The sequence below is a fragment of the Helicoverpa armigera genome, chromosome 13 (genome assembly GCF_030705265.1).
Source record: "Helicoverpa armigera isolate CAAS_96S chromosome 13, ASM3070526v1, whole genome shotgun sequence".
In the NCBI taxonomy this organism is placed as follows: Eukaryota; Metazoa; Arthropoda; class Insecta; order Lepidoptera; family Noctuidae; genus Helicoverpa; species Helicoverpa armigera.
Window position 1 is genome coordinate 4,567,333 of NC_087132.1, and position 54,306 is coordinate 4,621,638.

At 35.7% G+C, this 54,306-nt stretch overlaps 6 protein-coding genes across 7 annotated transcripts in view; 3 read left to right on the top strand and 3 right to left on the bottom strand.

Annotated features, from left to right (window-relative positions):
• The window catches only part of LOC110371602 (acyl-CoA Delta-9 desaturase), an 18,526-nt gene extending 8,376 nt beyond the window's left edge, over positions 1-10,150 (bottom strand). The window contains exon 1 of the mRNA XM_021327926.3: positions 9,977-10,150. The gene's annotated coding sequence lies outside the window, so the exon portion shown is untranslated. The remainder of the gene's footprint in view (positions 1-9,976) is intronic.
• A 10,578-nt stretch (positions 10,151-20,728) lies between these two features.
• Positions 20,729-22,621, bottom strand: LOC110371670 (acyl-CoA Delta-9 desaturase). The gene is made up of 4 exons (XM_021328021.3): positions 22,423-22,621; positions 21,987-22,117; positions 21,444-21,643; positions 20,729-21,265 (listed from the first exon to the last, which is right to left on the bottom strand). Exons 1-4 carry the CDS (start codon positions 22,619-22,621, stop codon positions 20,761-20,763), a joined length of 1,035 nt encoding a protein of 344 aa, XP_021183696.3. The 3' UTR covers positions 20,729-20,760.
• Positions 22,622-31,568: 8,947 nt separating this feature from the next.
• LOC110371635 (uncharacterized transmembrane protein DDB_G0289901) lies at positions 31,569-32,937 on the top strand. Its single transcript, XM_064037612.1, has 3 exons — positions 31,569-31,626; positions 31,921-31,993; positions 32,428-32,937. Exons 1-3 carry the CDS (start codon positions 31,624-31,626, stop codon positions 32,814-32,816), a joined length of 465 nt encoding a protein of 154 aa, XP_063893682.1. The 5' UTR covers positions 31,569-31,623; the 3' UTR covers positions 32,817-32,937.
• Positions 32,938-34,023: 1,086 nt separating this feature from the next.
• LOC135117729 (uncharacterized) lies at positions 34,024-35,176 on the top strand. Its single transcript, XM_064037632.1, has one exon. It carries the CDS (start codon positions 34,486-34,488, stop codon positions 35,140-35,142), a length of 657 nt encoding a protein of 218 aa, XP_063893702.1. The 5' UTR covers positions 34,024-34,485; the 3' UTR covers positions 35,143-35,176.
• Positions 35,177-35,184: 8 nt separating this feature from the next.
• On the top strand, positions 35,185-36,749 carry LOC110371611 (uncharacterized). The gene is made up of 4 exons (XM_049840646.2): positions 35,185-35,321; positions 35,685-35,789; positions 36,084-36,242; positions 36,491-36,749. Exons 1-4 carry the CDS (start codon positions 35,241-35,243, stop codon positions 36,539-36,541), a joined length of 396 nt encoding a protein of 131 aa, XP_049696603.2. The 5' UTR covers positions 35,185-35,240; the 3' UTR covers positions 36,542-36,749.
• An 88-nt stretch (positions 36,750-36,837) lies between these two features.
• On the bottom strand, positions 36,838-48,006 carry LOC110371610 (glutamyl aminopeptidase). Of its 2 annotated transcripts, XM_021327942.3 has the most exons (18): positions 47,831-48,006; positions 46,495-46,683; positions 45,554-45,912; positions 44,476-44,611; positions 44,096-44,372; positions 43,827-43,997; positions 43,631-43,728; positions 43,404-43,538; positions 42,906-43,072; positions 42,573-42,716; positions 42,173-42,258; positions 41,946-42,076; positions 40,951-41,151; positions 40,622-40,698; positions 40,262-40,419; positions 39,708-39,837; positions 38,795-39,017; positions 36,838-38,393 (listed from the first exon to the last, which is right to left on the bottom strand). In XM_021327942.3, exons 2-18 carry the CDS (start codon positions 46,681-46,683, stop codon positions 38,244-38,246), a joined length of 2,832 nt encoding a protein of 943 aa, XP_021183617.3. In that variant the 5' UTR covers positions 47,831-48,006; the 3' UTR covers positions 36,838-38,243. The 2 variants fall into 2 exon arrangements, with proteins under 2 accessions (XP_021183617.3, XP_021183618.3); XM_021327943.3 differs by lacking the exons at positions 45,554-45,912; positions 46,495-46,683; positions 47,831-48,006 and adding an exon at positions 44,742-45,385.
• Positions 48,007-54,306: the final 6,300 nt, after the last annotated feature.

Genomic DNA, 54,306 nt, shown 5'->3' on the forward strand with positions numbered 1-54,306 from the left:
GATGGAAGGCTACCGAGTACCGCCGAGTAGAATAACTGAGAGCCAGTTGAAAGTGAAGAAGGTGCTATTTATACAGGTCGAGTGCAAACCTACGTATGCAAATACTTATTGAATGTTCGTCTACAGGGGGAATTGGAAACATCTGAAGGGTAGCTTGCATGTTTTATTGGAAGTCACTGTGAAGCTATCGATTCTTTTCTATTTGCTAGTTTAAATTTTAGGTGTTTATTAGGTGCATTAAAGACTGAAAAATCTAGTTGTCATGAGCTGATTAGCTGTTATGTATTTTACAGTATAAATAAATTAACGCATTATACACCTACTTAAATTAATAAAATTATCTTCCAATAAGAAAACTTTGTATTGACTTTGATAGTAGTTGGCGTCCAAGCGTAATAATTTGGACAGTTGCAGAAAATGAAGTTATAATGATGCAATATGAATGTCACTTTAAGCGGACATTATATAACAGTTACTTAACCGCAAAATGAAATAGGGCTAATAATGTTTCTTTAAACTATGTACGTAAATAATATGTTAAACAGGTAACATATGTTACAACATCGTATGAAAGCGTTTTTGTATGAGTATAAGAAAAACTAGACAATTGTTGCTATTAAATGCTGTTTGGCGAACGTATGATGATGGTGCCTCGTTTGTCTATTACAGACGTTTACGTATGTGGCTATAATTAGGCGGTTTTCAATTGTTACGTTACTTGATATTTTTGCTATGTATTTTAAGGAATACAAAGTAAGAAATATTATAAAGAAATAATATTTACAGCGTGGGTTAATAATAATTATGAAAAGACATTCAGATAAAGGTACTTAAACTAGTTACCCAAGGTTTTAGTTAACGTTAAATCTAAATATTTATTGCAAAACTTATAACAAACTTGTGTAAGTGCTCAGAGATGTAAACAAAAACCACAAAATAGAAACTTCGATATTAAAATGTAGCAAGACTATCTTTATGAGAGATTTGGACAAAGTTTTGAGAATTAACATTTTTGGCTGCGGTTTGAGCACATACAGATGTATTTTGTATTTTCTGAAACTCGAATGAACTTAAAAGCGCACACATTGGTATATTAGACGGCTTTATTTCGATAGTCTTTTAAAATGGGACAAACAAAGAAAAGTGCTGCATCTTCGAACGGTTGCTTTGTTCATTCTTTACCGTGCCGCGGTTCTAGTCTCAGACTTTCAGTTTAATGTTTCACTTAAAAACTCTACCCATCTAGTATGTAAGCTTACAGATCTTGCTGTGATTGTTGGTGAGATATATTGAGAATAATCTTTGTTTTAATCCCTTTTTTTGGGAAGTTAAAATATGAATTGGATAATTTCGGAGCACAGCAGATACCCTCGCTCTAAAGTACCTAATCTTCTCGAAAATATTGAATAGAACACCTACCATATTCAAGCCTCTTTCGTTTTTGAACACAATTTCACAACACTAGGTAGGTACTTATTACCAAAATGAGTGGCACTATTATTGTCCGAAGATCACACAGGCAAGTATTATACTAGTAGTTTCGATCAAAGTGACTCACAATATGGCCTGAAATACTAACAGCAACCACTGACTTTTCGATTCAAATTATGATGAAACAATTAGCACTTTTTCAAGGTAATTATAATGGTCTGCTATGGAATCGCTATTTGCGTATATTCGGTGCATAAAGTCACGGTTTCAATAAGTTTCATGGAATGAATTTTGTTTGCAGATTAATTATGATATTGTCAATCTAAACGTAAATTGTGATCGTGTTTCGTCACGTGTGCCTTGTTCAGTAAGCCCGGTTAATCCTTAAGCTCAACATCCAATCACACGTGAGGGCTCGTTTGCATTGGCAAAGCAAGTACCTAGATAAGGCGCTTGCACTGGCGTCGTTCTAAACGCTCCATTATTTGACTAAATATTGAGCACATTTTTGGCAGTTTGCTTTCTAAAGTGGGTTTATGATTCGGTATGCAAAAAAAACCTGTTTAATCTTTTTTATACCTGTGTAATCAAATGTTTGAGGAAATTAGGTACTGCAATGCGATCTAAAGATATCTATTAATTACCGAATTATCTGTGACTAATTAGTCGATATCGGACAAGAATCTTAGTTATCCTTTAATCATTCTTCACGTGCACTTGCACCTGTGTGAACAAGCCCTCGGCTTCGAGTTTTTATTAAGTCACAATGTTGTTCAGGGAAACATAATAGCAACTAAGCTGGCTTTTAGCTTTTATTTTACGTAATATGCGACATTTTTCCTCCTGGACGGTAATCCCTTAGAGCTAAAGGGTAAACATTGCCTAGTGGTGCATTTAGTGGACTTTAACTTAGGTAGATATTTAAAAAACTAATATATGCAACGGTTACAAATCCAGCCTCAATACCTATACAAATATCTTTCAGAATTTTAATGAACCTCTTTTGTTTAACAAACAATTGTTTCAGCTGCCTTTGGTAATTAATTGATTTGGTAAATGAGATAAAAGTTAAACAACAAAAAAGTGAGGAAGTAAACAATTATCATTTCGTGAGACAAAACATGTCGCAGTGTTAAAAATACTTTTAAACTGTTTTTTTTTTAGTTTATTTGAATACACATTTACGTCACGTGTCATTGGTGTCATGATAATTAAGCTGATGATACACTCGCGATCATTATATAGTATTATAAAAATAAATAAAATAGCCATTGTAACACATATTATTTTAAGTCACGCACTCTGTACTATTCGTAACAAAAATAAATTATTGCACTGCAAGTGCGGGATCACACAGAGATCGTGAATAAGTTCGATGATATTAATCTTAGTATTGTACATAGAATTTTGAGTCTTATCTACTTGAGATAAAGGTCAAGGTAATTACGCGATATAATTTGTGCGAACGCATTATCAGACCGAGTCACTTCCCATTGTTTTTTCTTCAATATGACATGTTTTGATAACGCACCGACCGATCGCTCTACCCGATTGCAATAGGTACTTATCTTCGCATAGTATTACTCAACTACTTTAAACTTTCCGCGGTCAGTTTATGGGCCTAATAATTTCCGCCTAGTTAAAAAAATAGTTTCTGTTGCTATGCAAATGTTTGTTATCACTAGTGGGTATAAAATGTAAGTACCTAGTTAGGTTGTGAAGTTCTAAGTTAAAATCTCTCTTACTAAAATGTCCATTATTAAGCCCTATCTAATCAGACTAGAAGCCGACCCAAGCATAGTCGGAGCGTGTAAAGTTTTCATGAAATGTTTTGCTCGCAATTTCGGTATCTCTACGTTCACACCTTTCACACGACTTAATTTAGCTAATTTCTAGGCTAAATGCATGCAAAACATTGAAGTGATACACAAAAAAAAAAAAACATATTATCATACCGACACAGACAATTTACGTAACTTATGTTAAGTACTATTGTATGTTTATTACACTTGTCATAGAATGTAAAATTGAAATTGGCTTATAATAAATTAGATTAGGTAAAAATCTATTGTAATCTCGATACAAAAGTTTACTAAATCTCAACACTATTTATAAACGAAGTACTAGGTCTTAGAGAATGAAACCTTTTTGGGACAATTATTTTAATTTAAGTCTAAATTATTATCGATATAATTAATTAGAAATACATTTTAAATCTTTTTTACATCTGTTCGTATAGTTTTTTTAAATACATTTTTTTTTATTGTAGAGCTACCTTTTTTTTTCTACGTAAGATCGAAAGGAGTGACATTTTCAAAGTCGTTCTGTTTATTATATTATTCGTATGAAAATCAAACATTCCTAATTAAATATTTTATTTAGGTACATATAACCATTTTTGTATACACGAATGCTGTTAACGAGATCATATAATAAGGATGGTAGGCGTCAATTATCTTCGTCGACAATGTCGTATTATATCAATATAAGTTATATTGCCATTTAAGCAGTTCAATATTGACATAATAACTGCCTCCACAGTTTCCGTAGGCATTCTTTTTAACTAATAACATATCGCAGTGGCAGTAGAATAGTTATTATAACATTAGCCAATTTTTGTACCTTTTTTTTTTTTTTAATTAGCCTATCTATCGTCCCACTGCTGGGCACAGGCCTCCTCTCACACGGAGAAGGATTGAGCATTAATCACCACGCTTGCTCAATGCGGGTTGGTGATTTCAGACTATATAGTCCAGGTTTCCTCAAGATGTTTTCCTTCACCTTTTTATCAGCCATTGGTGTCTAAGATATATTTTTGTACCTATATTTTTTAATTCTATTACCCACATTTCAAATATCTTTGCATCAAGGTTGTAAGAATAATTATGTAACTTCATAAGCCCTTCTTATTAACTGTGATAATAGCAATAATTAATCCATATTAAACTTAATTGAATAAACAAAAATAAAAATAATATATATTGAAAACCTTCTCTTAATCTTAATCTCTTAAAAAAACAAATACTGCGCTGAAAACTGCATCCAACAAACATGCAAACATAGGTACACTTCAAACTGAGAACTTCATTTTTAAAGTCGGTTAAAAATATAAGAAACTGTACTAACATCTAGTGATTTCTGTGCGGATTCGCAATCTATCTTTTTTTTTTTAATATTTACATTGGGGAGAAAGGGTAACACTTATGGTATGTCTGCGCCTTTCTCCTGACTGGTTTTGGTTTGGGGAGGTATTGTGGAGGGGTTTTAGATGTTGTGGGTAGTTTGAGGAGGGATATGTTATATCAATTATATAATATATACATACATAATAAATAAAATATAAAACTAAATTTACGGATATGGTACAGAAATGATGGGATGATGTAATGTTGGGAAATGGTGGGATGATGGTATGGTAATCGGCGGTTACAAATGGGCTAGTTGTTGTTGTTAAACCGCTTGAGCTGCCTGACAATCTGAAAAATGTGATTGTGCATGGTGTCCATAGCTTCTGGCGTCAGCTGGGTTATATCATAGGGGCTCGAACCATCCGCCACAATCAAGTGGTCATTCCGAGTGGAAGAAAAGCGAAGACATTCCTGAGTCAGGTGTTTCCAGGTCTGAATGCTAATCCCGTCACATGGACACAGATTATCGGGGGTGATGTGGAAGCGGTGAAGATAAGATTTGTGGTAGCCGTGGTTGGATAAATATTGCGTGATCGCGAAGTTTGGTTTGACTGACGCTAAATATATTTGGAGCTGCTCATAGCTGGGGATAAGAGTTTTGATGTGAGTTGCTGTGTCATAGAGATCAGAGGCTGCCTGGCGGCAGAGGAGATTATTCTTATATTTAACGTAACTGATTGGGATCGATGCATAGTCACAGGAGCGGTGAAGATTGGCAGCAGATTTAGCGGCGGAATCAGCCAGTTCGTTGCCTGGAATCCCGATATGGGATTTAATCCAAGCGAACGATATACTGAGGCCAGCAGACTCAGCATCCAAGAGGAGATTGTGGACTTGCGTAGCAAAATGGTTCGAGCTATAGGGGTTTGCCAGTTCTGTAAGGGCGGACTTGCAGTCTGAAAGGACTGTGGCAGGAGAGGATCTTCGGTCTAAAAGCAGCTTGCAGGCATGCAGTATTGCAAGCATTTCGGCCTGGAACACCGAACAGCACTCGTGGAGTTTCAGTTTTTTAATATATCTGACGTTATTGTTTTGTATAATAACGACAGCAGCACCTACCCTGTCGTTGTGCTTGCTGCCGTCGGTGTATACTTGGGTAGTGTCGGGACCATACACTGCAGCAATTTCTTCCACTGATTTTAACTCTTTGAATTTAATGCCATTCCTGAGAGGGTGAAGGAAGTAAGTTGGGTGGGTGGGGTTTCCAGTGGGATGTCGGAGGGTAGAAAGAAAGAAGCCGTTGAGTTTGGTGCGTTCACAATCAGCTATTGCAAGAATTTTCGAGGGAAGAGGAGTAAGGTTGGCAAGCGAGATTGCTGTGGGGGTGTTCACAGTGCGGAATCCCTGAATAATTTTGAGGGCAAAGAGCCGTTGTAATGAGAGGAGTTTTTTCCGAATGTACGAGTATCGCAGTGCGCCGGACCATATGCTCGCGGCGTAGTAAATGATTGGCTGTATTACCTGCTCGTAAATGATACGTATATTATCTGCGTGGACGCCCCAAGTGGGTCTGACAAAATGGTGAGTTTGTTTAATAATTTTTTAGATTTTTCTATGGTATAGGTTGCATGCTGCGTAAATCGCATCTTACGGTCTATGACAACTCCCAGGTATTTGAAAGAGTTGACAAAACTGATTTTTTGGTCGTCTATTTTAATGATGCATTTGGCTGATTTGTTTGTGAACCCCATTGCTTGAGTTTTGGAAGGCCCGAAGGAGAGCTTGACGGATTTCCCCCATGCTGTGATCTTTGAGAGCATAGTATTTGTTAAGTTTTCGAGTGCGGTGGTGTCTTTCGCGTGGGTAACAAGCAGTACGTCATCGGCATAAGCTTGAAGGTGGCAGCCAGATGGCAGTTCCATTGAAAGAAGGTCATCCAGGATCGTGTTCCACAAGGTAGGTCCGCAGACCGATCCCTGTATGCAACCCCTGGTCATGCTCTTTTCTACTTGGCAGTCTGCGAATCTGAGGCATACTTTGCGGTTGGAGACGTAGTTGAGCAGTAACTTATAAATTTTGCAGGACAGTTGGTGGTGCGAAGTCGGTGAAAGATGGCAGGCCACCACGCATGGTCGAAAGCGGCTTTGATGTCCAGAGACACCGCCACGATGCATTCCCCTTTAGATTTCGCCTCCCTAACGACACTAAGAGCGGTGTCAATGGCTTGGAAAGTGGAGGTGGCTTGTTTAAAGCCGAACTGCATATTTGATGAGGCTGAGGAGATATTTAAGTGGTGGGTTAGTCGATTGATTAGCAGCTTCTCAAGCAGTTTCCCAAATACGTTGATGAGACCGATAGGTCTGAATGAGGAGCTGCTCGAGAAGTCTGTTTTACCGGGTTTAGGGATGATTTTGACCAGCGCCACTTTCCAGGCGTCGGGGAAGTAATTAAGCGCTAGGCATCTATTGAGAAGTTCAGTAATGGTATCAGGAAAGTGAATGGCAAATTGAAAGCAAATGTCTGCGGTTAAGTGATCCAGGCCAGGGGCTCTTTTATGATTCATTTGTTTGAGACAGTTTACAATTTCTGTATGTGTGAAGGGGGGTTCGTTATGAGTGTCAATTGGGAGTTCCATAAGGGATCTGATGTGCTGCTGAGAGGGAGTGTCACTGGTGTCGTCGTCCTCCGGGTAGAATTTATCAAGGAGGGCATGCGCGGTGTCTCTTGAATCAGTAGTGAAGGTGCCGTCCTCAAGTCTCAAGGTGGCGGGTGGTTGCCGTAAAGGAATTGTTTTTATTATCCTGTTAGTCACAGAATACACGTCCTCCTTTGTCTGACGATTACAAAACTCCCGAAAGTGTTCAGTAGAGGTCGAACGAATGGCCTCGGCATACTCCTTTCGGAGTCTGCTGTTCTCATCCAGCAGGTCATCTATGCGTCTGTTACGGCGTCTTCGGTTGAGCAACAGGTGGTGTATTCGCAGTACCTTGGACTTAAGCGTGTCTAGCTTCTCATTCCACCAGGGTGCCTTTCTGAGATAGCCTGAAGTCCGCGGGAGCGTGTTATTGCATGCTTGCTGAATAGATTTAGTTAGTTGGTCGACTAGTGTGTCTATGCCTGATATAGAAACGTTAGATATGTTAGTTGATGTGTTTAGATTTTTGTTGATTTCGTCGATGAATTTTTCTTTGACTATATTCCATTTGACCCCGCTGGTGTTGTATTTAAAGGTAGACATGTTAACGTTGCGAGTTAGAGGGGTTCTGCCGAAGGAAACCTTAAATTCGATGGCGCTGTGATCTGAAGAGGGGCACATGTTGCTATTAACGGTCCAGTCTGAGACGGCACAGTTGTCAGGGTCACTGGCAAGAGTAACGTCAATGATGGACGTCCGTAGTTGGTTATGGGTAGTGGTGACGAAGGTAGGTGTTGTACCCGTATTACAGATGAAGAGATCATGCTGCAAAATGAGGTCGGCGACCTTGTTGCCCCTTCTGTTGTTAGTCGCAGAGCCCCACAGGCTATGCCAGCCGTTGAAATCGCCACACACCAGGTGGATGGAGCCAGCCGTTCTCTCGAGAAAAAGCGCGAGTCGATCAAGAACATTGCTATTGTCCTCTCTAGGTTCGATGTATATGGATACCAGGTAGATATTTCTCTGTCCAGTGCTATTCACCTTTATTATAGCTAGGTTGGGGTGAGAGAATTCAGAGCATCCAATGCAGCTGACAATATTTTCTTTCACAAGTATAGATGCTTTTGTGACAGATTGATCAGTGAACTGAAAGATAATGTAGCCGGGGAATGTACCCATGTTCTTTTTGGTGCCGATTCATACGTTTATTTGACGGCCAGCATGATGAATGCGCAGGAGTGGCGTGATCCGTATGATGCGAACACAATCAACCATCTCAGGATAGAGCGCGCTTTGTGTCCAATAAAAGGCTCGCTATGTCTCGATACTTCACAGATGGTGCCTTTATATTTGCGAATATTATTATCGGATGACTTTACTGACACCTTTGTAGTGATAAAGGATAGTTTCTACTAATTAATTAAACAGTTGACGGTATAAGGAGGCTGTAGTCTACTACGTATGTTACTTAATTAGAATAGTAGTTAAATATATGAGAGATCTATGAAGTATTATTTAATGTTTAGATTACTTTATTGCTCTTTTGCGTTTCTAGATCATTATAGACTAAGGAGTGTTTTATTTTTTTCATAACTTTGACTCGAATAATAATAAAAATCTTTCCACAGGTTAGTTTATTGGTGAACCCTTTAATACAATACTGCTATGTATAGCTACTGTACGTATTAAAATAAAAATTATAACCTTAAATTAATATCAATGACCTTATTAATGAAAGCAGCATAATAACAGTGGACTTACATGTTTTCGACAGGTTTTTGGATGGCGTTTTTTTAAATTAAATTGTTGAAGTAATTTTAATTTTTGTTTTGGATATAAAAATCGACGCAACTTTCAAATCCTTGTTTGTAGTTTACCTTACAAAATGATTATTATTTTTGTGTGAATAATCAAGATTATCGCGGAACAGAATTCACGTGGGTCTTTGTTTATTTTTTTTTATTTTTGAATCGAATGTTGTAACCTAGAACTTGTTATTTAGCATTCCATGAACTATATCGACCTTAAATGCATCCATTTATAGTCCATTCCACAAAAATACGTTTTTACTCTAATGTTAACCGATTCTTACCTATTAGGTTATGATAATGAGTTCAAGATGCAAAAACATTCTAATTAACCGTTTACATTAGAAAAAAAACTTTATTTTCTGAAACCATTTCAAAACCATTAGATGGAACATTAAATTTGAGCACAGTAAAGAAGATTCTAACTTGAAGAAAGATCAAGGTCGGAGTAAATGTATGAAGTAGATAGATACCCGTGATTTATTTACGAAAACTTTATTGACAGTTATAGTTAATATTTTAGTTAGATCCAATATGTTGTATTGTATAAGAGCTGTATTTTTTATTTTATAAAAATAAAATACAATTTGCTTAAGATTTTAATTTTTTTATTTCACAGTTTTATTTTTAAGATGTGTTTGTGTGATGTTTATTTTTTTCCAGTTTATCTCAGCATTTATTAAGGAAGTGCATACATCTATCACTCACTTTGATCAGAATCAGATGGAAATAAAAATATTATTTGCAAGGTGTAATGCAAATTTTGAGAACCAAAACAATCTTTAGGCATTATCAGAAAATTAAATTAAATTGATGTAAAAATCTGAATTTATATTAATGCAAATCGGAAAAACTCGTTAACATTACACAAAATATTAGCATACCTACAATTGAATAGCACTAAACATTTAATTTAATTTTAACACAAATTCACCATTTTATTTGTTTTTAAAGTAAAAAAAAATAAAGCTTACCTGTACTTTTTTAGAACGATGTAACAGCGGAACTAGCAAGAGTGGGTATCATCCACTCAATATATGTACTAGTTGCAGCCCGTTTGGTGTGATTGATGACAGACGCACCGTAGAAGACTGGCAGCTGAATTTCCTCGCGACCGATTATATACAAATGCGATTTTGCTATGATACGGAGCGAACGCGGGAAGACCTGCGTGTGCGCACTTTGTATACGTCACGTAAGGATCTGGGGTCAAAATACACAATCCCGCGTGGTGCCGCGTGGACCTCGGATGTTTTCTTTCAGTGACCTTTGTACTAACGACATTGACGTTGAGATGGAGTCGTTGCGAAGTGCCAAAGTCCAAGCCACTGTGGTCAGAAACTGCAGTGAAAGATTGATTGAACTTATATTGACATATTATTTTCAATACGAGTACGCCATCGTCAGCTTTATGTGGTTGTTATAATTAATATGAAATTTGTTTCAATATTCTACATATTTATCAATTTATTAAAAAAAAACAATATCTTTTGTACGAGTTTCTGTAATTTTAATAAAAGTTTGACGTGGATTCTACTCATGATTACAAATAACTTTCAAATAAAATAAAATAGTTTAATTACAATCGCAAAACAGTTGACTGAAACTCAACTTAGCACTTGTGCCTTCTCCCGATGAGAATAAAAAATAGTAAGAATAAAAAATATTTTTGGAAAAGTTGTTTGTAATCATGGATACAATTATATGTTCAAGTATCATTTACGAACTTCCAGTTACGCGTATATCCTTATATTTAAAATAAGTCTTATTTTAGAAACCTGTCACAGAAAACTTAATACCATTGTACCAAATACCTCTAGGTAGTCACTTAAGCCGTCTATATTGTTCACGAAACTGAAGCTCTCTTACCTTAATATAAGCCTAACACTCCACCCGGCAACAATAAGGTTTTCATCAATCAAGATGAGCAAATTTTAATCAAATTCATTCTCAAAATGTGATGCCATCATCCATCAGTCTAGTTTGGTTGCCAACGTAAATTGTTGCCATACACAATCCATCAATTTTTAAAAACAAGAAACTTCAGCTTTTCATACTTATTTATTGTACCTACTTGGGTTTTCCAAACGCTTTACTTGATATTGTTTAGGTTTTACTAGATTTTACAAAATAATTTATTTTACTTTTCACCTGGCAACGGGACCAAGATTATGCCTTATATTGCTTAGGTACTAGATTTTACAAAATAATTTATTTTACTTTTACCTGGACCCAACGGTGACGGTAGCAAGATTGAGTTATGCGCAAACAAACATAAAAAGGACATCAAATTGAAAATCTCCTTCTATTTGTGAAATCGGTTAAAAGAAGTGTGCCAATATTATCTTTTTTCAGGCATAAGGTTTTAGTATGACAAAGCCGGAGGATGATCCTTCAAAGTGTGCGTTACCAATCCAAATATACATACGTAATATTAGAAATATTTAGGGCAAAACTTTAAAGAGATAAAAAATGATCAGTTTATTTATTCATATTGTCACAGGGGCAAAGTACAAATGTAAAGCGAACCAAATCTCGAGTCACCCATAGTGCATGCACCTATTAAATGCTAGTAATTAGGAATCGGGCGATATTTAACGACTTAACATATAATAATAACGTGACAAAGTTGTACCTAAACTTTGGCGATATTGAAACTGGTACAAATCCAGTTATTTATTTGGCTACTTATATACCTAGGTAAATTATTTTTTGTTTTGAAAAATATTACGGTAATGATATTCATGGTATTTCAAGTTTTTATTTTTATACAGGAAAACGTAAGCGAAGATTGATCGTTTACTATTTCGCAATGATGCTGAAATGATCTATTAAAATAATTAATGATTCGTTATTGTGTTGCTATGCGTAAAATTTTACAATGCAATAAGAAAAAGCTGTATTTTATACAGGCTCCCTGAAGTATTTATGAATCTAAATGGTATTCTCTTAGGTACTATGTAGATATTGTTAAAATATATTTCCTGAAAACAGATACCCTGTAAGGAAACACGTTATCCTTACTAAAAAAATCACTAATTACATCATCAAGAAACATGTAAGGCAGAACTTAAAACTGGTCTTCGAGAACATGAAAATTAATACTTAGACTTTGTTGTAGGTACCTCTAGGATAGACCCTTAAAAGTTCCCTTCAAAGTTGTTGTGTTATTTTCCTTTAAAATAATGTTTTATTACGTTGTTGATGTATTACTTTTTGTTTACATTATCTGTGTATTTTGGGGTTTATGTCACGTTCCCGTTATAATGTTGTGCAAGTTCAACCAAACACGTTTTGCACATTGTGCTTGTATCAGACTCGTAGATAACCTTTAATTAATTTATAAAGAGCATCCAGATACATAGAGTGTAATAGATAAACTTGCAGTATCTACGTGAGAGTACTAACGTTGATGCCATGAAGTTATTTTCCACGTAAGTAGATCACGTTCCGTCGCTAAGCTTACGTGATAACTCATGAACTTGTCGTCTAAAAATACCTGGTCTGATAAGATGTTTGGGGTTGTATTTGATAACAATAATGTAACCTATCTTATACATTCATTGGCTTTACATAATCTTGTGTAATATTTTAGTTACATGAGGTGCAGGTTTTAACGTCTGGGACTGCACCTAAGAGGTGTCTAAGCCCGTATAGTTAAGTTTTTTGCTGAGTTGCACTAAGTAAAGAAATACAATAAATGTAGTTTATTTTAAACCAAAGAACATAAATTTTTTTGTCGCGAAATATCTGGTAGGATATCTGTCTTATTCAGATTTCTATCAAATCAACTACTTATGCAAACGCAGGTATTTATACAAATAAATCAAAATGTTTAATGTGTGACATATTAAACATTTGTCATAAAATACTATTGTATAAATATATGCATAGGTAATTAGCTCAATAAAACATTTAACCATATATCAAAACATATAGGTACTAAAACGTGACTTCTGTTTCTTTACGAAAACTGTTATAATTTACGTCTCCATCTCTGTAACTTAAGAGCGTGTACGTCAACCGAGCGCCATTTGGCCTAAAAAGGTACTTTTCAAACCACTGTTTCTCATTAACTACTTATCCTATAACTTTGTTAATTTTTAATAACGCAAGGTAATTTCACTGTCTATATAGTTAATTGAACATAAATTTCAATTTGTGTAGTTTAAATACTTAAAACCCCTATAATGTAACAGATGTTTTATAAAATTCCCGTTCAGCGTCTATTTCGAAGCTTAAATTCATGTGAAAACAGTGGCAAATCTAATCATATTTATTTTTTTACTCATAGACGAAATCCCCATGCCTATAGTTAGTTGAAAACATTTTTTGATTTAGGTCTCTATCTTTCAGAAAAAAATATTTTAACAATGTGAAAAATTGTGAATTTCAAATGCTTTTTTTACCTACCTATCTTACTTAATTTAATATAACAATTATTTACTATAGTAATATAACTCTTTCTTTAAAACATAAACTTTATATTATAATTTAATCTCTCGTTTTTATTTTTTTATAAATTATTTAAAAACTACTATAAAACGCTGCACGCGAGTCAACTCAAACCAGACCGCCGCAAGGCTTCACAGAGAGAGGACGTGTCGCTCCGTCACATCGCGTAGGGTGAATAACCTCTGCCGTGGATACCGAGAATAGAGTACATTTCAAGCGCGACCAACAAATCTTGATACATTACTATTTTATTTAAAGCTCAATTATGAAGCATATTTTTTTTATCGACTGAGTTGAAATTTTGTTTGAATGTTCAGTTTTAATGACAATGTATGATTTTATATCCAATATGGCGGTATACCCAAGATGGAGAAAAAAAATGTTTTTTAATGCATTCCTACGATACGGGTATCAAATGAAAGGGCTTGCTATGAATAACTCGAAAAAAAATGTGTCGCGAGTCTTAATCCAATATGGCGGACTCCTTAGGCTAGAAATCACTTATTGCAGATGTCTGTTACCAATCGAGCTATAATTTTATTTATATGTTCATTTTGGATGTACCCAAATTTTGACTTTTGATCCCGAATAACTTTTGAAGCATATAGGATAGATAACTTAAAACTTTATTTGCAATGATAAACCCAAGCTCTTCACCAATATTTGGCTTTCCGGCAATTGTTGTTATTTGACCACAATTTTTCGGTCTAGATGGACTGGACCATTCATATAAACAATCAATTTTTCAAATCGGTCCAGGCGTCTTTGAGAAATCGAGAACAATCACAAAACAATCTAATTGAAACCTCCTCCTTTTTTTTTGAAATCGGTTAAAATACAGAAACTCTTAACATTGCCATTAAGTATTTTTAGTACTGTTGAAAATTGTATGTAATATACAGAAAGTCCTCAAAACCAAGGTTTTCATAGGTGCCCGATTTTTTTGTAAAAGAGTGTAAGTATTAACGACTTATTTTCATGCTTTTATATTTTAGTCATCCATAGACTTACACTATTTTCTCGCTATTAACTATTTACTAAATAATATATTTTTTGTTCTACCAATTTCACTCGAAAGGATCAAAATGGTTTGTGTGACTATACGTGAAGTATGATAGGCACGCACACAGCCGCGACGCTAGTCTGCGCGGTTTTTTGCGTTGAATTACCTAAAGTTGACATCGCGCGGCGAGCGTACACGCTCTTAATCTAAACATTATGAACTAAAGTCAGTCACTTCTTCATGATGTGTTGCTGAAATGAATCTTATTTGTCTGAAATGCGCTGAAGGCGCGTGCTTCTGCATTGATTTTAAGTGTCGCAAGTCGGTATACAAAGTGTCATGTGCATACATTACTTGTTCTATTCTGGGACTATTGCACTTTGTCATTTTACTTTTGAAACTTTATGCCCTTTAACTTCTTTATTGAAACAGGCGTTAACAGAAACATTTGATTTAATTAAATGTACTAATGTATATTACCTACCATATATAAAACTATTGTATAATATGTGGTAATGGCTCCGAAACTATTGAACCGATTTGAAAAATTCTTTCACTGTTGGAAAGCTACACTCTTCCCGAGTGACATAGGCTATATTTTATCCAAGCATGCGTAGTAGTTCATAAGGGACGCGGATGAAACCGCGGAAAATCGGCTTGTTTCCTTATATAAATATGCTTAAGAGTGTAAGTGATGCTTAAGAGATAAAAGATGTCCCCTTTCTCTCCTATCTTGAATGATGTGGTTCTAGACTGTTTACATATTTCATGTTTTGAATTTCATGGAGCTGATGAAAGTACTAGAAAGCCTTTTCTCGAAGCACATACTGTGTGGTCTATCTGTACAGTTCAAGGAAAGTGATAAGACTATAGGTCACGACCTTTTCTTCTAGAATCATACACGTTTTCTTATGCGTGACTTTGGTCTCATAATAATTTCATAACAGAAAATAAATGTGACGGTATACAGTGTTCTACGAAAATGGTAAGTTGAATTATTCAATGATCACGTGATTTCTCGTCTGGTATATTTTCAGTGCAGACTAAGAAAGTAGTAGATAAATAAATGAAATAAGTTTTTCGAAATAAAATTGGTCTATTCGACGTAAAGAGAATTACATTTTGCTCAATCAAGTTATTAAACCGTATTAGCCAATTGTGTTTTGGCGGTAGCCCAAGGACCAGAAAATTTGAAATACAGTTTAAAATTTTTACTAAGAAAAAGAAAAAAACACAAACACATTGTTAGCGTCATCGTTTGTACCTTATGTCTCAGGTGAGTTAACGAAAATAATCTATAAATAAACGTAACGTTCTCAGTGGCGTGCACTTGGAGAGGCCTATGTCCAGCAGTGGACTGCGATAGGCTGATGATGATGATGATGATGATGATGAAACGTAATAGTTAAGTAACAAACGGTTAACATCATATGTTAATTTTAAGTAAGAATTAAAGCGTTCTTATATCACAAACAAACAAAAAAACTATGTACTAAACACGTAAATAATTACTTGTTAAAACGAAAACGAAGAACAAGTTAAGACCGTTTTTTTAATATATTCTGAAACAGAAAGATCTTTAGGTACCACATTGATGTATGTAATGTTCCCATTGAGTCTTTGTAGATTCTAACAGTCTCTGTGACAAGTCTCCTCTTTTGAACCGTGCTCATAGCTTATGAGTTTTTCCTAAAAACCTGTAATAGCTCTTCCAATCTAATATTACAAAGGTGAGAAAATGAGTGGAGCAACTTCCCGTAGGAGGCGTGTGAAACCACTGGCGAAAGCTATTTAAAGTAAAAATCTTGAACACAATTAAAACATGTTTTCTTAGACAGAATGTACTCGAATGACCTCAAAAGATTTTGAATACAGGGTTTAATATCCCATTCCATTCAATTTGGCACATCGTAGTATGTGACTATAGGGTCGTATTGTACACAAATTGCTAAATTGATGCAGGAGTCTGATTCGCAACATATCGTCAATTGCTAAATGGGTTAAAATCGAGTGAACTGAGATGCTCGATGCTCGTAGGTCGAGCCACTATCGAGGTTCTTCCTGGAACCTGACTTTATGAGATCCCCTTAGCAACTTATTTTATCTAAAAAAACACAGAAAATACTAAACTGCTCTTCGTTTCAGGTAGGTACCTACTTATTACATTGTACATTTTTATAAGCGTACTGTTTCAGTGAGAGCTGAAAGAAAATACTATAATGTTATTTTCGTAAAGAAATTGTTTTTCTTGTTAGTACTTCACTTTTTGTAGTACCTACGCTACGTACTGGTAAGATCCTACATCAACGTGATGATACTTAGGTTTGCTAGAACGCAATAGATGTTTGTGATTGTAATTGTTGATGTTATTCTAACGAGGTGATCGGTCAAACGTCTCCGTCATAGGTTCTTGCGTGAACACTATAGTTCATTAATCGTCGATATATTTTATTTATTAAACACGGGACAGTATTAATTAACTACCTAAATATAAAAATAGAGCACTTTGTTCCCACGCGACCAGGTTACGTAGGTACGTGTGTACTTACGAGGTAAGGAATTACCTACTTATCCAGACGAATCCCAAAATAAACAAATAATTGTTTTTGTACCAAAGCAGGTGTCGAAATGTATGCATCATGTTTTCTAATCTAAAAGTATTTAAGATATATTTGTGTCAAAGAGATCGATGTGTCAAATCCGCGATGCCCTGCTTTGGTCGACAAGTGACAACTGCAATAGTTGAAAGTACCTCAGTTCATTGACGTGAACCCGAAATATGTACTATTATATTCGTGTTACGATGTTGTTAATTGCAATATGTATTTGATTATTGCTGCTCTCGTTTCCAATTGTAGAGTGCGGTGTAATTTTCCATATTTTCCGGTATACCTAACACTATAACTATAATAACTATGTACATCAAATAAAAAAAGCCCTAAAGCCCTAAAGACAAAAAATATATTATTCTTCTCAATTATCTATCAAATGCTTCTTTGCCAAATTGTACTTCATTTTCGTTCCATCCAGCTACAGAGGGGGATATAAAGCGTTCAATTTTATCCATTTCCTCAAAAGCAGTAGGAGATGATGGGCTTCATCTTCGAATGCTTCTTCCCATTCTTGATGTACTAATTCCGGTGATTTTACATCTTGTTAACTTCTCCTTATTTACCAGTTCCTTTCCTTCAGCATGGAAAAAAGCCCATGTATTGCCTTTGCCCAAGGTACCCAATCCCTCCTCCGTTTCCCAGTTCCGTCCAATATCCATACTTCCAATCCTCTCCAAAGTCCTTGAGAGTGTTGTCAATAATCAACTGTCTCACTTTCTTTCCTCTAACAGCCTGCTGAGTCCATACCAGTCTGGTTTTCGTCCGGGCCATAGCACTGTCTCCGCTCTGGTGAAAATCACGGATGACATTCGCCTGGCTATGGAGCACCGGCGCTTAACTGTATTGGTACTACTGGATTTCAGTAGTGCTTTTAACTCAGTTGATTTTGACATCCTCCTAGGAATCCTCTCTTCTCTTAATATATCTCCGTCTGTAATTGCGTGGTTTAGTTCCTATCTTCGAGGTCGCTCGCAGTCGGTTCGCTCTGACGAGGGTTCCTCTGAGTGGTGTGATCTTGCTGCGGGTGTTCCTCAGGGCGGCGTTCTCTCTCCTCTACTTTTCTCCGTTTTTATTAACGCCATCACAAAGTCACTTACTTCACATTACCATCTCTATGCAGACGATTTGCAGCTTTATCAACATTGTAACCTTGAGGAGCTTCCTAGGACAATTGATGCCATCAATAATGATCTTGACAACATAAGTCAGTGGGCTAAGAGCTTTGGACTTTTAGTCAACCCCTCTAAATCTCAAGCTATCATTGTTGGTGGCAGATATTTTCTAAATAGGTTGCAATCTCCTCCGCCACTCTTGTATGATAATGTCATTATAAATTACTCTTCGCACGTCAAAAACCTGGGTGTGCTAATGGATTGCCACTTGTCTTGGGGTAAACACATTGCGGAAGTAAGCAGGAGAGTATTTTGCACGTTTCAGTCTCTTAAACGGCTCCAAAAGTTCCTGCCTTTTTCAACCAAAATTACTCTCGCTCAGTCGCTTCTTCTCCCACTACTAGATTACGCTGATGTCTGTTTCCTTGATGCGACTGAGGAACTTCTAGACAAGCTCGAACGTCTGCAGAATCTGTGCATCCGCTTCATTTTTGGGCTCAGGAAGTACGACCACGTGTCGGAATTCCGAAGTCAGTTGAAGTGGTTGCCCATTCGGCGGCGTCGAGATGCTCACATTCTTTCTTTTCTCTTCTCTGTTCTCTATAATCCCCTCTCACCAAGATATCTTCGGGAACGTTTTGAGTTTCTTGTTCCCAGAGGCAAACCTTGTCGCACTTCCTCATCTCTCCTTCTTCGTGTCCCTTCCCACACTACGAGCCGCTATGATGGATCGTTCACTGTTCGTGCTGTGAGACTGTGGAATTCCCTTCCACACTCAATACGCGAAAGCCCATCGTTGGGTGCATTCAAGAGACGAGTAAAGGATTACTATTTATCATCATGAATGACATTTATATTTGTATGTATATATATATTTTTTTTTATGTGTATTATGTTTATGTATTGTGTAGTTTTACTACATATATATGTTTAGTATATTGTTATTTTATATATGTATATATATATATATATTTTTTTTCTTTCTTTAATTATTAATGTTTGTTGTGCACTTTTTTGAATCTACCCTACCACTATCGAATCTCTCTATGGCTTTAAGGTTGGCTGTAAGAGAACCCAATTCTGGGTTAAGCTCGCCATTGTACATAAACTGTCTGTATTATTTTTATATATTTGTTGTTAAGTGTGCAATAAAGAATAAATAAATAAATAAATATTTTGTAGATGTTTGCGTTGACCAATTTTAATGTACAAAAATAGACTAAAGCTTGAGAAAGGATGACTATTTTAGGTATCTGAGTGTCGGTACTGGTGACAAGGGTGAAAGTGCGGGTGAGTGCTAGGATTTTCACTAAACCTACTGTCAATTTTCTAAAATCAAAGTAATTAACTTTGAAATAGGAAATAGGTTACCGAATTTACTCTACTTTTGTACTGAATAAGTACTTACTCAGATTATTTTCAGATTCTGTAAATCCTATCTACCTACCTACTTATGTAAACACCTTACCGAAAATCATAATTTCGTATTTGAATTACATGAATACACGGAAATTAGGCCAGATGTATCGTATACTTCATTTGTTTTCATTTACATACATTAGGTACATATTTTTTGTTGACCTTACCACACATTCAGTTTCTTTCACGATGTACGCACAGCGCCATCTCACTGAAGTCAAGTGAACCATTCAGATAGGTACTCGTACAAAAACAGCTTATGTTGTAGGCACAGTCGTAGTAGTAAACTTGTTCCAGGAATCGTCAACAGATGTCACTGCTTTGTTAACCGAAAATGCATTTATTTTTGGCAATTAATGTAATCTGTTGTTTTGCATATTGGGACTTATATTAAACATAGTATCTACATAACACAACGCACTTTTTGTATTTATTTCGAAATCAGTTTTACAATATAAGGTGATAATAAAACAATCACCTGAATAATGTTTTTTTTTTATTCTTATTTAATTTACTGGTGATTTTCTATATTCCACAGACATGTCTGGTTTATCCCAGCCCAGCACCGGGAGAGAGCTATTCCCGGTTCTCTTGACGCGTCCTTCATCGTTTTGCCACCCTGTACCTACTTACTATTTCAAATCACACACCTAACTAATTGTCGCCCTTGAATCATTAGCGTTTACATATTAGGGAACATAAATTGTATTACGTTCATTAAAACTATATAAAATTAATTAAAACATTATTAGCAATCAATGAATTAAAGATTTTTGTTTAACTTAGTTGAACCTAATGAATATTGATACCGAAAAAATTAACGAGCCTTGATTTGCAGTACGAGTCGGAATGTAGCGTAGAAAGCGATCAAATTTTAAGTAAATGATTATAGGTCTCTACTTCTAATGTTCCGTATCTCGAGGGAGACTAGCCTTTTTATGTTGTGTCATTTGAAAACTATCAAGGGACTTTAAATAAATGCGATCTTTACATCACTTTAAAAGTCCGTGTCAAAAAATGAATACCTAAAACCTCGAAATATTAATTTGATGTATCTGTATGTATCTGATGTATCTTGTACTGATGTATCAAGTATTTATATCAATATGTCTTATTCGCTTTTCCGAAGAAGGTATTAAATAAAACAATCAATATTTTTATGATTCCTTATTTTCATTTATAATAGTTGCTAATTTTCTATCCTCGGCAGACATGTCTGGGTCGTCCCACCCCCACACCGGGTGAGAGCCGTCCCCTGTTCTCTTCACGCGTCTCTCTATCATGTCAGTCGGTACCGACTTCAGGTCATAAGCCCATCCAATTTTCGCCATCAAGTCAATGAACAACCTCGAAGTGTTAAACAAGTACCCACCAAGCTCAGCTGTCCTGTAGTCCCACGGGAATGCGTGGTGATAATTGTGGAAACCCTCCCCAGATGCAAAAAATGATACCAGCTTCGATTCTCCAGGCTGGATGTTTTTATCATAAGGCCTAGTACCAAACATGTGAGCTACTGAGTTGACGACGAAAAAGACATGTATCGTCAGTAAATATCGTAGGAAAAGACATACGAATAAAGCTACCATTTTCTTCTCCCCCCAAAGTGTGGGTATGTATATCGGCGTTAGGACAACAAGAAACGGGAGCATCCACACGTAATAACTGCAACAAAAAAAAACCATCATAATGTCATGCGATGATGCACTTATCCTTACATTGTTATTACAAAAAAGTTGTACAGACGTTTGACACGTTTATCTAAATGAAAATCAAATTCGAATCTTAAACACGTGACAAACGTATTTATTATTTAAGTACAGAATAGCTTTAAGGCACTTACTTGTTCTGGAATTTCAGCAGTGGGTCTGCGAAAAGATCACTCAGGTCTACTTTATGAGCTCTGACTTCAGGATGTCTTCTAACCAGTAACCAACCGATATGTGAGAAGAAGAAGCCTCGATTTGAATTGTGAGGGTCAGCATCAGTATCGACATACTTGTGATGTGCGCGGTGGTCACGTGCCCATACGATTAGCGTATTCTACAAAATCAAAATAAATACATAATTAGTAGGCGTAGAATAAATATACATCAATTAAATATTGATTTTCTTTTATTAACTTGAGCTCAAAAGTTGATTTTTAGATTCCTACTATTGATCTGATCATCATCATTTCAGCTAATTGCCGTCCACTTCTGAACATAGGCCTCCCCATATGATTATAGCTCATCATCTCCCGAGCCTTTTCCCAACTATGAGTTCGGCTTCCAGTCTAACCGGATTCAGCTGCGTACCTACCATATGATTATAGCTAATTATGGTTATATTTGGACATACCTATGTAACTAGTTAAAGGTTTAAAATTTATCATTAGAACCAGTACCTGAAACGCCATGGTGAAGAATGTCAACAGTAGGATGCGTAGTGGCAGTTTAGCTTTGTACGCTCTGTGTGCCCATAATCTGTGAGCGCCGGCAGTCACGCTTATTGCCATGGCTACGTGTAAAAATATTGCTGAAAACAAAATAATGGCTATGAATTAAAGAATATAGAGAATCGATACAATAATATTTGGAAAATTATGGCTTCAGGCGTTACTTTTGTGGAAATTAATGACAATTTTATCTCACGGAATTAACATCAAGGATCAATTTCGCCGACAACATAAACGTCAGTTTTCTTATAAGAACTATTTGCTGTGAATGTTTACATTCAATTTTTTTTTGTAAGTAACACGGTCGTTTATGACGTCAGTGAAAATGGGCGTAATATATTAACGCCCATTTTCTAACATTGAATAATTTTGTTGCACAACTTACTGAAAAGGCACGTTTGCCATTTAGCTGCAGTGAAGAATAGAAAGGCTCCATAGAATCCTGCTAGGTGCACTAGGACGGCAAACACTGCTCTTCCCCACACTATTTCCCACTTATGATCTGAAGGCACATTGGGTTTATGGACCTCCTCAGTTTTCACATCCGAACTCATTGTTGATGGGTGTTCTTGAACCGCTCCCATACTGTAATTATATTGTTTATTAATTTTTAGGAAGAAGAAACACCGTAGGTACTCACTTCTCATTATGTTTGTATTATCTCAATATAATATAAATATAAACCTTTTAGAACAACTATAGACACTGAAGCTCTGATAGGTTAATGACCTTATGGGTAATAAAAAACTTTAAAAAATATATCGTTAGAAGTGTTTTTATGGTCACGAAATTATTACCTACCTTATTTTTAATTTGATATGTAACTGAAAACAGAAAAGATATGTAACTATTTTGTTTTGGAAACTTTTTTTCGAAATATGAAGCGTTAACTCAACACAGTATTCTCATATGATCTAACTTTGGCAAATATCATTTAATTAGACTTCAACTTCGTTCTTATATAAACGATCATGAATTAATTTACAAATATTACAATGACACATACCTATATTACATATTACAATTTAGGCACATACTAAACAAAAACAAAATAATGGGGAAAAGTGGCTCCGAAACCAAAATTGAAACAGGTTTATTTTCTTTGTTTCAATTTCGATTTTCGAATCAATTTCAGTTAGGAGTTTGTTCCCTAATAATTCAGCTATGATTTCAGTCAGAGATAATTTAATAAAATATCCAACAAATCATTATCATGGATTATTATATTTTTTGTTGTCGCAATTAGCCGACAGAGTTACCTAATCGCTGTAGTATATAATTAGCTATAGTTAGTAGTGTAGCTGTATAATTGATTTATGCAAAATTGTTTCTTAAAAATAAGTCAATCATATTTGTTCAAATTGTTTAGGTTCATCATTTATAATGCATTATTTTCTTTGAATAAAACGATCTCATTACCCCAAGTAAGTGACAGATGTTTCCACTATGACCCACTCTCCCTAAAAGTGCATTTAAAATTAAGTTAATTATTTAAATGATTGATAGGTTCGAAACACCACTTCAACCTTGAATGCATTCATAGGTCACATTGAACTCGAAAGTTTGTTTGGATATTTATTTGCAGTTAAATTCTATTCAAATAGTCAGTGCCCCGTATAAGCAGCTATCAATATATAAAAAAGTATTTAGATATTCTACATTTTGACCTAAATATTTTCAGAATAGATAAACAAAACTGAAGCGACTAAATATATGTTTATACTATATTTTATTACTATATTGTAAGAACTCCACTCCAAGGTATAGGACTCCTCTCCAAGAAAACGTCACACTTTCAACAGACTATCAATCTTTATTCTTTTCAACACAATCTCGCTTGCACGACCGCACGGTACGGTGCTCCGCTCAGAATCCCGCCATTTGCCAAGTGTTGCTAGCTGCTACCTTCAACCGGAAAATGTCATTTTTAAATTATTTCGTTTGGTGAATCAATCGAACAAATTATTTTACTATTCAAAATTATAACATATGAAATTAGATATCTAAAATATATCCAAACCTTACACTCGTCCATCCTGACCTCGTGTATGTACCCCCATACACGTACTAGGTGGGCTAACCTTACACTTGGCCAATAGCGATATTTTACAAAATTCATAAAAGGACAGCACCCCCAAAACGCCCCCCTTTCACCACTTCCTAGTGTTATGGCTGGAAAGAAGAAGTGGTGAAGAACAAACTTCCCAGCAACACAGCTGTCTATTACAATTTAATTATAATTGAATTACAACTTATACAATTGAACATCGTTTCAAATTATATTCACAAAAATTAAAAAAAAAAAACAACACTGTATCTGTGAAATAATCATTAACATTAATAAGCCTTACATATATTATATTGGCATAAATATATTGATTGAGACACCACAGCCAGAACACTAATGCTAACTCCTTCAACCATTAATTTCTGAAGGAATTACAACATAAACTCATCATGTGCCTCGAACCAATCAATTCTCGAGGACTTCCTATCCCTCAACCATTCATTTCTGAGGGTTTCAACTAGACGAACTCCTTCAACCATTCATTTCTGAAGGAGAAACTAGAGTGCCTTCAACCATTCATTTCTAAAGGACTTACACCAAAAACTCATCTGCATGTGCTTCAAACCAGTCAATTCTCGACGACTCGTGACGAATTTCTCTCTCGAATCTTTAAACCAATCACTTCTTAGAGTCGAGGAGCGATATCTGTAACAATACTAAATTCATACAATGAACAAGTATCCGGTAAAAACAATCAAATCAAAATAATCTGTAAATAAGAATCATAAGAAAATAACTAATTTAATCTAATCTATACATCTGTTTCGCAATAAATATTTATTATATCTTTTAAAACGCTCATCTACATTTCATCACCACTACCATCATTACTCGATTTATACACTCAATCAATGCCATCATCGTTCACCCCCAGTGACTCCGCATGAATCAAAAGACGCATTCAATCCACAGCCACGGCAGCGTTGCGCCCACACTAGGCGTACGCGTACGCTCAAGTACTAGGACAGGAACCAGTCTCTACCTGTTGTTGCCTAAGATCTTCGTAACTCTAAAAGCTTTAAACTTTTACCGTCATTCTGCAAATTCATTTTAGTAACTTGACCAAATCCTTTACTATAAATTCCAGCCTGCTTTCCACTCTTATCATAATACTAATTCAATATCATGATCAACATCATAAGCCCCGGCTACTTCGTTTAATATGGGATTCATTTCACCATTCATTCACCTCCTCGGACCTATGGTCTTCTGCAAGCTATCATTATGACCCCACTGGATTTTCCCCATCTTACTATCCCATTCTCTTTCGTCACTGCCCACGTTTTGCGCCTTTAATACCTCCAATTTGGCGCGACCATATCGCTCCACTCGTCCGTCTGAGCGCGGATAAGCCACCGCGTTCAAACATTTTTCACGCCCTTATCCAGATAAAGCCTTTTAAACGCATGTGAAGTAAAACAACTACGGCGATTACATTATTAAACGGATGGGCGTCCTAAAAGTATCAAATATATCATTTAAGACCTTGATAACATTCTGTGTATTAGTGTTCCTAACGGCTCTAATAAATACGATATTGTTAAAACATCAGCTACCACCAGTATGTGAGTATACCCCAATGTTGACTTCACAAAAGGCCCCAAGTGGTCTAAATGGAGTGCGTGAAACGGTGACTCTACTTTAAAAGAGTTACTGACTGTAACCGTTTTATCATTATTGCTATCATCCGAACATTTCGGTGGTTTGAGAATTTAAGCTCATTAAAATCCTTCTAAATAACTAGAAGTGGCTGCTCGGTAAACGTCTGCCCGATAAGAATTGGTGTGTCTAACAAATTATCGTTAACGACCTTGCAAGAAACAACCGCGTTTAACTCAACTGATGTTAAACCTAGATCCACGGAACCCAGCGATCCCACCATACTATTTCTACATCTAATCTACGATTCACTACGATTAACTTTCACGTTAACTATCTGTGGAAATTAATAACGAGAGCCCCTGTACCCATACCACAAGTTAAATCTTACTTTGGGTACCAGTGTTCAACGAAATTATTGTACATGTGAAAATTGTAATCACTGATGTGTGTTTTCTCTTGTGTGTATCTTTTTTGAGACAATAAACTATTTACAGCCTTACATAATAATTTATGCTCCCACGAAACTTTCGTTTCTCGCGAGAATGTAAAATGTGAACCCTTCATTTCTCACATTTATATGACCAAAACGAGTCATTCATTTATCGCAAGGTCATATCCAACTGAAAATTGATTGTCATGTGAACCCTTCACCTCTCACAGACACTCAATCTAAATAGTGAACCATTCATTTCTCGCATAATTCAAAAGATCATCATTTACTCAATCAATTACATGTGTCATCTTAATCTAAAGACTTCATTCGAATTCAAAGGAATATCATGGATAACTAACAATACATAAAAGGAAGTAAGTAAACATAAATATTAACCTTTTGACATTTCTAAGGAATAAAATCTTGGTACCCACTTGATAGTAAACAATCAATGACAAAAATCAATTTATGGACAATTCCTTATCTCGTCTCGCATCAATAAAAGAAAACAAAATATCGATAATCATTTTATAAAAATATTAATAGGTTATTCGTCATCATTTAATAATATTCATCAATTCATTTGTAATATTCTGGCTTATTTACATAAAAAAACGTATAAAATTTTGATCCACCCTGAACATTCAGTATTGTGACCGCATTTTATAGTACTTTAAGCCACAATTTTTGGGTCCTAATACTTTGAAACAGGCACTACTTAAACATACTACTGCGTTTTACTTTACTTTACTATTAAAGTCAAAAGGACTTTGAGGAACGTAGACGTTTTGTTGTACAAGAACGGAATTTATGTTCAGATATGTGATTGCTGTTTATTTCTAGAAACCGCCATTTCTTTCGGTTACTTTTAAAATGACATCAAATGGAAAAGAACCACAAATAATTATTTATAATTTTCTTTCTAATCGGCAAGTATGAAAATGTGACTTCCGTTTTGTGACCAAATCTATGGTCACATACGGGCTGAGCTCAAAGTCACAACATGACTGATCCTATAAAGTTAAGTTTACATGGAAACAGTGATGTTGTTTCAGAAATTCAGAATAATCGTTTTCTGTGGGGATCAATTTTATTTTATTCATGTTTACAATCTTTATGTAAACGAGGTACAATATTTTTGTAATTATTTGTTCCAATATTGAAAAGATATAGTATTTCTTGATTATTATTAAATGTTGATCTGGAATATTACATAATTATAATAATAGCGTCCATGTAGATGAAGCTTTATCCTTTTCAGGCGTTCAGTGGTATGACTGTCCCTGTTTTCTATTTTAAACAAAAAAAAAATATTTAAAATTCTTTATAAAACACTGTTTTGTTCTGTTTTCGCTCGATGGACAGGAATTTAATTTTGATTCATAACTAGGGATCACTGCAGAAATATATTTTTATTATAGCTTAATATTTAAAAAAAATATATCCGATGTGCATTAAAAGTCACATAACTGAAAGTTTGATTTTTGTTATTAAACGTTCAAAGAATTGTCGTGTTTTGTGTTTTTTCTTTTGACAAGATTGTTTTCTTTAATTAGTAGTAAAAATATTAATAATACTTTGTGCAATTTTTTGTTAATATCATTCTCAATAGAGTCACATTCTGGAAGTGATCACACAGCTTTTTCCATCATGTATTCGGTTATTTTTTTATTCTAGTTATATTTTTGGCGTTCTAACTTAATTTTCGTTAATTTCAATCTATACACTATTTAAAAATAAACCATAGTTGCCATAAATTAGTTTTTTTTTTTAAACGAAGTTACACACATGTTGACACAAATAAAAAAAAAGCTCAGATCTATCCTGTTTACTGAAACAGTTGTCGGTTTTGTGACCTACTTTTCCATTTATCGCATCGGATAAAAGGCTTAGGACACTGAAGGTAAGGATGTCCTTCTTCTGCTTACAATTAAAATTCTTTATTGTTAATCAAGGACTGAAGTAACTGGTCAGGCATCTCGCAAAGCAAGTGCATTAGATTTCACAGTCCGATCACTGATTCTGTGGGTAATGCTAATGTAATCTACAGCTCCCGTGATATCGCACTGATTCAGCAAGTTTTTCATAATAATAAATCATAAATAGGTTCGTTCGTAGCATCTACTTCTACGTTTAACCACTTCACTCTCCACCAAGCAGACACAATAGTAAGACAATCGGTGTGTATCACATATGACTCATGGGACAGGGAAGTTATTAAGCATGTCCTCCAGGGTTTGACCATAATTTGTTCACAAGGAATGCACTAAGTAATTTCTCCTGACACTCCCGCCACGTAAATAGTTTAGAGTTTAAACTCTCATATCAAGTTTGGCCAATCCCTGCAGCTCCTGCATAGCAAAAGTATCGTCATTTGTCGTCCCAACCATCGGCCGAGGCGCACTCGTTCACCTTTCTAAGCCAAACATCCATGCGTTGATTTTTAGTAGTCGGATTAAAATCATTCAATATGTTTTTAAAATCGAAATGTTTCGATGGTGCGCCTTGAGCCATGGGTTGAGACGGCGACGCGACGGTACACGTTTAACGGAATTTAGTAGCATTAAAAGATCGTTAGTAGTAAAAACTGGACTACATAACCTTCGTGATGGTTGCTGTTCCTGGTTGACATCCTGGTGCCCATCGTGGCAGTGCGGCGCTGATCTTTGCTGGCTCGCGCTCCTCTCTTGCTCTCCCAGACGTCGACTGCGACTTCCGCTTCGACTGCCAGTGTGGTTGCTTCGCGGCGACTCTCTTTCCGGCATCTCCAGCCTGTGCTGAGTCCAGCTGCCGGTGGCTTCCATGCTCTGGTCTGGCAACTCACATAAAAATAACTCACGTTAGATCTATTCACAATAGCAAAATAATAGGATACTTAGATGAATAGACAAAATCGTAAATATCTTGGAAACGGTATCTCTGATCGTAAAAATAACTGAAAAATCACCCAGTTGTGCCAAATTAGCTATCTATTAAGATATATATATTTAGTTTTTTGGGTGGTTTTATAAAAACGAGGATAAAAATTATTTGAGGGTACTTCCGTAAAAACGTGGTTTAACCAAAAAAAATCATCTTAGAGAACGGCATGGTATCTGTATTTTTAACCACCAAATAAATAATAACTTAGACACAAAAACATTGAAATTAATTCTATGCCAACCTATTGGCTTAAGGGCTAGGCTTTGGCAACCGACCACACTATTCTCTGTGAGCGTTGTGCACACCTGTAACTGACTTATTTACACAGGACTAACAATTGTAAAGTTGTTGGTGTGCCTTGAAATAAATAAACCTTTTCACGTCAATTTGCCAACCAAATTGGTATAAAAATAATAATTTATTTAAAATATCCAACACGTCAATTCCAAATTCAAATGGCTAACGCATAATCTAAACAAAAATAGAAGACGTGTACTTACGCAGTATTTGCGCTGTATCCCACTTCTGAAATGTAAGAACTCCACTCCAAGGTATAGGACTCCTCTCCAAGAAAACGTCACACTTTCAACAGACTATCAATCTTTATTCTTTTCAACACAATCTCGCTTGCACGACCGCACGGTACGGTGCTCCGCTCAGAATCCCGCCATTTGCCAAGTGTTGCTAGCTGCTACCTTCAACCGGAAAATGCCATTTTTAAATTATTTCGTTTGGTGAATCAATCGAACAAATTATTTTACTATTCAAAATTATAACATATGAAATTAGATATCTAAAATATATCCAAACCTTACAATATTTTATAGACTATATTTTATAGAAATTGAGTCAACGAAAACCATGGGCTAGTACTAGTTCAATGACCTTGCACATATAAATAGAATATTACCATTTTTTATTCGCAATGTGACTTAGGTCAATTTATTAAAGAATTAGAAACAAAGAAACTTAATCAGTTCTCCGAGTTGATTGACACACTTTATTCTTACAAATTTATGCAGGGACATGATGCACAAAATCATTGTCATTCTTTCTCTAGGGACCCTGTATTCGATGTAAAATGACCATATTCATGTGAACTAAAACAATTTTAGCTGTCGAATCGAACACCTGATATTCAGTGTAACAACCACTGCTGTTACCATTTGTACAACATACAATTAACAAAAAGCAATTGACCTATTCTCCCCTAAACAATAGGTATAAGTAGCAATTTTGAAAGGCAATTCCAAAAGGGTCAACCCGGGTTACCTTACAGTATTTTTTTTAAAGATAATCGTGGTGAGGTAGGTATAGCACCATTGTACCGAAATGAAGTGAACTACCTGGTAATGTAATCTACATTATTCGGTAATAGTCGAATGTATGTTGTCCGATTCTTTTTGCGTTCAAACTTGTTGTGTATTTTGGAAAATCGCATTGACCAATTTTCGCCATAAAGTCGATGAAAAATGTCGTAAAGTAGCCAAGTTCATCTGCTCTGTAGTTCCATGGTGTGTGGTGATAATTGTGGAAACCTTCTCTAACTGCTAGAAGAGATAATTTCTTTGTTTCTGCTAGTGTGCTGATTATAGGGTCTGGTACCCCACATATGTGCGGCTGAGTTCACCAACCAAGTCACGTGCAGCGTGAATATGTATTGTAACACACACATACAAAAAACGCGACCAACAATGTCCCACAGCGCAGGTATATTTCGGTAAAATAAAGCAGAAAATCGCTACTAATAGTTTATAGTACCTGGAAAAAATGTGGTATGGATTAGAAAGGGTATTAATATTTTGAAAATTCTAGTACTATCTATTTCTGCTGTATAGTGAGATTTATACTGAGATCAACATATCGTTCTATGAGTATATGGCTTAACAAAATCAAGAACTTTCCGCAAAATATTAAAATAAGATCCTTTAAAATATGTATTAATGTTTTGCTCCTTTATGTATATAGGAGTTGGAACATAGTCATTTCACTATTTGATACCTACTGCCTCCGATCTGGCGAAGAGGTTGTTCCTTATTGTTCAATTTTGTATTGGCATGGATGATGTTCTGAGGATATTCCTCAAGTCATATTGAAATTACAACAATGTATTGAATTAAAAACAGGACGCCAGTATCTGTACCCTAACGTAGTTGAATTGCTGCAAATGCTTGAATGAATTTAATGTACTTACCTAAAAAAAACCTTAGATGTTTTCTTTTGCACCTGAAGAGCAATAATTTTATAAACCTGAGTGGAAGCATGGAATTCCCCACAGCTTCATATCGAAGCAGAAAAACATGAAAGAATACAAATAATGAGATATGAAAAAGATTCACTCAAGTGTCCTTGGTACTTGTATGTACTGAGACAATTAATCATCCAATTAAGAATTAATAGTAAAATCGTGTCACACTACATAACCCTATTGTTATTCTCATGAAATCGTGCTTTAGATGTATGGCAGTAAAAACCAGACGGATTTAAGTTGTCGGTATTTTTGAGTATATAAATGAAACCGTGTAGCCGAATTGTGACCAAAGAACCAAGAACCTGTTAAGATGGTAAGTGACTTTTAAACTAAAATTCCATCTGGGTCTTACCTTTACAAGAAGACACATTTTTTCGAATCTGCTTAGAGAAAATTATCCTTTTATACTTGTGTGTAAACTTATACTGCAATCAAACTAGATAAAAAAAAACTAATTCCTTTTTACATCATCATCACTGAATCGCAGCCAGAGTAACTAAGAAGTTTATGAAATGTGTGTACTTTTGTTACTTACTTTTGCTAATAATAACATCAGAAGCTAGAACTTGATTTAATGAAAACTAAAAATGTTACTATTTACTTATAGGGTAAGACTGTGATGCTATTGCTGATTGCCACAGCTGCTGTGACCATCGCCAGGCGAGATGTTCGTTCTCCAGGTAATTGTGAATTGTTATTAAATAAACCTTTTTTTAAAGAAAAAAAGGTAGTATTTTCCGTTCATTTTAAGCCACTAGTAGAGTTTATACCGATATGATACCGATTGGATCTGTTTTCGATCTCTGAAGGAGGTGTGAAAAAAGCCGTTTGTCTTTGGTAAAATGAGTGCCACGATAGAACATCTATGACTTTCTATCATTTGCCATTGTCATTGACTTCCCAAAATTGTTGATAGCAAAGAAACTGAATAACTTAAGTAGTTGGCTTGGTTTACTACTGTGCTACTCCAGTAAGTGTATTACCTACTACCACGACTACAAATTCAGAATCTTATTGTTTTCGCCTGGATTTGACAAAATACGTACTTACTATTGATGACTATTTTTTAAGAATATTGCAGATCGTTAATTCTGGTATCCATTGTGTCTTCCAGGGGGTAGCGGTTGGCAGTCGAGCAGAGGTTTTGGTGGAGGACTATCTTCCGGCTACACACGTTCGTCTAGTGGCTGGTCTGCATCTGGTAGTGGACTGGGCCGATCAGCTAGTAATGGTGGATGGCGAGAGACCACCTCACCTTTCGGAACAAGCGCCCGCAGCCTAAGCCCAAACGTAAACGCGCACAGGAGTCCTTCAAACAACGGCTGGTCACAAAGTGGGTACGGCTCAAACGGTGGTTATGGCGCAAATTCTTTCAGGTCTTATCCTGGATCGAACGAAGGTTTCGCAGATTCCGCGGTCGTCGAAAGCCTTGACTATTCTAGCTGGGATGAACCAGGCCTAGGTTCTCGCTCAAGTAATGGATGGCAGAATAGTGCCTGGTAGATTCGTAGACTTCTTGTGCCAGTATAATTCAGTTGGATGAGGTTATAACTTTACTATCCAAGCTCGGGCTTTTGCTATTTCAGCAAATGATCAATTTTATTTAAATAAATGTGCATATAAAGATTATGTTTTATTGCTCATCAAGTTATCACCACTCCACCCACCAACGATATTATGAATTGGACAATCTTTTTAACTGCAATTTTAATTACCTATCAGGACAAAGATTTGTATGACTGAAAGTAATTGAAAAATTGTACAGAAAATCTAAGTAGGCTTAAGCAGAAGTAACTAAAACATAGGTACACGAATATTCGCGGGAAAAGTGCACGTGTCTCCCCAATAGTGTTTGTGGTAGCTACATGGAAAGGGCGTGCATTGCTACTAACATGCATTACTTAGTTATAAGTGCTAGTGGAAATGCCACGGTGCATGTGCGCTGGTTGCATGGCTGGTGGACTAATAAATCGCAAATAAATCATCTACTGTTTAGTTTTTTGCAAAACTGCACCATCCATGCACTGAGACTCAAAATAGATCCTATATTTCTTTGCTATGTATCTACTTTATGAGCTGCTGCCCATATATTTAATGAAGTTATTTGATTTACCTATTTATCTAGGAAATCTAAATAATCAAAGTGAAATTATCGGTAAAGTTTTAATTATTTCCACGCCCAGTTTTAATTATAACAAATTATATCCATAACTTGGTATTGGCTACGACTTTAATAACTTTGTTAAGTAAAGTTTTTTGCTGCGGTAAATATGTAGGTAATAATTTTCTTCATTCTTTTTTTATATTTAACAACATATATTTTTGGTGAACATTTAATTAAAAAGAAAATATATACATATATTTATTCGTCAAGAAATAAAGCAATAACCTTTTGAAACCGACTTCTAGATGTTGTTCTTCATCATCGGCCTACCAACTCCGTCGCTCGGTACGACTTTTTGTCAGTCTTTCTTTCTTACAACCGTCCGTCCCTTACAGCTGCCAGGGAAGAAGAACTGAACTCCAAATATACTCCGTGGATAAGCATGTACGAACTGTTCACGCTAAGCAAAGCTTCACTTTTGATCGACCCATGCAGCAATTACATAGGTAGGTACCTACCTAAACATGAGCTCCTCTGAAAGTCGGTGTAGAACTTAGGTAGTTTACTTCTACCATATATAAATATATTTCTTCTCTAATAACAGTCTCTTTATAACAAAGTATTTTCGAACTTTAACTGCTACATTAAGTAAACAAATACGTAATTAGTAGCTCACGCCATAAGGTAATTTTCACGAACAATAAGAATCTAGAAACCCACAAATTGCCATTCTGATTTTTTATTCTCCAGAACAGGCTTTGTTTCAAAGTCTCTACAATGCTGTCAAAGGTCTGTTTGTAATTTACTACTCCAAAGAAACATAATTGACTTCGTCGGTATATTTAACCGAGTACTTTTTTATTGCAGATAAAAAACATTATTTGGTGTCTAGGTCGGCAAAAAATACGTAATGGTGAAATTGATTCTGTGGTCACGTTACTTGACCGTTTGATACTCTACAACTCCGGACTAGCTTCTTACACCACAACATACAAAGTGCACTGGACTGCTCATGTACTATTAACATGTTTCATAATTGCCTGCGTCTTACAAATAATAGCTTTATTTATGGGCAAGGATGACCCAGACAGGCTGTTTGAATGCTTCAGCGTGCTCTCATTTTGTGCCATGGGGATGCTCAAACTACTGTCGCTGCGGAAAAACCATCGAAAGTGGCGAAAACTTCTTACCCAAATAACAATATTGGAAAATACACAGTTGAGCAATCGCTCTATATCCTACGTCGAGTACCAATCAGACAGCGAAGATTCTGACAATTTCTCTGATCATATTAGTATTTACACGAAAAAATTTCGTGGAACATCAATTGTTCTGACTAGAATTTATTCCTTCACCGCTTTTCTCTTTATTTTGTCACCGTTTGCTGAACGAATAATTTGCGAGATTCGTGGCGTGGAATGTGTGGGTTATCCCCACGTATTTCCTGGGTGGACTCCACTCGATGATTTTAGTATTTTCGGCTACCTTATCACCGTTTTGTGCGAGGTTTTTTCAGCTGTTTACTGTGTATGTGTCCATATGGCGTTCGACTTAACAGTCACAGGCATCATGATATTCGTATGTGGTCAGTTTTCTTTGCTCCGGGACTATAGTTCCCGGATCGGAGGCAAAGGAAGGCAGTGCAATTTGTCAATGAGAAGGGACGAGAGGGCTCGGTTCAGGATTATACGTTGTCATGACATTAATCTTTTACTAGTCAAGTAAGTAGGTACCAGTAGTTACAATAATTTTTGAAGTGATATCTAGTAATATGTATCTACTTAACTTAGAATTTTTTTTTTAGTTCAATTACCGAATTGGACATGTTGCTGAAAAACATCATAGGAGTGTACTTCTTCGTTGCTACTTTGACATTATGCTCGGTTGCAGTCAGACTAAAAAGTGTGAGTACATAACTGTAAATAGTAAAAGTATTTCCACTACACATACCTAATAGGTTTCAACTCCCGAGCCTTTTTCCCAATTATGTTGGGGTCGGCTACCAGTCTAACCGGATGCAGCTATTTACCAATGTTGTACAAACAGCGACTGTCCTATCCTCCTCCTCAACCCACTTAACCGGGCAAGCTAAAACCCTTACTCATAATAGGTTATGAAAATGTCATTTTCTTCCACAACCATGAGTTTGAACGATAAGCTGCATACCCATTAAAAAAAAAAAAAACAATGTAAAAACCATATGCAGACCTTGTAAACGGAACCCGTTTCTTTAAGTTTTGATATTGTTTTGGTAATTCCCATTTCAGGAGGACATGGGCGTAATGCAGCTCGTGTCACTGATACAGTACATGTGCGGTACTTTAACGCAGCTGTTCTTATTTTGCCGTTACGGTGACGCAGTTTTACACGAGGTAAGGCCATTAAACGTCTGCGAAATAAATTTTGTGCGCGAAGTTGACATCAATGCAGCATTGAAAATGCTCATGCAATGAAATTAGTAGATTAGTATTGAATAGGCCAGATCTGCCTATTGGATATTTAGTAGGTAATTTGCTAACGGAAACATAGCCTTAAATCAAACATTCAATATTTCTGTTTGAGAACAGGCCTTTTCCTAGCAACAGATTATCATCATGGTCCTATACGTTCAAAGTATGTCCTACCACTATGTTCTGGTCAATAATAGGTACATTATTTTGTAACAGAGTACAATGGGAATGGGCGAAGGGCCTTTTGCAGCCGCGTCCTGGTGCTTGAGCCCTCGTGTCAGACGGGACCTATCAATGCTTAGTGCTGGAATGATGAGCCAGCGACATCTGCGCGCTGGGCCGTTCAGCTTTATCGATCTGCCTTCGTTTATACAGGTGAGAAACCACGAGTATAAAGGTAATAAATAATAGCTTTACTCATAGTCGAATATCACTCGAAACCGTGCAAAGCTGCGGTGTGGTAGCAGCAAATAAAAGCTCGACAAACCGCTTGAACGCACGGTCGGTAGCTGTTTGTGAGTGAAACAGGTTTTAGTAGTGTATTTCATAGAAGACTATGCAACATAGGTCCCGCATCTCTTAACAATTAATTTATCATAATTCAAGCTGTGATTTTATTCCAGGTCGTGCGTGCTGCATATAGCTACTACGCAGTGTTGGGCAAAAAAGAGTGAAGAAGTAGGTACATATATGCATTACCAAGAATTATATAAAAATATGCTTAAATAAAAATAAAAACATGTTTGTAAACAAAATAATGCATACATTATGTAGGGACATGTTTGCATGTATTACATTTACTTAACAATTGAGGTCACATCGTTGCAGTGTCGATAAAGATTATTACCTAGGTACTGCCATCATTTGCACGTCACTAATGCGCCCTTCAATAACTATATTATGTAGTAGGTAAGTATTAAAAAATCGGGTCATTTTTCACGCTTGTAAAAGACGAAATAAAAACTACGTACAATTTGATCTTACGGAAGTTTTATTTCATAGCCAAAAAGACACAGTCAGAATTTAGTTTTGCCAAAGTTATTGTAGAATAACATTTCTGTAAGTACTTAGGTACCTATATCATAACATTATGGTATCGGATTATAATGAGTATGGTCATTGATGGTGGCTGACTTACTGGAATAAGGTCCTTGGCCATTTCTTATTATGTTGTAGAGATATTGTGATTGTTATGTAGAACATTGAATTACAAGTCTGGAATATGTAAGTGTGTATTTATTCATTGTTATGTTATGGTATGCTAATACATCGGATCATTAAACTTAATGTATATAAAGGATAAAAGGAGCTACTGATTGCGATTGTTTCTACGAACGGGACTATAATTTTTGTATTTATGGATTATTTTATTGATTTTTTGTGAGATTTTTAAAATGCATTTAAGTACTCATTTATAAATGTAGGAAGATTATCAATATTAAGGTCGGAATTTTGGTACTTACTATAAAGTCGATCGAAAAATTTCAAGTTTCTAGTCATAAATAAGTTAGTAAATATAAACATCTATAAAATTGTGTATATTAACGCTTATGATTAAAACCTGCATAGATCAAATCCAACACACCCTTTAATCGTTTTGTATCCATAGACATAGAAAATGCAGCGAGCAAAAGAATTTACCTCTCTTTTTAGAAACGATTCATCAACAAATAATCTAAAAATCATCAACCTCTACCTTAAAAGCCAGCGTTTCAACGATTTAAAAAAGACCAAAACATACCTAGTTCTAGAATGACAAAAACTGGCTGTCAAAAGATGTCCCATTTATTTTTATTTATTTTTTCAAAATTTTATTGCTGCTTTTACGCATAGGTACTCCATTTTCTATGTCTATGATACCCAATGTTCAATCACACAAGCGCTTTGCGCCGGTCATCCAACCATCAGTCAAATGTCGATAAAACGACATCCATCACTCTCATACTAATAATATAATAGACACCAAGAGGCACAATCATGAAAAAAATGCTTAACTTTATCGACTATGATTATTTTTATTAAATCTTGACTGTTGAATGCGATCGAGATCATATTCTTGACGCTAGTTCGTAGAAAAATCTATCCATGGGTTCCGTTATAAATAGTGATCAAAACGTATTTTCTTTTAAAAGATCTTTTCTTTGGAGTTGCTTTTCCATATTGCACAATTTTTTAATTTGACAGCAGTCGTTGTGAATACATTTTTCTGAATCTTAAAAACCTATAAAATTTAATTTTCCCGTGGGAAGATGTATCAGACAGAACCCATTGAATACCTGACTAGGATCATAAATTAACATCAGACGATCTGCGAACATTCGAGAACAATCTAGAACCACAGTACCGCGGTGTTAAGTACTTATTTAAATATAGAAGTTAAGCTCTCTGGTTAGCGTTGACCCAGGCGGCGACGTCGTTGAGATGGTATTGGTTCCACCGTATGTTGTTGCGGACGGTCTCTAGTGCGCGGGCGCGGGCTCCTTCCCCGGCGCCCGCTTCGGGGTATTGAGCGAAGAATGTTTCCATCTGTAATAGACAATTCATTTGTATTATGAATTTTAAACCTTATATTGTTAGCAATTGAGTGGTGAATTGCTTTTTATAGTGCTAAGATTTTGTTCTAAACTTTGCATTCCATCATTCTAGACATGTCAAGCCATTGAGCTTATCTTGTTGCAATAGTAACTACCTTTCATCCGTAGTTTCAACTGAGTAACAACGAAACTACTTCCCGTACCACCGTATATGTGGGACTAAAAAGTATCTTATATCTGTCTCGATTTCTTCAGCTATCTCCCCAATAATGTTATACTAGTCGTTAAGGCCGTTCTTGCACTATACATAATGTAACTAACCCGACTTTTCTTTATATTTTGTAGATACTCTCCATAATATTTTGACTAATCAAAACAAGCAAAAAAACTCACCTCTTGAAGCTTAAGCTCCGTATTAAAAGTTTCAGTTATAGCCGGGATAACATTGCCCAAGTACCGGCTGTTGAGCGTGAATCTTTCTACTAGCTGCGGCCACCGGGACCGTACGTCTTCCCACACGAGGGCCGTGCCCGAAGGATTCGTGCTTATCTGTGTTACAACGTTCAAGTAGTCCTGGCTACGAATGTTCGACTCGTCCCATGCCATGAGAAGGAATCTGTGAAAAAAATAATAATTTCGAATTGAGAATTCGAAAACTACCAACCCGCATTGAGCAAGCGTGATGATTAACGCTCAATTCTTCTCCGTGTGAGAGGAGGCCTGTGCCCACCGGTGGGAGGATAAAAAAGACTGTAACTGTAAATGAGAACTTAAAAAAACAATATTTCTTTTTTTCTTATGTTACGAGAAAAAACTGTCATTTCGCCTATATAATAAATAAATAATGTCGGGACACCTTTTCACACACGGTTGGTTAGCCCCATGGTAAGTTATTAATTAACTTGTGTTATGGGTGCTAACACAACTGATAAACTACATATAGCTACACATATACATATTTATAAATACATATTGTAACACCCAGACCACGATCAACAAGCATGCTCATCACACAAATGTCGACCGGGAACCGGGAATCGAACCCGGAAATATGTATATTCAATCACTGAATTGGATTTGAAAATTATTGCCTCTGAGCTGTTTTACGTCAGACCAACAAGGAGCCTTAATTCTAGATGTCCTATCAAAGGTACTGAAAAAATTGTTTTTATGAAGTTGTTTTATAAACTTTGATATGTTATGTAGGTAGGCAAAAACGTATTTAAGTATCTACCAAAAAAAAAACATAATAAATGGACAGTACTTTTTATGTCATTGAATGAAAACTACATTTCTAGCCACTTACTTGCGTAATATAGTGGTGTCCCGCGGCGCTGCCAGAGCCCTACGCAGTTTCACCTTTTCCTGAACATCTTCCTCTTTCTGGTATATTTTCCACAGTTTGTCCCAATCTGTCATGGAGGCTGACTTCATACCTATGTAGAACAACGAGAACACTTAATTTAACACTTTTTTTTTGCTTTGAAAACTACTGTTAAACGTACCATACATCTTTTGAGCAATATAAATACAAATACCCCATAAATTGGTATAAGACGGTTAGATGGAAAGGAGACCAAATATTTATGTTATTCTAGTTTTCAAATATTTTTTTTTCTATTTGCTCTTATAAAGGCAAAGCATCATCTGTAAAAATTTATACTGTCTAACTATCACACTTCATGAGATACGGCGCGGTGACTGCCAGACGGACAGACGAACAGCCAAGCCTTAGTAATGTAATATGGTCCGTTTACCCTTCGGACACGGAACCTTAAAATTAACACATTCTTTTATAAGACCCTAAGAAACTGTAAAAGCCTTCTTTCGAAGACTAAGTTTTATATACATGACTATTACCATAATAATATACGAGTTCTCTCAAGTCCTGCTGTATGGGTTTGCTCTCAGTTACGCCGTGTCCGTTCAACCACAGTTGGAACATGCTCTTCACTGTCGCCTCAGCTTCCGGCAACTGATAGTGTGCGGCCATCGATAGGATCGTGGTACGTAGTAAACTGGAATATAATTTGGCAACGTTTAAAAAAAAACAAGTGATTCTTCTAAAACAGTCTCAATTTACTATATTTCAACTACCTACTACCACTATTTGCAACAAACTTGAAAATATAATAAATACAGAAACTGTTTTCTTTGAAAACGTATTTGGGCTTGGAAGTGGGTATTTATTAATATTAACTCTATAATAACTGTACTTACCTATCGAGAATAGGTAGATTTTCAGCTTCCCAATTCTGTTTCACGTAAATAGGACGAATGATGCGCTGGACGTATTTCTGTCAAAAACAAACATTCATTATAAACAACATTTTCAAAAAGATCTTAAAATTAATTTTAGATACAATAATCTCCAATTTGAATACAAAACAATTCTGAGTTAAGCTCGCCGTTGTTCGTAGACTGTAAAATTAAAAGGCTGAACAAATTATTTTTTTTCAGCCTTTTTTATCATCCCATTGCTGGGCGCAGGCTTCCTCTCACACAGAGGATTAGTGTGCAATAAAGGAAAATAATAAATTAATGCTTACCATCAGACTATCATAAGCCAAGGAGTTAGACAGTCGATCTTCTAAGTCTCTGAAGACAGATGCGGCAGTTCGCCACGGCGTGATATCATTTTCTACCAGCAAGTACGTCGTAAGGTTTAATGCTAGGTTATATGGCACTTGTCTTGACTCCGCTAGGGCGAATATATCGTCCATGAGGTTCGATCTGTCTGCTGGGGTTATCTGCGAGAATATCACACTAGTATTATATAGGCGAATGTTTGAATAGAATATAATATTTATTTGTAAAAAATAGGTATTGACAAAATAAAGATTGTATGTACCTATGTACAATTAGAACGCTATTGAGAGTGTGTATGTCATGTGGGTATGCTTGTTACTTCCTCATGCGCAAACGGCCGAAGGGGTTTGATGAAATTATAGCAAAACCAATAATCATAGCTTTGTTCAATAATGCAATGACTTTGCCGTGACTTACCCATAATTTATTAACGATTTAATTGACAGACTCAGCGTCAAATATACTTCATCTATTTATTCCTATCTATGTTCATCACTATTTGATGAGTGTAGGTAGATTTTGGGCCACCTTTACTAAAGTTACTTTAGGTGTATTTGGTACTTAATAGGAACTACAATCACGATAGAAGGTCACAATTCATGCGAGACCAAAACTGTTATAATATCTAGGCTATAAGTATTTACGAGCTCAGTCTCGCCTACCTTGTGCAATTCATTTCAACATAATCGCCCATAAAAATACTGAACAAAAACAAACGGCAAAATGTTAAGACTGAGGATTCAAGTTTATTTGAAAGATTCTGCAGCACCAGAATTCTGTTTCAAGTAGGTACTTTAAATTAAACCTTATTTTCTAGAATATAAGACCCAAAATGTCATGCTATGTTAGCGAGTCAAAACATACCTTCTGTGCTTAAATAGGTAATTTCATCTTTATGCAGTCACATTAAAATCTCTTTTCGGATATTGCTAAATTAAACGTTCATAATACAAACCTCTTTGGACTTAGACTTCATAGCTGCAATCAGGGTTTGCCATATGGATATTGAATAATTTACTCTGTAGTAGCCAACTTGATCAACATTTAACTTTACCCACTGATCGCCATCATTTACCCTCAATTTCACTAAAAACAATATAAGAAGTTTCAATAAAATAATAAGAATAAAAAAATTAGTAACGTTAATCAAGTATTGATTATTATTTTTCACGCATCTCTTACCATTTTGTGCCTTATCTGGCAACCATACAATTTCATTATTTGTTCCACTATTAGTCTTGAATGTTATTGGCACGAACCAGCGGTAACTATAAAATATAAATTGTTTCAAGTCAATTTGAAGCGGACTAATGAATTTTATTGTACCTAAGAATCAAATCTATTTTAATAATATTTATAAAGTTTATTTTCTGTTGTCGCCGTGCAATTTTTATCAGCGAGTTTGAGTAAACTATTGCTACTACATAAGAAGGTCTACTAGACATTCAACCTGCATGGTCAGTAAAGAATTATCTCCAATTTTCAAACATGGAGGTCAGGATTATAAGCCTACTGGCCACTGGCTGATAACAATATTTAAATTAAGAGTAAGTACTTTACATAGGACACTATAGGTACTCACTTGAATTTGGAATCATTGGGATACGTAGCATCAGGGTCGATAAGGAACCGCGACTGCGTCACAAAGTATGTGTTGGGCATGTCGCCCGTTTTCACTTCCAGGACTGGGTAGCCCATTTGTCTTGTCCAGGTATCCATTATGTACCTGAAACGTTGATATGCAGTAGTAAAGTATAAACAGCATTAAATACTTTACACTCCATAGTGTATTTTGATTTTATAAGTTCAATTATGAAAATGACCATTTTCTTCAAGAGAGAAAGTCCAGTGAGAGATGCGTCAATCTGTCAATGTTAACATTCTATATTAAAAGGGAAGCGTGAAAAATACTTACGAGAGATTCAAATCAGGATAGGTTGTCTTAAAGTAAGGTTCTAATGACGACAGTAGATCTTGAGTGACGGTGTTGCCATACTTATACTTTTTTAGGTAATCCGAGACCCCCAAACGGAAGTTCTCAGGGCCAATGAAACCTTCCAGCATTCTTAATATTGAAGCTCCCTGTACCAAAAAAAAAAATACACATTTATTTTTAATAAATCAGTTACAAGTGTTGAAACTGTCACATAAATATATAAAATACTTAAAGGATGTTCGCTCAAAACAATGGGTTATAACAATGACTTTACCATAAAATATTACACCACTGTCTACATCTAAACTACAATATTTCAAAATAAATGCCCTACCCCCGCACTCAGAGACATTTAATGATTACTTAAATCTCTCCTTAGTGACAGATTCTCATAAAAATTCTGCACTAAGGTATGGCTAAAGTAACCATTAAATGTCTCTGAGTGTGTCCTAAGCCATTAAACAAAATACTATTTACCTTATTATAAGAGATTGAGTCAAATATGGCAGTGATTTCATCAGGAGTCTGTACAGTTTGTACTATCGGATGGCTTGATAGTTTTGCATCAATTGCCAAAACTGGGTGTAATGTCTTAGTTAGGAAGTGATCCAACTGAAAAATTAATAGTTAAAAATTTAACTCATTCAGGAATAAGATCATATTTGCATGATTAGATCTCAAGTATATATTGCAAGACAACATACCACTTTCCAAGAAGGTTCAATAACATCTAAGGCTTTAACTTGCATGTATGAAGCAAAACCTTCATTGAGCCAAACATCATCCCACCATTTCATGGTCACTGAAAAATGCACATAAAAATTATAACTTAACATTGATTGGCATAATTTCCAATATATATAATTATCTCTTTCTTAAATATTATTTAGTTAATGTTACCTAAGTTTCCAAACCACATATGAGCAAGCTCATGTGTTATTGTATTGGCAACATTTATTTTGTTTGTAGCCGATGCCTTAGCTGGGTCTACAAGGAAGGATGTCTCCCTGTACGTAATCAGACCCCAATGTTCTGTGGCTCCTGATACATAATCAGGAATTGCAATCATATCTGAAAGAAGTTACATATTTTAGTTGGACACTTTTTACTGTTTATAATCATCTTTCAAATAAATAATCAATTCAAAATGAAAAATATACTATGTATACCTAATTTAGGCAGAGGGAATGGTACTTCATAATATCTGATATAGAACTCAGTAGCCCTCTTTCCGATATCTTGAGCAAAATCAATCTTGTACAGTTCTTGTCTTTGAGCAAATGAGCGAAGGGTGAAGTTACTTCCAATGTCACCAGAGTTAATTTCATCCTGTTTGTGATCAAAGTCACAAATCACAAAGCAGGCTAAGTATGTGGACATCGGAACACTTGTAGCGAATGTAACCTTATCCATGTTAGAATCTTTATCAAATACTGATCCTATTTCCTGGAAATTAATATTACACATGTACTCTATAAAAATTAAATTTATATTGAATTTTATAAACTAAACTTAGGTCTGGAGTATTCCATTACAATTCCATACTTACGTTCATGTTGGAAAGAGCAATGTAAGACGGTGGCTTCCATAAAGTAATATCATATGTAGCCTTAAAAGCAGGCTCGTCAAAGCATGGAAAGGCTTGACGGGCATAAGTCGGTTGGAACTTACTCGCCACCATGGTTCTGTAATAATGTAATGGAACGTTTATTATAAATTCATCATCATGTTAAAAAACAATTCTACAAATATAAACAGTTGAACTTAAATCATATATAGATATAAAGGCAGATACATCCATAATGAATATTTTACCTATTATCAAACAAACGTGAGGAATATAATCCCACAATATTTCTGGTTAGATCACCATTGAATTTAATACAGATCTTGTAGTATCCCGGACTCAGTTCAGTTTCAAAATAGATGAATAGTTGTTCTATATGTTTGATCTCCACAAACTTTGAGACAGCAACCTCATCGCCGTTTTTGTAAACCTTCACCTCAGTTATATTTAGGAAATTAGAATGAAGGTTTATGAAATTATGTGGGCACTTGACAATAACACTGATTTCAACGTCCCCCTGAAATTCACCCTCGTCCATGCAAGGACGTAACTGTAGCTTATAGTTGTCAGGTCTGATGTGCGGAGGGAGCCGTGCAGACACGTCCAGGTTCAAATGCATTTCTTCTTCCATAGTCATAGTATTTGTGCCAACTTCAACCCGGTTTTGTTCATTTATAACAGTCGTACACCTGAATATTTGTCTACGGCTGCGGCGTCGAAGCGGCATGAGGTCAACGCACTTTAGCCGTCTAGTCAATAATCCGCGATAACATAACATTAATCGTGGAATTAACACTTTAATATCGTATTTATTTTGGTTAGCACACCCACAGCTGATTTTTTACGAACCACATTGACAGATGGATGACACAAAGTCAATAGTTCTTCAGTTCAGAAATGTTATCGTGAAGTGCCTGTCATGACAACTTTTTTAATAGATATTCAGATAAAAAAATTTACAATAATTATTATCATGTTAAATTATTTATGTTATGAAGTTAATTCCTTTATACATGGGTTTGTTTCAAGACAGTTGTGATAAAAGTAGCTCTTTACTCACCCGCCATTTTTCAAATGACTAGCATAAAATCCAACAATTTTTTTATCCAGTCTTCCAGAGAATAGTATGAAAAGCGAATTTTCCCCGGAAACTTCATATTCTAGGCTTATAATCAGTAGTTCTCTTTTGTCCAGCGTCATTTTAGTGGATGTTATTGGAACGTCGCCATTGGCATTTTTCAAGGTGACTGCATGAATGGTAAGATTATTCGTATGGAGTGTTATTGTTTTTGCTGGTTGCGTTGCAGTTATTTTAATCATTACCGAGCCGTTAAAAGTTTTACTTGATATGTTAGGATGAAGCATAAGTTTATAATTTTTTGGAACGATGGACCTCGGAAGTCGATAATAATTTTTATCCTGAAAAAAAAAATGCATTATAGTAGGTACCTAACCGTAGACGTCATGGTGGCCTAGTGGGTAAAGGACCAACCTCTCAAGTATGAGGGCGCGGGTTGCAACTTTTCTGAGTTTGTATGTACCTACTTTCTAAGTATATCTTAGATACCATTGACTGTGTTTTGGATGGCACGTTAAACTGTAGGTCCCGGCTGTCATTGAACATCCTTGGCAGTCGTTACGGGTAGTCAGAAGCCAGTAAGTCTGACGCCAGTCTAAAGAAGGGGCATCGGGTTGCCCAGGTAACTGGGTTGAGGAGGTCAGATAGGCAGTCGCTTCTTGTAAAGCACTGGTACCTACTCAGCTGAATCTGGTTAGACTGGAAGCCGACCCCAACATAGTTGGGAAAAAGGCTCGGTAGATGATAGTAGGTTAGGTACCTAACCATTTTTTTATTCTGGTAGGTACGGGAAGAGCTCTTTACGCGGTTGAAACCGCTGTCTCAAATAAACCGTGTAGGGTAGGGTTGTAGGGACCTAGTGTGTCAAATACCAACACACAAGACCGTGTTTAACATATGATCATATTATGTAGATAACCTACCGCTATTGTTTGATTTTTCTCTTCTTTTTTAGTTAAGTTGCTGCCTTGAAGTTCAAGAACTTGTCCGCAAGAGTCTTTAGTCATAGTCGCTAATGCAACAGTGGACACAAAAAGGCATAGAGTGGCCAGCATAAATAATACCAGCAATTTATTATTATTGGTCCAATTTCTCAGTTTTGAATTACTCATCTGAAAAGAAAAAAATATGAACGTGGGGATGAAATGTCGTTAATTAAGTTTGTCACTTCAGAATATCTTGCTTGGCCCTAATTCTTATATTACTATGGCACCAATTAGATTATCTAGTGCGTGAATCATGTGAACCGAGCACGTTCGAATAATAGTGTAACTGGATTAATTAAATTGAACATGAAGGCAATATACCTAGATGGGTACCTACCTACACCTACTTATCTATTAACTTTCATGCAATAATTTTAGGTTAATAAGTTGAGGGGTCACTCCTACCTAGGTAGGTCGGTAGATGCCATAAGAACTTTAGAGTGGTGTATGTAACAAACCCCAATGACTGTGTTTCGGATGGCACGTTAAACTGTAGGACCCGGCTGTCATTGGATATCCTTGTCAGACGTTACGGGTAGTCAGAAGCCAGTAAGTCTGACACCAGTCTAACCAAGGGGTATTGGGTTGCCCGGGCAACTGGGTTGAGGAGGTCAGATAGGGCAGTCGCTCCTTGTAAAGCGCTGGTACTCAGCTACATCCTGTTAGACCAGAAGCCGACCCCAACGTAGTTGGGAAAAAAGGCTCGGAGAACATGTATAACAACCAATAATAATTTAAAATAATCAACTGTAAGCAATATCATAAAATTCTTAACGCTAGAGCTGCCGACCGATCTAAGTAACCTATGTTTTAAAATGTTCTAAATACCTATTGTTCATACCTACTACAAGGAAATACCCACCGACACGTGTTCCTATCAATTCTGATAGATATTATAATATATTAGGTATACCATATTGCATACAAAGATAAGTCTATATCTTTTGCTTTCTCTGTCTATCGAATGTTGTTACTTAGTTGTACTTGCTTCACTCAATATTTGGTTTAACTCGCATTGATAACACCTATGACCTAATGTTACTGACAATCGTTGACTGTTTTGTACCTAATTGTTCTTTAATTTTAGCTAAACTACGAAATTAACTGCACCACTCCACTTGTCAGCTATTAACTTTCTTGCTTTACTCTCGCTCCCCGTTTTAGCAAACTTAAAGACAGTTTAATAACTCGTAAACGTCGCGTATATTAGTCTTCGCACTGCTGTCAATTTATATATACTCAACACATAAACAATCAACACTGACTGACTTACCTTGCTTGAGTTTTCCAAAACACTATTGTAACACCACTATTATTTTATTTAGTTATATGTTTTATAATATTTATATATTTTATTACATATTTATTTATATTTTTATATTTAAATGCATTATTTTGTAAATGTTTTCTCTATGTGACTGCGCAATATGTTTGCAACAGATTTAAACAGAGAAGTTGTATGTACAGAGCGAGTCTGTCTCGACTATGATTACAATGATCGAACAGCTACTATGCTGTTACGACATAAGTTTCACTTGCTCACGCCGTCACTTTACGACGGACGCAATACTTTTATAAAATAAATTAACCAATCCTTGCTCTACTAAATTCTCGCTTATATAAACAAACTTTTTTGGCATACTAACAATAAATGGTTCAAGTTTTAGAACTAGCTCAGCGAGAGTTTCTCACAATGCATTCAAAATAAATAGTCTTCTATCTAGGGACAAACGAACTTTTTAATTTTTAGGTACTTACATACTTACAATCAGACTACTTCTACTACTCTGACTGCTCTTACTAGTTATTAATCTGTAGGTAGGTACACCTACTAATATTAGAGTTTGTTTGTTCAAATTTTCAGTTGTAGATAGCCCAATAGGTAATCGAAGAGGGATATATAGGCCACTTTTTATACGATAAGCAAACTAGTTCCCAAGGAAAGCGAGTGAAACCACTGCTGTGTGGAAGCTAGCTACGTAAAATTTTAGATGAATCGAACAACTCGAGGACTTGAACATAAAACTTTCCTCAATAAATATGTTAAGGTCTCAGAACATGAAAACCTTAAAGGTGCTGACATTGCTCCAAATTTTCAAGTTCGAGAGAGTAACATTAACATGGTAGTACCTACAAGGAGAAATAAAGCGCATAGGATGTTATGGTAATCTGATGATGTAACTATGGATGTGTGAAATGAAGACAGCAACAGTAGGTACCATCGGCCACAGTAGGTACCAATATATGTATCAATGTAGATACTAAGGTACGCGTTGTTACGCCCCAAAGGGCCATAATGTCTCCTCTGTGCATAATTTGGTAGGGCCCTAGTTTAGATAAACTTTTATGAACTGAAGACGAAGCTACATTCAGTCAGTTCGTCACTTCATACAACTTTTGCTAATACTGTGGTCTTTAGCTAACCCCTTTGGTAATCCTAATGCCTACTATTTTTTAAATAACTTTATTGCTAAAATAAAATAAATCAAAAATATGCTATGCTGAAGTACAAAACTATTTGAAGCTGAGAATTCTCACATAAGAATTTTCAAAAGTATTCCGCTGCTCGCAATGGTTGCCTAAGTGCTGAGACAGATTTTCGTATGCATTTTTCAATACAGGTGTGCAAAATTTTGCAGGTACATTGCATTCTGCGTGGTCGTTAGTATTGTAGGTACTTAATTATGTCTTGAATTCTGTATGACTTCTGCTATAGCAGGTAGGCAACCTTCTTTCCATGCTAAGGTAGACGTTGTTAAATTAGGCTGCTGGTTTTCAACTAGTGAGTGGGCGAGTTCGATTCCAAATAAGGCAAATGCCTACCGATGTAGGCGACTTCCTAAGTGCATTTCTAGACTGATTAAAGGTGAAGGAATCCATCTTGAAGAAACCTAGACTTAAAGTCGTGGTGATTTGAGAAGATTTCTGGGCCAATATAAAGGCTGATAATGAATACCTACTTATCTACTATTTGCACTTTTTTATTAAAATAAATATTATAATCAAAACGTTAAAACGCAGCCATTGTCTTTTAAATGATTAATGAAAAGTATTCATTAAAAGAACAATGTAGTAATAATTGAATTTTCATTAGGTTGATTATACTTACTAGATTGCTTCTGAGAGTAGGCACGTTCATGAAAATGATATATTGTTCGCTGTTGCATTCAAAAATTACAAGACTCCCCTGGGAAATCAGCTCTAACTATTAATTTAAAGCGAGTGTTTAGTCTCATTTAATTTATTTTGATTGTTTGGGTGCTTTGGTTGCATATTATGGTTATAAACAGTTTCTAAATGCATAATACTTATGTGTTAATAAAACTATTTGGAAAAAGATCTAGGTACTGCGAAATTGTTTTCGTTAGATGCCCTTAACTTAACAGCGTAGGTACTTAGGTACCTAAACACGTACAGAGTCTATCTAGGATGGTAGGAGGTGTTTCTCCAGCCAGTTTCGTCTAACCGAACAGGTTAAGAGGTTCAAACTGGTAACGGGTAGGTATTCTATAGGTTCTGCATTTCTAATTTTATTCATCGCTTAGCCTTATGACCCGTTAACAGGTATATTTCTTGGGAAAAGGCAAACACGTGTTATGTGAAGTGTTATAACAGCTAGTAGAGTTAAAAACTGTCGTTATTCAAGTGGCCTAGTTAAAATACGTGCACGTACGTCTCGCTCAATTTTTTTTTTCGTTCACTCACACACAACGCAATTGGACAATTCAACTGGAGTGGTCGTTTTAATATATTTTTAAAGAGATAGTCCCTGCAGATTCTTTATACCTTGTATTCAACAAGTGGTACTCGTTTGCCCATATTTGTAGGTACCCAGATTTACCTGCAATAACTGCAGAAATCTCATATCCATAGAAGTTCGAAAAATAACAAAAGGAATATTTTAGTATTGTGCTTAGACGTGTTTATCGCCATAACTATTTTATTGTTATTGGTAGGTAACAGCTGAGTGTTTTTATTTAAACGGTTTTATTTATTTTATTATTAAACGGTTTTATTTAGCTCACCCCGTTTGTTTTATTCATTCTTGGGTCAAAAGTAATTCAAATTTCACCCTCTTCCTGTCATCCGATTAATCTGAAATTTTGTATACACCTTTAATTCCGATGACAATACAATATAGTAATATCAATAAGATTGTAAATCCAATATGGCCGCCGGCACAAAATGGCGGATAACGTAGATTTTATCAATCCCATCAATATGGGTATCAAATGAAAGGGCTCAACAAGCAGAATACAATATACTATAAAAAATTTAAATCCAAGATGGCGGCCGCTACAAAATGGCGGATAACTTAGGTTTTATCAATCCCATCAATATGGGTATCAAATGAAAGTTCTCAACCAGTAGAATACAATGTACTATATACAATTAAAATCCAAGATGGCGGCCTCTACAAAATGGCGGATAACTAAGATTTTATCAATCCCATCAATATGGGTATCAAATGAGAGGGCTCAACAAGCAGAATACAATATACTATAAAAAATGAAATCCAAGATGGCGGCCGCTACAAAATGGCGGATAACGTAGGTATCTGTCAGTGTAGGTATATACTGTCAGTAACTCCAGCGGGGCCCAACAGGGCCAAGGCCTTCGGAAGAGTTACCGCGGCCCTGGTACATAAAAGGCCTACGACGGAACAAAACGGTTTCTAGTCAAGAGTCTGGCACTCCCCCACCGCTGCTGACCCACAGCAGGAGAGGTCATGTGATGATTTTTGGGGTTGTTACAAAAAAAAGTTTCTGGAAGGGCTATGTATTGAGGAATTAGATTGTAATAAATTGTCAGGTAAGAGACCGTGTAATAATGATGCACTAAATGAATTAGATAGAATGAGGAATATTCGGTAGGCATTTTCATTAAATACTAAAAACTAGAAAATAAAAAATCGGTAAAAAAACTTTTAAGTTAAACGGTTTTATCTTATGTGTACTGAAAACTAGAAAATAAAAAAATAATTACTTACCTGTCAACCTACGTAGGTGGTCCCGGTCATATTAAACTAAAATAAAACCTACACCCTCACCAAACTCTTTGATAGATTGTTCTTGCTTTGACAAATAACCCGAAAGCTTCGTTAATTCTAGTTGCACATCTATCGTAAATACTTGTTGATCTACAAAACCCTTACCTATGGCATCTCCGCTCATCTTTCCTTCCTCCGTGTTTAGAAACAATAAAAACCTTAGGTATAAACATAACGATCATACCACTTACCTAGTAATTTTTCAAATAAAAGTAAGCCCATGATAATATGTGGTTGCTGTGAAATAATAATGAAATGAAACATAGGTAGTTATGCTCCATTTATTCATCATAATTATGTAATAGTAACAATTCGATAAAGGAGCTCACCGTCATTCATTTATTCTTTATAGTAACTGGACAAATAAGAGGTAGTGAAACGTATTTTTTTTTCAAGTGGCCTGCATTGTAACTCAAGTTTTAAAACTGGCTTAAGATTATTTTAAAATTGTAGAAGAAAAGTGTTTAACACGGTTTTAAGGATCCAAGACAATGTAAATAGAAATTATAAGAACGCAGCCACGTTGAAACTTTATGAGGTTTTTTAGTATTTTCATTTGACGTGCACTGCAACTTCTCATATTATGATAAAGATGTAGGTAGAACTGAATTCACAGGTAATTGTGTCCAAATATGCTCCAAAGTTAAACTCACTTATAAAATTTTCTTCTTTGCCCTATCCCTTACATGTAGTAGGTACCTATTACATTTTAAATCACTATCAATCAATAGTTATCTATTGACAACTCTAAGCGAAGCCTCTAAGCGAAGCATCTAAGTACTTATGGTTGACTAGTCAAAGGCTTCAATTGCGTTTGAAACACGTTCACACGTAAAATAGTAAAACGTATCTTATTGCTTCCTCAATTGTAATGTAATTTCTCACCTGATTTAATATGATCCTTACCTGTCTTTCCGATTCGAAAATCCATTTGATGTTCCCCTTAGGAGCACATGAGGTAAAACGATGTGGCGGATGGTTAATATACTTAGGAGCCAGGGCTGCGGGATTATTGTTATTTTCCGCGGCCCTGGTACTCCAAAAGGGCTCCAGGAGGAACAAAGGTGGGGTTTCAGTCTCTAAAAGTCGCATTCAACTATGAGATGAACCCTCCCGTTGTGGGTGAGCAATGTGAGCAGTCTACATAAAAGGATAGAACTAAGATGTTTCTGACTCATTTGCCCAATTCGGAAGTACTTATTGCACTTGCCCATTAGCCAAAAAGCCCGAACTGTATTAAACCTAAAATTGTTTACCTAGATAGGTACTTACCTAATTCCCACTTTAATCCGAAAGCGAAAACAATCAAACTTCAAAGCTTTCATAATTTAGCGATTAGTAGGAAGCCCCTCGTGAAATGGGTGAACGTAAGTAGTTAAGTATCTAATTAAGTGAATAGGTTAAAGATAAATAAATAAAGAGATGGTAACACGCGACCGAATTGCTGGAAGTCGAAACGAAATTGATTCGAATCAACAAGACTGTTTTGTTTTACGTTTTGTACTGAAAACAATTGAATGAACATTTTTGAAAATATGTAAAGGTTTTTGGATTAACAGGTACAAGGTGTTAGGTACCTACTGTTGCCCAGATTTTAATTCTATGATGTATATTCTAAAGACGGTGAACTAATTCGGATTATTTACTTGAACATTATTGATATTTCTACTTGTAATCGTTGGTATTCATTCGTTAAATATTTAAGGGAATAAATGATGTTGACAATGTTGGATTGTCAATTAAACTGAAATGGCCCTAAGTCAAGCTTAATTTATTTTGTAACACAGGTAAATAATAGTGCTGAAATTGCAATTCAATTTGTAAAGCATTTGTGTAACAACAAAATATTTATTTCAATTAAATGCTGTACAATTTAGAGGCATTAAGTTACCTTATAGAACTAAGCACAATTGTCAATAGAATGATCACAAGTACCATCAATGTGATAATGTTTACAAAAGGCTACCACATTGTTTATACAGCTTCAACTATCAACAAGCATATTGAAATAAAAGTAGCATGTTCAAAATATTAATTATTTAGCTGCATTTTGAACATCTTTGGTAGTCGTTACAAGGCAGAAAGTCCGACAACCAGTCTAGCCGAGGGGTATCGGGTTGCCCGGGTAACTGGGCTGGGGATGTCAAATAGGCAATCGCTCCATGGTTCTCAGCTGCATCCGTAGAAAATTGGCAGTCTACCCCAGTATAGTTGAAAAAGGGCTAGGCAGATGATGATGATCGATAGTATAATAATTAAATACATATTAACATAGGTACTGACAATAAATTGTTACAAGGGTTCTATCCTATATTATTGCTAAAATAAATAATCTTATAGTTAATTGATCAATAAATAACTTATTTATATATTCTACGAGCTAGAGCAGTGGTCGTTAATACTTTAGTATAATTTTTACAATAATAAGAAAACTAAAGACTGTCATGTTTTATAAACAATGTCTTCTACTTTATACATCTCAAAAGTTAGACAAAAATATGCTATAAATAACTACTGAAGATCAAATACCCATGCATGTTATACTTACTAGAAATCTTAGGCTACTTTAATAAATAAATAAATAATTAATAAAAACTTATTAATAATTATCATAACATTGCTATTTTCTTATCTTACAATAACGACCTCCTTCATGTGTTTATAAAGTTATATCCATCTATAATGTCATATTCTTATTC

Coding starts and splice junctions, on each gene's coding strand:
- LOC110371670 (XM_021328021.3), bottom strand. CDS start 22,621: ATGGGAGCGGTTCAAGAACACCCATCAACAATGAGTTCGGATGTGAAA. Junction 21,644..21,986: donor TCTTCACCATGGCGTTTCAG/GTACTGGTTCTA, acceptor TTGATTTTGTAG/AATACGCTAATCGTATGGGC. Junction 21,266..21,443: donor CTGCTGAAATTCCAGAACAA/GTAAGTGCCTTA, acceptor TTTTTGTTGCAG/TTATTACGTGTGGATGCTCC.
- LOC110371635 (XM_064037612.1), top strand. Junction 31,994..32,427: donor GCGAGATGTTCGTTCTCCAG/GTAATTGTGAAT, acceptor TGTGTCTTCCAG/GGGGTAGCGGTTGGCAGTCG.
- LOC135117729 (XM_064037632.1), top strand. CDS start 34,486: ATGGGCAAGGATGACCCAGACAGGCTGTTTGAATGCTTCAGCGTGCTC.
- LOC110371611 (XM_049840646.2), top strand. CDS start 35,241: ATGTTGCTGAAAAACATCATAGGAGTGTACTTCTTCGTTGCTACTTTG. Junction 35,322..35,684: donor TTGCAGTCAGACTAAAAAGT/GTGAGTACATAA, acceptor TTCCCATTTCAG/GAGGACATGGGCGTAATGCA. Junction 35,790..36,083: donor GTGACGCAGTTTTACACGAG/GTAAGGCCATTA, acceptor ATTTTGTAACAG/AGTACAATGGGAATGGGCGA.
- LOC110371610 (XM_021327942.3), bottom strand. CDS start 46,683: ATGAGTAATTCAAAACTGAGAAATTGGACCAATAATAATAAATTGCTG. Junction 45,913..46,494: donor AGAAAAATCAAACAATAGCG/GTAGGTTATCTA, acceptor TTTTTTTTTCAG/GATAAAAATTATTATCGACT. Junction 43,539..43,630: donor TTGAACCTTCTTGGAAAGTG/GTATGTTGTCTT, acceptor TTAATTTTTCAG/TTGGATCACTTCCTAACTAA.